This window comes from Halichoeres trimaculatus, unplaced genomic scaffold, assembly GCF_033239565.1.
Source record: "Halichoeres trimaculatus isolate MK-OKI-2021-1 unplaced genomic scaffold, fHalTri1.1 fHalTri1_scaffold_13, whole genome shotgun sequence".
Classification (NCBI taxonomy): Eukaryota; Metazoa; Chordata; class Actinopteri; order Labriformes; family Labridae; genus Halichoeres; species Halichoeres trimaculatus.
The window spans coordinates 3,619,797-3,691,885 of record NW_027437191.1 but is presented as its reverse complement, the minus strand read 5'-3'; the positions used below and the strand labels follow the sequence as shown (position 1 = coordinate 3,691,885).

The following is a 72,089-nucleotide window of genomic DNA, read 5'->3' as shown; positions in this document are numbered from 1 at the left end:
CGCATGCGCACTCGCAGTTTCAGGTGAAGGCTCCGCGCTCAGCCACATTTCCAGTTGAGCCAGTAGGTGGCGGTAATGCGCGTTATGGTTGGATTGCCGACCGTCTCACACAACAAAACGGCAGAAAAGAAAGAACAGAAGAGGAGACTTCTCCTCCTGGAGTCGTATGAACGCGGATCGTTTTCACGCCGTCCTCATGTAAACGCGGGTGGCTTTTGAAAACGCAAAGGAAGAATCGTTGCGGGAGTCTCCGTGTAAACTGGGCCTCAGTCCCCTCCTCTGCCTGCATAATGATGGTTTGGTTGATTCAGGACGTTTCTTGGCAGAGCATAGGCGTAATTGCAAGTGCACATGTGAAAGAGACTTTGCATGTAAATGATAGTGGGTAGAAGAAGCTAATCAGAGCAACTACAACAATGGACGTAGCATGGAGAAAAAAAAAAAAAATTAACCAAAGTGAAACGAAACACCAAATAGACAATTATTATCATTATTATTATTTTTTTTTTTTATGAGGTTGAAGCTTGGCTCAACTTTCACTCACATTCCAGAACTTGGAGAGCACCATGGAATGAAGAGCGATGCGAGTTAGCTTTCTGCTAACCAGGCATCAAATACCCATGCTAAGCTTATGTTAACATGCCAAGTCTGGTGCATGGCTCTCGAGTCTTTCCCATCTAGAAATGTGATGCTAGAGGTGGTTGCTAGGCTACTGACTGTGTTCACATAATCAGGGTCGGAGGCAGTGGGTGTGTGCTGCCACTGGCACTGATCCAAGGAGGAGGAGCCCAGTTTGAATGTAGTGTTCAGTAACAAGCATCGAAAATTCCTGCAGACTCTACCTTTGAGCAGCCCAATACATAAAGATTGACCTCATGCACTGCAACAAAACACACAAGAAGCCTTTACCCAACAGTGCAATTATTACTCAAAGCTCTTTTGCACTAAAAGAAAATAAATTTATGGCTCACGTTGAGTCCAATGTGGAGATTGATTTCTGACACAACAACAAGACATTTTTATGCTGCATTGTAAAAAATGTCACAATAAAATAACAGTAAAATATTGACAGCAGGGGATGACAGTAGTGACTACTGTGTTTTGAATCAGCATGTAAGGAAGTAGCGCAGTGGGTATGGGACCCTGCTGTACACTGATATACTGTGCAGTGGGCACAGGTCGCCACGCTCCACATGGCAGTCTGTCTGTGCTCCAATTAAAGTACTGTCCAAGTAGTGAAAAATGTAAAGTTAGAGAAAAAAAAACAAGAAAAAAAAAACAAGACCAAGTTAATATTTTTCCCACCTCATTTAAAAATTGGCCAACATAGCATAGCCCATTTACACACCTTCTTTGTTCTCTCTGGTTATAAAAAATTAAACACACTGTAAAAGTCTTTGGGTACATGGTCTTTGTCATGAAGAGCATGGAAAGCTACAGTGTACCATGTGGAAACAGTCTGTGCCAAACCATGACATACCTGAAAGTACAGCAGGGTCCACTGCATCCCCTCCTCACTCACTGTGACAAAATGCTCAGTTCAGCATTTCATTCAGATAACATCAAAAGTTTACAGCCCAGGTGGTCTCTCTGGGAAGAGCCCCCATATCTGGGTACATTGAACTTTGAAAAGAGTCATTGGCTACGTCAACACAGGTTGGGTTAATCAACTGCGAATGATTGGCCAGCTAGCATTGACATGATCGTCCCCACTCACAGCTATAGTCAGATTACAGGAATGTGAAGAAGAAGCTATCTAGATGGTCAGAACGAAGAGGATGAGTAAAAACACTATGAGGCCATACAAGAAAGAGTCACATTCACACTCCAAAGGTCTCATTGGACTGGACAGATGCTGATCAAAGATGGTAGGAATAATAGAACAATTAGTCATGGCTAGTGGGTCTGTACCATAGACTGTATAGACAAAGGGCGGCGTGGCCCCGTCATTTACCATTGAACAGAATTGAAGCCAAAATACCCCCGTCATCGGCATCACCATTATGCAGCCAAAGTCTAAGAGACTATGAGGTATTCTGAGAAGATCTGAGTGGAGCTGACAATTTATTTTAGGGTTGTCACTTTAACGCATTAGTTAAATTAATCAATTACACTGCAAATGAGTGTGTAATTAAAATCAATGGGTGCCAGCCATTTTCAGGGCATCTTGAACGATCTTTCAGGACCCACATAATATTGCTTTCCATAACTATGTAAACACCAAAACTACCTACAAAGTTTAATGTCTCTTATGTCTCAAAAAAAATACACAAGAACAGCAGCTGTCAAACATCATTAAAAGTGACATAAACTCTATTTTCTACGTCTTGTAACTAATAATAATCAAACTTTTTAGAAAAAGGAGGACTTGAACACAACGCAGCCCAATATTAGCTTCATATCACCACAGCATATGGATGTGAGGAACATTTATACGAGTTGTATTTCTTTTTTAAAGTTGGACCACAGCCCATCTGCAGTGTGTGGAGAGTCTTGTTTTTTTTATTTTTTTTTTTTTTCATTTTTTTCTTTTTCATTTTTTTTTACCTATTCTGCAGCCAGCCACCAGGGGGGGAGCAGTTTTTGTAGGGGCCTCACTTCAAGCCACGCAGGATGACGTCTGTTTTTTTTTTTTTTTTTTTTTTTTTTTTCGTTGGGTTTTTTTGCGGGGTTGAAGATGGTGCAATGAAGAGCTACACACCTGCATAAAAACTGCACATTGCTGATTGTGTTGGTCCTTTGCTTTCATAGAGGATACATGTTTTGACTCCCCCTACAGAAGACCCAAAAAGAGCCGGTACATTGTTGTGACTCCAAATCAAAAAGGAATTGTTTGGGATCTTTGGGATAGAAGTTAGATTAAAATGCTGACTAAGGTTTGAGCTCTTACCCGACAAAGTGACAAATAATGTTTCCAAATACCTGTGCTGAATTTTATGAAGGTTAGCCATGTCTGTTAGCACCAGTTTGATTTTCTCTCAGTGCTGCCAACAAAGGTCATCTCCGAAAAACACAAATGTTATCTGCTCAAATGAATCCCTGCAAATCTTCTCCTGCAGATGGCTCAGTGGTGGACACTCTGTCCTCTGCCAACTGAAAAAACTGCTCTATCTGAGCAAAAGCAGCAAAAACAAGCCCAGGTTGCTCATAGGTCATGTCATCTCCAAACGCAGTGACACACTTGTCACAATATTCGTCTCAGCCTATGAAACGCATGCCCACTCACGTTAGAGACACACAGGCTGACAGAGGCGCGAGGGTGGAACACGTGGAGTCTTTCTCATGGTCCAGAAACATGGAGGGAGTTTCACTTTTTTCCCTCCTCTTATCATGAACTCAGACAATTTTGTCTCCTTACTCAGTGGCTGTCGTGCTGTGAGATAGTGAGGCGAGGGAGAACAGCTTCTTTATGGCAGTATACTGAGATAATACACCCACACATCCACACACTCCTCTGCTTACAGGAAAGCAGCCGGCTAAATAACACATTTCACAGACGGCTCGCTGCTTTACAAGAGACAAGGAGCATTAAAATGCATCGAAGCACAACTTCAGCATGCACTCAGATAAATAGTGTTGAATAAAACAGAATAAAGCCCGTGCCCTTGGTTGGTATTTCTCACTCAGTGTAAGCTAATCGCTAACAGGCGAGCTGCTGAATCAAGCCGATGTGGATCTTGATGTTGAAGAAGAAAAAGCTCCAGGACTAGACTTTTATTCATGCTATATGAGCTCCAGGGCAACAGTGATCCGTGGCTAAGTTACAATCCAAGATTTTATTATAGATAAACACCTCAGACTGGCTCAGTTCATAAAAAAAGTATTAAGAATTTATGTAGCGGGATCGAGTGTTGAGTGGGCCTCATGTCAGGATTTTTAGCACCTCGTTAAAAGTCAAGCACAACATGAATTATGCATGGTTGAAATATTGTTCCCCTGCCCTCACTGTGTTTCAGGGGATATTGTTGGGTGCAGAGACAAATCTGAGAGCCGCTTGAGCCGTTCCATTTAGGAGCAGTTTACATATATAAAGAGGGCTACCAGAGAATTAGGATCACACACATGAATAACACAGGAGAGGCGTAAAGAATCCGTCATCAGCGGGGGAGAGTACTGACTGCTTAGAGACGTCTGCGGTTTGCTGATAGGAAGCGGAGAAAGCCCTGATGCACTCTTCAGCAGCCCGGAGTTTGATCTGAGATCTCCTCACACTCTGTAAATCACGTCGCTGGGAACTGCTGGGATCTGGCACTCAGTAAATCACACTCCCCCGCCCGGAAAGGTTCAAGTTTGGAGGTTAAGCAGCAGACAGGGTCCCATGATCCTCAGGGTCAGCGGGGGAACAAAACGCTCATCCTAAAATAAGTGGGAGGGAGAGGTGGCGTGGTTTCATTACCACTCCTGGTGATGTTAGAGGGATTATTTGAGAGGATTCAGGCAGGAGAAGACGCAAACAGACTAACAGCTGTTTGGAGTAACCTATGTGTAATCGAGTCTTATCTTTTCATACAAACACACCGCCTCGTCTTTTTCCACTCAACACTATAATCCCACATTTCAGCTCTTTTTAAAGGGCCTGTTCATGTATTTAAATGCAGGCCTGGTGTTGTAAAATTTGGAGCCAAACTCAGAATTTTCTTTTAGAACGGGAACTGTGCTAGTAATTCCTGTCCATGATTAAAGAAAATTGAAAACATCAATAAACCCAAACTGTACTGTTGGTTGAAGCGTATGTTTATGTGCAACGTAACACAAACTAAATTTCACAGTTAAATCCTGTTCCAGTTAAATCCAGGACAACCCTGTGTGATAACAGTATTTGACTGTATTAATGCTTCAAGGAAAAAAAAAAATGTTTTCACTAGTATTTCTTGCATTTTGGGAAAAAGAAGGTGAGGCCACATGCTTGAAAGGAGAATGGAGTAGATCAGCTGCCTCTGCTCCACGGCACGGATTTGTTCACCAAAGCTCTGCCTATAAATCAGAAACTTATAAGCCAAAACATGGCCGAACGTTTGGTTCTGCTTCTACAATTGTACTAAGAACAGCGGGTGGTGAATAATTAGCCAATGAGCTGAGAATTTAGTGGGATAAAGGTACAGTTTGGAAACTGAAATCTGTTTGAACAATCACTTCCCTGACCGTTCTGTTCATTATGTCTGACTGAGAGGAGGAGGGTTTCCGCTCAGTACCTTCAGCCAGTGAACAGCAGCACCTATTGTTTAATAAAATGTTTGCTACTTCTTTGATTTTTGAGACATGAGAGTGAGATGTAAGGCCAGGCTCAGTCCTTTTGATTCAGTCATTATGTATCACCGACATGAAGGGAAGAGGGGGGCAGGCTTGGGTAACCTTACGGTCTAGAGCAGGGGTCTCAAACTCGTGCCATGGAGGGCCACGAGGCTGCAGGTTTTCTTTCCAACCAGAAACTCCACTAGCTGATCTCACTAATTACCTCATCTTCAAGCAGAGAGCAGGGACTAATCAGTGGAATCAGCTGGTGGAGTTTCTGGTTGGAAAGAAAACCTGCAGCCTCTTGGCCCTCCATGGCATGAGTTTGAGACCCCAGCTCTAGAGGCAGAAACACAAGACCGGACAGAGGAGAGCTCAACTGAAGTCATTTTGAACATCCCGTCACTTAAGTGTGGGTACCAAGTCCTGACAGCAGGAGCCCTATGGGTTCATGGGTTCACACTCAGGGCTCTAATTTCGTGGTGAGGGGGCGCAAGCCTGGCACACCCTGTGCAGTGCTAATTTCGTGCAGCGCACCGCTGTGCGCTGCCAGTTTGACAATTTGGTAGACTGTCTGCGCAGAGATGGGTGTGACTGCGCACCAGGGGGAGGTGTCAGCAGATTCATTCTAAAAGTTTGATAATTATCAGTTATAAGACGTTAAGAATAGGGTTTTACGTCACTTTTAATGATTGACAGCTGCTGTTCATGTGCATTTTTTTGAGACATAAGAGACACTAAATTTCATAGGTTGGTTTCGTGTTTACATAGTCAATATTATTTGGGTCCTGAAAGATTGTTCAAGATGCCCTGAAAATGGCTGGCACCCACTAATTTTAATGACACATTCATTTGCAGTGTAATTGATTAATTCAACTAATGTGTTAAAGTTACAGCCTTACAATAAAATTGTCAACCAGCTCCACTCAGATCTTCTCAGAATACCTCATAGTCTCTTAAAGCTCTAATTTCGTGGCGCGGCGCAGCCACGTGTGTACAGGGCCTAAGCTGCAAAGACAAACAGCTGATCAGAGGTGGAGGAGGACGTCTGCGTGGTGTGTCTGCAAATAGTGCAAAAAGAATGGTCTTTTTGGCTGCAAAGCAGAGAGTATTCATAGTAGTGAACTCATACTGACATCAGAGCCAGGTTGTCATAGCTTAAAGGGGACATATCATGCTTCTTTCTCCTTTTCACTATGCCAGACTAGGATGCCTGTAAAGCATTTCTGCCCTCAGTACAAGTCATTTAGGTCCTTCATTGCCCCACAATAGCGTTCTCCATATCCTCATTTTAGGCCATTCTGAAGATCTTGTTGAAACGCCCGTTTCCAGAATGACCTCCAGTAACCTCACAACGTCACAGCCCTTTGTGCTCTGATTGGTCAGTTCTATCAGAGGGGCGGAGGGGGTAGAGCCAGGGGGCGGTTTTTCAGCATGGCAGTATTTACAAAATTGCCACATTGAACGGAGCAGACCGAGCGAGTTTGCTGTTTGCCAAAACTTCACCGTAAGGCATTGATAGCACTAATAAAATGGCAGAGTGTAGGATACGTCCTTTTGTATTGGACCCCGAGTCAGACCTGGACGGTTCTGCAGCTCAGGAGGAAGAAAATCCACCTGGACACAGATCATCTCAGGACGCTTCAGTGTGGTGAGTCAAACCGGTACTGTAACATGTATAGTTTAGACGTTTATACTCGGCTCTTGGTGGGTGTATCCCTCGGTGGCGGTTGTGTGACTAACTGACATCACAGAGGAGGAGCTGCTTTATCAGATTACTCCAATAAAAAGAAAGGATCCTCGTGTCGTCACGACAGTCGAAATCTCGCAGCCATCTGGCAATGACCTATTTTCATAGGCATCAAATCTCGTTCTAGGATATCAGAAAAAAAAATCTAAGTTTTTGAAAATTCAGGGGGTGTAAGGTCTTGTTTTCAAATTTATTATATTATATGTAAGTATTAAATCAGGGATCAGCATGATATGTCCTCTTTAATTACGTGGTAGCTGTTAAGTTGTGAGTTTCTTTATGTGACAGAAATGATGACATATATACAGTCAGTATGACTTCACACTTGAAACAAAAACAAATGCCTCTGAATCAGTGACAGCAGTTTCACCTTCAGCCTCAGATGTGTTTGGTGATGAGTCTGAGGAATGCATCAGACAGACAGACCGGTCTCTTCACTCACACCCACAACATGTGACATCCTATCTGTTTACTCAGAGACTTTCCCTCTGAGAGGTTGTGTGAAGTGTCTTTGAAGTGTGATGCTACTTATCTGCAGGATACACTATCTGGTGTGTGTGACATGGGATTACAAGCTTTTAATAACACAGTATGAGATATGAACAAAATCAGAGTGCACCAAAATACCCCAAAAAGTGACTGCAGTGTGTGTGAGGATGCTCTTTTAATACACATGCGTATTTTAAAACATCTGGTTACTCAAACACATTTTTATGGACTGCAGCTGCAGTAAAAAATGCATTGCTTGTTCAAAATAAAAGACCCAGTTTTAGCTCCTGAAGAAGCTCCAGAAGAGAAGTCATTTCAGGTGGAAAAAGGTTTTATAAATATTGAATGAGATGCAGTCAGGTAGGTGAATTGCATTGACCCTTTCCTCAGTCTCAAGTAAAACACGCTTTTATTCATTTTTGACTGGAGGATCCTCCCTGGCTTCCTGTGTGAATGGCACGTGTGAGAGAGTTACCCTGCTTAGCATTGCACAAAACAAAAACACACCACCTGTCATTTCAGATGTAGGATGGAGAAGTTGGAGGGGAGGAGCTGAGGTTGGACGGGTTGTCAGATCCGATTTGGACAAATCGTTTGTGTCAGCTGAGGGACAGGACGTGAGGCTCTGTTGTGGTTTTGAAGCTCAGATCAATGTCGACAGCAGCTCTGCTCTGCTAGTAAAGGACAGTGGTGGTGGTGGTGGTGGTAAGATGTGGGAAGCCTGGTGTATAAATTAGGTTTATGTCTTCTCCCTGTAGTCCTCTCGCTGCCTGAGACCATGGAGCTGAGGAGGAAGGACGGGAGGTGTCAGGTTTCAGCCACTCGGCCTGTTGTTTGGGAGCCTCAGAGCGCATGATTTCAGGGTCACAGGCTCATGTCTCAGGAGGACCTCAGCTGCTTTCCTGCTGGCTATGATCACCCTCTGGCACACACACACACACACACACACACACACTGCACTTTAACCAGGCAGCTCTCACACAAGTCCATAGATTTAAGCTGTATCACACACGCAAAAAACACTTAAGTCTTTCTAAAGGTGTGTGTGCTGGGGTGCCCGTGTGAAGACAATCAGTTGACATTTTCAGCCTGACTTTACCTTGAGATGCATGTGTAAACTGGGGTTGATTTAATGCAGGGGTCTGCAACCTTTACTTTCATGAGAGCCGTTTTGCCCAAGCTCACCTGGATTACAGTCTTTCAGTAGCCACAAAATCTACTTCAACTTCAAAACAAAGATGAAAAAGTAAAAAATTGTAAACATAGTAAATCCAGTCAAAAATTATCAAAACTAGAAGTTTTTGTGAGTATAAAATTGTGCATGTGATGTCTTGTTTTATTGTATTTAATAAATTTGCAGATATTAAAAAAAAAAATGTAATATTATGCATTGCTCAAATATGCAAAATTGATGAAATTTCAATTGGGTGCAAAATTTTTGTAACATTTAAAATGTCAAATTTTGCAGAATAAAAAAAAGACATTTAAAACATTTGGAAAAATATTCAAAAAGTTGCCAAAATTTTGAAATTTCAAAAATTTGCCAAATTTTTTGAATTTGCTAAAAAGAAACATTTTGCAAAAAAAAAGAAAAAAAATGAATTTAAATAATTAGAAAAATTTTAGAAAATAAAAAAAAGTTTAAAAAATCAAAAAAATTTTATTTAAAAAAAATCTCAAAAAATCTTAAAAATCTCAAATAAAGCTACAGAAGTGATGCATATTTAGTATAACAAAATGTTAACCCTTAATTTTATTTAGTGTCCATGTCTTTAATTACCAATACCCTCAATAAGAAAAACAAAAATTCTCTATTTTTATCATATTGTTTTAGCTCCACGGAGCCACTGCAAAGGAGTCAAAGAGCTGCATAAGGCTCCACAGCCACAGGTTGCAGACCTCTGATTTAATGAAACATAAACAGGGTCTCTTTATTTAGTCTGCATCTGTGTTGTCATGGAGATTCTCATCCCACATTACAAAAACAGCTCTGGCAAAACATTTGAAGAACTTTTCAAAGCTCGTTATGCTTTGGGTTTATCTTGTGTTTTAATATGTATCATGATTTAATCAGGGAATTGAAATCTTCCCTTTTTTAACTTCATCATTGCAGTAGTACATTAGTAGATTGCACTGTGTAAGTATAAGTTTCTCTTTTTATTTTTCTCTTATTTGGTGTATTTATATCCATTTTGTCATTGTTTCATTCATTTCTATACAAAGTTATTTATTTTACATTTAAGTTTAAGTTTCATTTTCAAATAATTTTGTCAAAACTTCATTTGTTTAACCAACTGATGTTTTGTTTTATGGGAAGAATGTTAAGTTTCCTTGTGAATGAAATGTATTTCATACATAAAGTAGCTTTGTCTTGCCTAGAACAGCTAGCCTAAGGCTTGAGTGAACTAAGCACCTGGTTTAGGCCCAAAGGCCACCAGGGGCCCCCATGAGCAACCAACCATTTATTTTTTCCTTTGTGGCGTGTATAAGTGATGATGTGTATTCCATCAAAGTTACAAAAAACAATTTCATGTCAGGGTGTCAGCAAGCTGCTGCTGCCAGGGATGGGAATCGAAAATCGGTTTCTGTTGTGAATGAGTAAAAACTGTTTCAATCCATGGAAATTGTTTGCCTTTGTGCTTAAAATTTACTCATTGGTTCTTTACACTACGCCAGAGCTGTGGGACCTTACGTTAGCCACAGCTGTCTTAGCTTGCCAGTTAGAAATCATCTCCCAAGAAAACTCTGATTCGCATCTTTTGCTTTAAGTTTTACTGAAGAACTGAACACGCAAAGTAATTTACATCAATCTCTCAAAAATTCCTATTCAATATATTCAACATGGTGTATATCTCCTTATTTACCAAAAAACAAATAAACTTGATGCTAGCTTGATGCTAATGTATATGGGAAATTGCATTGATATGCTAGCAGTTAGCATACAATGGTAAAACTTCAGCCTCAGAATAGAATTTCAACTTTTATCACAGAAACACATCTAAGTAAGTCTTTGTTTAAAAAAAAAAATAAAGAAAAGAAAAGAAAATGAAATTGCAAATGTAAAAATACTTTATGGCAAATGAAATAAAAGTCAGGAGCAGGCTTCATAACTACGGCAAGGTTCCAACAACTTGGAAAGCAGAATTGATAAAAGCATTGGTATCAAAAATTCTTATCAAAACCCAGCCATTGTTGCCTAGTACTACTTTATTTTCTGATACTTTTTAGAGTAGATAGCCCACCCCCTTGCTTTGTAGTTTAGATGTGAAGTAGAGCTGAGCTTTGAGTGGGTCTGAAGCAGGAAAAGATTGTTAAAAATCCCCTCAAGTGAGTATGAGGGGGTGATGAAGTTTTTCATGCAAACAAATGGGGGTACCTGTGAGGATGATGGTCAGTGTGAGATTAGTTGAGAGCCCAGCGTTCATGCTATGACGTAACAAAAAGACACAACAGACTACACGGCATCAGTCATCACCACTGATGTGCTGACGCTGAGAGAGGAGACAAGACAACACCTGGAAAGAAGACAAACAGCAGTGTCTCACTGGTCTGGGTCAGGGACTGCAGATGTAAATTAGCATTAAGCTAACTCTGGTACGATGCATCAAATGTTGACTTTAATGTTGAATGTTGCACATGGTCATGTTGTGGATAAATCAAACTGAAAATTGGAATTGATTTAAAGTGCATGTGCTGTTTCACACCAACATTTAGTCAGACAGAAAGACGCACATCCACATCCAGGACTAACTGAAACATTACAGTGACCCACTTCTGGGCTCTGACCCCACTTGAGAACCAGGGTTCTAGTTTGACCTGTGATATTTCTCAGAGTGCCACTGCAGTGGTATTAGCTGGCTGCTCCATGACAACATTTTCACTGCCAGCAGCTGTTCAATTCATGTTTCTCTCTCCACTGCGTCCACGTTTGTTGGTCCTGTGTCGTCTGGGTCTGATTTTCATACAACAGTCTCATCACTGTAGAACTGAGCAGCAGCCAACTCCCACATATCTCAGATTTCACAGACTCTCAGCTGCATGTGGAAGTACTGTGAGTCATAGAAAAGACATCTCAAATGAATAACTGTTATGACAAGATGGGACCTAATGAATAACACAAGATGAGCAGAAAGTAATAAAAAGCTGGTGAGCAGGCCTTGAGTTGACTGGACGCATCTTAAAAAATGAACTCCAGGTGACTCCAGCTAGCACCCATGCAGATAACACACAAAACGACAACCTTTAAATGCTAAAAATGACACGTTGTAAAGGTACTCGACTCCAATATGTTGTTAAGACTGAATCTCTCTCACAGTAACTATCTTCAGGATTACATTTAGATCCTAGTTGAAATTATTTCCTATTGGCTGCAGACTTAGTGGCTGAGATCTTAGAGTAATCTCAGCAGGTTTTATTCAACATGTCCTCTAAGTCTTGGGGCTGTTTGGCCTGGGGTCTCTCAGGGCTCTGTCCGAGGTCCACTGTTCTCATTGAACCTGACACCACTGGATGAGGTATTTGGTTCATTTGGGGTCAATTCTCACCGCTGATTTGATGGCTCAGTTTTTGTGCCAGTTGTTTCAGGCAATAGATATATCACAAACAACCATGAAGCCTGCCTGATAACTTCCTGCTTCTTAATTTAGCAAAACCAGACATTTTAAACCCTTTCTTTTTATTTACAAAAAGAAGAGGTGGGGGAATTTTCTGTTTTTCACCTTTAATGTATGAAATGTACCTTTCATGTACTTTTCATGTGAAATTAGCTGTTAGCAGCCTGTAGCATGTCAATGCTAACTAGTGAAGGGCTTGATGATTTCCCGCCAGGTGAGGAGGAGGAGGTGAGGAAGACGTGCTGGTTCTTGGGTGTGAGCTGGGAGTGACGACATGGACCTGTCCTTCCATCCTTTGTTGTTGGGAACGTGGGATCTGTCTCCGGTGGGATAGACGAGCTAGCCGTGCTAGCCCAGCAGCAGAGGGAATACCAGAGGGCAGAGTGGCATCGTGCTGTTCATGGACGTGGCTGACGGAGCTGACATCGGACGCCGGCGCCACATTGGAGGAGCTTCACCTGCTGTGAGCAGACAGGATCCAGGAGACAGAGACTGAACAGACTGCTGGGGAGGCTCAGTCCTGGACCCTGTGGAGGTGGAGACTGGCTGGGCTGGAGAGTGGTGGACGGGCTGTCGTCGTCTATTTTCTTATGGACCTTTTTGCACATTCTATACACTTTCTTACTTTTGTTTTCTTGATTGCTGCTGTGACTCCTGAATTTCTCCTAGGGGGTAAATAAAATATTTTCTATTCTATTATTTCTCTTGATAACTCTATTCCATCCAGATGGAATGACCCTAACATCCTTTTGTCAGAACGGCCTCTTGTTGCATTCACACCATACAAAGTCCTTTCCATAAGAAAATCACATCATGTGAAGTCAATGAAGAGCTGCAGGTTTTGTAAGTCAGTGTATGTTGTTAAATTTTGTTAATTTTCATTATTTCTTAACTTTAGTGTTAGTACACACAGACTAATGTCCAATTGATGAGGCTAAAGCACAGTTGTGCACTTGCATATTTTTATTTTTTTATATATATAAACATTCATATATTAGTTTAGTTCATCCCTGTAAAGCCTGACCCGTCCAAAAATATCCCCAAAAAGTTCTAATTTTTTGAACTGAGATTATTAACCCTTTAAAATCTAAGAAATAAAAATACATTTTTAACAGGTTTTAAGGGAATTATTCGTCACGCCAATGAGACAGAGGTCTTTGAAATTTGTGTATCAGATATATATGTTTGGCATTGTAGGGTTAAGTCCTGTACTTTGCAAAACCACAGCAAATTTGTGTCATTGTCATGATAAAAAAAAATAAAGCTTTCAGTATCTTTATTTATTGTCATGGTCCTTACTTCATCATGTTACATTTTACCCCAAGATATGTTACAACTGACCCAGACTACATCAGTTCATTTGTAACATTTCAGTCCTTGTATTTAGTCCCAGTTTGAAGACACTGGGTTGTAAGAGCTCAGTTAGAGACAGAAATAAAAAATAAAATAAAATAAAATAAAATACAGGTGAGGCTGTTATTGCATCGTATTCATAGTAACATACATTATCCTGCCTGCCCTCAATAAGTACAGGTGGGTGGTTGTAAACACAGTGAAGCACAAGTGACTCATCTGTACAACTTCAGTATGTGTCATCAAGGATTCTGTGTTTGCATCAGTTACAAACTCTTTGAAGATAAGGCAACTTAAAAAAGGAGCTGGTAGTTCATCAGTTCAATGTGGTTTAAAAGGTAGATCTGCTCTCTGGTAATCCATCCATCCATTCTGTATACCACCTCCTGTTCAGGATCACAGGTGGCTGGAGCCTATCCCAGCTGTCTTAGGGGGAAAGTCGGGGTACACTCTGAACTGGTTGCCCGTCAATTACAATTGACACATAGAGACAATGTAGAATCAACAATTAGCCTAATGGGCATGCTTTTGAACTGTGGGAGGAAGTCAGAGTGCCCACGCATGAGGAAAACAAGTCAACTCCATACAGAAAGGCCCACCAGGTGACCTGGGAGTGGAACTGGTAACAGTCTTGTTGCAAGGCTGCAGCTCAAAGTGATAATCCATTATGTTATGTCAAGCAGAGGATAGTTAATCTTTGTTCCAATTGATACAATCAACATAAAAATCTAAGATTTGTAGACCAGAATCTGGTATGACCAGTTTTCTGGTGTTTGTTTGCAGACCACTCAGGGTGTCCAAACTGACCCCTGTCCACCACTTAAAGACCCTATATTAGACACATGAGCATTAGAATTGGGATAACTGGCAGAGCTATTCAAGTTCAAGGATCTCCCAGGTCTCAGTCCAATCCAGCATCTGTGAGATGAGCTAAAGTCTGATTCATTGGAGCTCCACCTTACAACTTCTGGAACTAAAGAATCGGTAATGTCCTGATGCCAGATATCAGAACACACCTTAAGAGGTCTCCATTAGAGATTTAAGACAGGCTAACATGTTATCAGGACAAGAAACAAGAAAAAAATGTTTTTTCTCTGCAGTAAAAAAAGCAAAATGGTTTTGTGATTTTTTTAAATGACAAAGAAACACACACCCTAGATTCAGCTAGTCAGTATGTTGTGCTTGTTTTGTGACTTGTATGGAAATAGAAGACCAGAAGTTTAAATGTATTTTAACAGGAAACAGTTTCACGTTGTCTAAGATCAAGAGCAGATTTTCAGTAAACTTTCTCCTGGAAGATGTTATTTCATTCTCCTTGAAGCATGTTGACATACCACGCTGTTTATCTCCTTTGCTGAATTTTCCGCTACATAAGCCATGTGAACTCGCTGCGCCCCTCAGCCTCCACTCATAGTGTGTCGTTGAATTCTGTGTGACACGCTTTACGGATCCAAGCACGTTGAACCTTTGACCTTCAGCGTTGACACAGTTCTGCTGCAGCTCTGCCAAGAAAGACACCGAGGACTCTCGCTCTCATATGAGTCACTGTTTTGTCAAACCCTTCAATTTCCTGACGCTCTGCAGTCTGTCACTCTCATCGAGTTGAATTACAGCACCAAGCATTAATTAATCTGGCAGCTGAGCAGAAAACAGGATTTTATGTCTGTTTAGAGAGTAAACACTAAATATTTCAAAGATGAGCATCAGACGGCTTTTTTACGATGTTGGAAATGAATTAAATCAAATCAGTTGAAGTATTTGGCAATAAAATGTTGGAACCATTACAGAAGAGTGAGGTCTAAAGGACATCCACTAAATCAAAGATCTGCAACCTTCACAATCAAAAGAACTATTTTGACCCCTCTTCCACCAAAGGAAAGTAAACGGGCTTCAAAACATAACACAGCTTGTACATTTTTCTCACTAAATATCATATGCATGTTTTAATTGACAATTTTTTGAAACTTTTTTTTTTTTCTAATTTGACGATTAAATGGTATCACATTGAACTTCTAGATAACTGTGCAACAAAATAAATAAGAATTAGATCAAGAAGTTTATTTATCTTAAGGATTTTTTTTGTCAAGGCCAGAGGTTAAAGAGCCACTTGTGGCTCCAGAGTTGCAGGCTACAGACTCCTGCCCTAAGTACCGTATTGACCCCAATTTAAGACAAGAAATTTTCTTTGAAAATAATGTGAGAAGTTGGCCCACGACCTCAACAGCAGAGAGTGCCAACTTTTTGTGAGAGACCTCACTGTGGCTGTGGTGATCTGTCGATTACAGCAGAGACACAGTGAAAGGACAGGAGAATCAACGAGGACAAAGTTTGGTAAGTTAATAGAAAACTGAGGTGGATATGATGCTAGTTTAAGATGACGATGGTCAAAGCAGCAGAGACTGTCTGGCAGATAAAAGTATAGAGTTACAGAGTGTAATGTGCAATATTTGCGTGTCCAAAAAGACTGAAAGTCTGAAAAATGAAAATTGTCAAAGAGAGCTTATCATGGTCCTCAAAGCAGCAATTTCCAAAAGACTGACAGCAAGGTGTGTGAGTTTACTGAAAAACCAAACGAGGGCATGCCCAATATCAGAGCTGGCGCTGGAATTACATTTTAAACACAGATCTTAGTGACTGGATTGAGAGCCTAGCATGAAAGCAGTCTCTCATGATAATTTCAATGTTTTTCCTCAATGTTTTTTTTCCTCTTATTCAATAAAAAGTTGTTTCTTTGGTAACACTTCACAATAATGGTCCCATAATTAACGTTAATTAAGACACTATTGAGCATTAACTCTTAGTTTATTAAGCCTTATAATGTGCTATCTAACATTTGACAACATAATAGTTAGGAATTAATTAGCAGGTAATTGATCTCTACTGTTCAGAGATAATGTATACATTTTTAAGCATTAGGGCTCTAATTTTGTGCGGCGCCCCGCCGTGTACTGCCAATTTGACAATTTGTTAGACCGTCTGCGCAGAGATGGGTGTGACGGTGTACCACGGGGAGGTGTCGGCAGATTCATGTTGGCGCAGTGACAAATCATGCCAAAAACAGTGCAGAAAGTGTGCTGAAAGCTTGCCAGCTCCGACCTGGTCTATTCTCGGAGCAAAGCGGAGCGCACCCTCCGCAGCTGTAATTTGGTGACAGGTGCACATGTGCGCACATGTCAACAAAGCCTCAGAGGCAGGTTTCCAGAGTGTCAGGCACATTTTAATGCAATAAACAATCACAGCAATCACTATTTAATGTAACCGTCTGAACCAGCATATACATTTATATCTATATTAACTGTCCCGTCACATCTGATGTCAGATTAAAGCCGTTTGTCATAATGGAAAGTTAACCTGACAGCAGCTGGAAGTTTGATGCACATCTTACAATTAAACAATAAACAGCCTTAACATCTGATACTGAGTATATATCTGGCTTCTCTCATTTTATTTAATTCAAAGAAAAGAGGGAGAGAAAAGACGAAGAAAAAAGAGACAAAATAAATGTTTGTCACTCAGGATTTACCCGTGATTTCCCATATTTCTCTGTTTTAGTCTTTATTTTTAACGTGATCTAAAAAGATGGAGTACATTGTTGTAAGGAGGATGAGAAGGAGACACTGGGAGAGTATACAGTATATCACCAAAGGTTCTGCTATTTGGCGATGACAAACCAGGAGTGTAGGTGGATCAAAAGTATTCTGAATGGATAAGCCAGCTGTGTAACTGTCTCTTCATTTTGTACTCCTATTAATGACAAAGGAACAGATTACATCTGTCCCGGGAGCTGGCCCACACGGTGACGCGCTCCTCCAGAGCCGCTGTCCATTCTCCTGCTGCAGGGACAGCGGCTCTGACTGTCTCCGCTACAGAGTCTTTCCAGCACTCTCTCCTGGTGCTGTGGATCACTCAAACCAATCAGACGCTGCACCTCAGCTGCAGGGTATTTAAAGGCAAGGAGAGGCGCTCATTTGATTGGTGAAAAGAGAGCTCGGCTGTGTTGAACCCACTTACGGCTTTTCTCCTCCCTCTCTGCCATTTGCGCGGAGGGAGGAGTGGATGCGTACTTCTGCGCTCCTCTGCGCCTTGACTGTGCCTCTCTTGGCACTGCAGGAAACTTGCAAAGTGCGCCGGTCACGCCCTGTCCGCGCGGCAAAGGCCGACACAGGGCAGGTGTGCCTGCTCTTGTGCCTGGTCTAGGAAATTAGAGCCCATTGTATCTCTGCATCCACAAAGTCTGGTTCAAACTTTAACCAGTTAAGACTTCTCTGAGAGTAACATTCTGAACCCATCAGCAGTAAAAGAAAAAGATTTAAGACGACGTCTTTTCATGAAGACTAGTTGCCTGATGTTATTAATGGCTTTAAATCTTGTTTTGAAGTCATAGTGATTTATTTATGTTGTGACTCCACAGTTTTTCCTTGCTCAGGATTCAGAACCCAGAACATGCAAACACTAGAGACCAGATTCAAATGATGACCGAGTGAACCTTGAATCAGAGCGTTTCAACAGTCATAATCTGATTTACAAAGAGATTCTGAGATGAGCTAACCCCACCCTTTTAAGAAATCAGAGTATTTCCTCATTCCAAAACCTCAAATTCAAAGCAGCTCCATTTGGCTCCATGATTTTATGTCTCCCCCTCTAATTAGAGAGCTTACATGACTTAATGTGAAAGTGTGAAGTTGAACCGTAAATTGTAAACAGTGTTGGAAAGCTGTCAGAGTTCTTACAGCTCATTGGACGCTAATAAAAAAGTCATTAAATAATTAACATCCATTTAGGATGCACAATTTATAGATTCAAAGAGAAAAGGAATAAAAGGCAGCGCTAATGGCGACAATATGACTATAAAACATGTTGTATAGTTGCCTTGGCTCTCCAGCGGTGTCCAAATGTTCAATAATATCCTTAAATATGGCACCAAACAGCAACAGTTATGCAGTTCAGCAGCAAAGTGATGTCTTCATTAGACCCTGGAAAGTCATAACGCTGTAACTCATAACTCTGCCTCCTTTTCCCCCTGCAGCAACTGAGTACATAATTTCACCATCATAAATGATGTGGGGGTCCCCCCTGCTTGCCGATGGTTGTCTGGATGAAGACGCGCAGCCATGAATATGCTCCCACCATTACTCTGTCTCAGTGTGACCTTTACACAGGGGATGCAAGCGAAACATATGTTCTCTAACAAGAATGCTTTTTCTGCAGCTCATATTCATCTCCTGGGTCTCATAAAGTCGGAGCCTTTGTTGTTTATGGTGACCCTTAGCTTCTCAAGCCGGCTCCTATGACAGTGAATTCTGCAGCTTCATTATGGTGATAAAATAAAAAGTGAAGGCAGAACTTCCTGTCCTTGCTGAACTTCTGTTGCATTAGCATTCAGTCGCGGCCTCTGCTTCAGTTTATTGGAGGAAAACTCAAAGTTTAGGCCAGTAGTTACATAAATAATTCAGCGTGCTGATGGTTCTCATACTGTGAAGTCCAGGTTGAACATAAATAAGGAGATAAAAAGTGCAACCACAGACTGTTCTGCTGTCATGTGAAAACACAGTTTGAGTGTTGTTTTCCACTTCTTCCCTCACATGAAGGTCTGAATCATCTGCGAGCTCTATATCCCATGAATCTTTAACTTTGTGTGGAAACATAACTGAAACAAAGAGGAAGTAAACTCACCAACACTTTGCTCTTTCTAACTTTATATCACACCTCTTTAAACTGCGAAAAACATCTGTTTAACACGCAGAGCTGTGTAAGTTCACTCTTTAATGAGGTAACTGAAAGTTCAGCTCACACAGACTTTAAATAAACCAGTGCATGTTCGCAGTTCATTATCTGAAAGTTTGAACCAAGTTCACCGCCCGGTTCCCTCAGCCAATCATATATAGTCCATATCCTCAGAAAATGAGCACCTGGACCTATATGAGTCTCAAAGCTGCAGTGTGTAGAAGTTGTCAGCATTTGGCTCAACAGAAACGGTAAAAAATGAGATACAGTTTTTATATGTGAAGTGTCTTATAATAAGTGAACGATAATCCCCATTAAACTTTTGTGTTGTTTTAGTTAAGTTAAAAAAGCTTTTTATATTTACATCACTGCAGGTCCTGTTCACAGAGGCAGATGTAACATATGGCCATGATTGTCTACGGCAGATTTTGGGGGACAAAAAGAGCAAAATGCAGTTTTCAAATAAGCCTGAACTGTACTTGGAAGTCAGGCAGAGAGGAAAAGAGGGGGTGGCTTTTGTAGTAGTTGTTGTTGTTCTAATCGAGTTAATACATTGTACAGGAAGGGAAGAGCCATATCTCTCAAAGTACGTTCTTTTCCTGAAGGCAACATCACCTGGGAAGGCTCTGAGCTTTCTTTGCTTTGCTGTCACTCACGATTTCACACTCTTCTCAGTCAAGACCATGCCATCCCCCATATAAGAACTGGGCCAAAAGTTTAAATCCACAAAAAAAAAAAAGAAAAAAAAAAATCTGAAACCCAGGATTTGAATGCAATTTTAAAAAATAATAAATAAAAGAGCAGAATCAAATAATAATAATAATAATAATAATAATAGTAATAATAATAATAATAATAATAATAATAATAGCTAATGCTTTTCTTTTTTTAATTAATTAATTTATTTTTATTTGTTTCATTTTAGTTTTTCATTTATAAAAAAAATCAGGCTCAAACTTAAAATTTTCATTTTATTTATTTATTTATTTATTTTTCTTTCAAATCTAAAAAACTTTTGGCCTTGATAAAGGTTCATATAAAACGCTTCTTCTTCTTCTTCTTGTTCTTCTTCTTCTTTTTTTTTTTTAATTAATTTTTGGGCGAAATGTTATTGTGTAAACAGGGCTTTAGACCTCCTGCTGTCTAAAATGTCATGTGATAAGACACTTGTCTCAACTTCTGCTTCTTTAACTTTAACTTCATTTAGTTTGACTTTATTTTCTGTGTCTGCCCCTCTCTTCTGCCTGTATGTTGATGTTTTGGTTGTATCAAGATGGTTCTGGTCAGAGAGTAAGCATGGTTACATCAGCCAATCACAGCACCCAGTGCACAAGTGACTCTGCATGTTAATAATAGCAAGTTGAAGAAGCCAATCAGAGCAGCTACGGTAGTGGAAAAAGCACAGAAGAAGAAAAACACAACCAAAGAGAAACGAAACGCCGAACATATAAAGCTATTTTCTACATGACGGTGAAGCTTGGCTCAGCTTTCACTCGCTTTCAGGAACTTGGAGAGCAGCACGAGACAAAGAGCGACATGAGTTAGCTTTCTGATAACCAGGTTTGTGTCAAATACCCGCGATTAGCTTGTGCTAACATGCCAAGTCAGGTGCATGGCCCTCCAGCCTTTACATCTAGAAACACGATGCTACAGGTGGTTGCGAGGCTAGTTAGTGTGTTCACATAGTTAGTTCACGTAGTTACCGTGGGATGCTGTGGGTGTGGGCTGCTGCTGGCACTGAACCAAGGATGAGGAGCCCAGCTTGAATATTGTGTTTAGGAGTTAGCTTAAAGCTAATTTACATCAGTAGGAGGAATGAGAAGACACTGGCTGTTTCCCAAAGCCCAGGTACCTTGCCTTGCCTTGGAAGGCAGTGCCTTCAAAGCCACTTCCTTCCAATCCAAGGAAAGTGTCCTGCCTCTGCTCAAAAGGAGATGCTAATGGAACAGCCTACAAAGGCATATTTTTTACCATCAGATTCCTTTCACAAATCTTTTTCTGTAATTGGAGTTACATTGACCTACATAACATGTGTTGCACTGTGGACAGTGCTTGGAAAGTTAAATATAAATGTGGGAGTTGACCGTATGCTCAAGAGGCTACAAATATTGTCATGGCTTGCCACTTTTGTACGCTTTTTGCTTTTTTATTGTCTCATCATTGACACTCTGAAGGTGCAGCTTCTCAGTAATAATAGTTACGTGAGTGACACACAAAAGAGTCAAGTGTTGGACATGGTATAAGTTGTTATTTTCAGAGGTGTAATTTGTTGCTTACATTTGAATTTGAATTTACCACGCGCCTCCACTGGAGCGTCTCTCTCTGTGGTGCGTCTTTTCCTTCTTTTTTTTTCCTTTTTCGTAGATTCACGCGTTGCATGTTGGGTATTTATAGCCATGGCAAGGCTACGAAGGATACACCAGTGTATCCTTGGTCAATTAGCCACATGCTAACCAAACGGAGGACATATGCCTCCGGAGGACATGAACATTGGAACAGCACTTGGGCAGCAACTGATGATGTGGATGCCTGCCCACGCTCACTCCACGCCCACATCAGACCAAGGCAAGGTAAGGTACCAGGGCTTTGGGAAACAGCCCTTGTCTGCTGGTGAGCATGAAAAACCGTGACAAGAAGCTGCAAAGCAACCAAGGCAACAGATAAAAACACCATGGAGTCAACAAACACAGGCCTTCAATGCTGCTTGATAAGAGACATGATCTGTAAACAGGCTCTGGTTTACCTACATCAGTAACCCTGCGTCTCTCTTGAAACATCAACCATGACATCCAGAGTCAGAACCATGCTGTGTGTGATCTTCTTCTCTTTACACTGTCAGCTCCTCATCTTTGAATCTTTCCCCTCAGCTTAAATTATGACTGTACATTAAAGGACCTGTAACACCCTGGGCCCTCAAAGAATGAGACATTTGAGCTGTGTGCATGACAAACAACAAACAAGATCAAATATACAACGAGACAGAGAGGAAAGGCGAGCCTTAGTCCTTGCTGAGGCTCTCTGTGCTACAAACAGTCTTCTTTGATTCATCGACTATGCATAATTGCCAAATGAGGTCTTTATAAGCTTGAAAGAGTCGCGCTCTGACGCCTGATTAGACGCTCTGACACATCAGATATTCTTGTTACAGAGAAGTGAGACATCAAGTTCTGTTTTCTCTACAAATGAAACGAGCTAATTACATCTGATCAAAGGCCTAAGGAGCGAAGCGTCTATACGAGGAGAAAACAAAGCCCCCTGAGGAGGAAGCAGCAGGGAGGGAGCGCAATGAGAAAAGGCCCGATCCACAAAATGTCATCCAAAAAGGAAAATTCAACAATTAAAGAGACAAGACTATTAAAAGACGTGTCAGGCAGAGTGTGCTGAGGGGCTGCAGTTTGACTGAAGTCAGAAACTCACCTCCAGACACAGGTTGGAGGCATGAAATGATGCCCGTCTTAAGGGGTTAGACTAACTTTTTTTATTTTTTATTTTTTTTACTTTGTAAGATTGAGCACAAATTAGTTTCACCTCAAGATTAAAGAGGAACAAACACAATGAAAGCAGCAGAGGACATTTCAGTGCCTGAAGATGACTGAGTATTAAACTAACGCTGATGACCTGAGAAGGAAGGACACAGTAATGAAGGCGACATGATGATGATGATATCAGGCTCAAGGGACGAAGAGCAGACTTTGATCAGGGATCCAATCCCAAAGCAGAGTTTGTGATGCTCAGATTGTAGATATTAAAGCTTCCTCACTCACCCATCCTGTTGGTGAAGCGACAGTAGCTTTTTGGGACAAGAGGCCCCCTCCATGCCTGAAAGTTAGAATCCTTGATTTGTCTGGATCTGACCATCAGAGCTAGCCCATCACCACAACGGTCCCACAGTCCAAAAACATGCTTATCAGTTTAATTGAACACTCCTAATTGTCTGTAGGTGTGAGTGTGTACGTGAAAGGTTGTCTGACTGTCTATGTCTGTGGTGATCACACCTGAGTATGATCACAATCAGCTGGAGGCTGCATTTAAGCTCTGTGGAGGGAGGGCTTATTGCCGAATTATTCCCTGCATACACAGTGGTACATCAGGTAACAATTCACAACTATTCGTTGCTAGGCGCTGCCCGAGTAGCTGTCTGTTGCAGCAGCTCTCTCTTCTTTATCCGTTTCTTGTAATTTTTTCCATCTCTTTTTCATCATCTTTGTATTTGGAGTGGATCATTACTTTGTATGGTTCATTGTTGGTCATGGACACCAAACTTTTTGTGGCTTCAGTGATATTTTTACTACTTTTCTCCTGTGTTTGTCTGGAGATCCTACATGTAACCATGGCTGCATTGTATACATGTGAAATTAGCTGTTAGCAGCCTGTAGCATGTCAATGCTAACTAGTGTAAGGCTTGATGATTTCCCTCAAGGTGAGGAGGAGGAGGTGAGGACGACGTGCTGGTTCTCGGGTGTGAGCTGGGAGGTGACGACGTGGACCTGTCCTTCCATCCATCGTTGTTGGGAACGTGGGATCTATCTCCGGTGGGATGGACGAGCTAGCCGTGCTAGCCCAGCGGCATGCTGTTCACGGACGTGGCTGAAGGAGCTGACGCCACATTGGAGGAGCTTCGCCTGCTGTGAGCAGACAGGATCCAGGAGACAGAGACTGAGCAGACTGCTGGGGAGGCTCAGTCCTGGACCCTGTGGAGGTGGCGACTGGCTGGGCTGGAGAGTGGTGGACAGGCTGTCGTCATCTATTTTCGTAGGGACCTTTTTGGACCTTTTTGCACTTTCTTACTTTTGTTTTCTTGATTGCTGCGGTGACTCCTGAATTTCCCCTCGCAGATAAATAAAGTATTTTCTATTCTATTCTATTCTATTCTATTCTATTCTATTCTATTCTATTTCTATTCTGAGTATCTTGAGCATTACAGTTATCTTTATAGTGAGTTTGCTGTTAGTAATTGCTGTCTCCTTTGTGTTTCCTCCAGTGTTACCATGAGCCTCTTGTCTCTCCGCCTCACTCCGCCTCGCTCTCCCACGCTACCACCTGGACTCTTACCTGCCATCGTCTCAATTTGCAGGACGCGGTAAAAATGATTTGAATGCTGTGCAGGACACCTGGTCACCAGAACTCTGACACAAATCACTCACTGACTGTTCAGTGAAAAAACTGCAGCTCCAGCAGAATCACTCACTGACTGGTGTTCACTGACTGAACATACTGGACAACGCTCCACCTTCAAATCTCTCCCCTTCTCTCAGTCAGACAGTCAGTGAATGATTTGTGTACTGAACATAGCAAACAGAACAGTAGGATTAATGGTTGATTTAGTACATGGAGAAGCAGCATTCAGCATCTATGCTCCAAATACAAAGAAAATATCAGGTCTGCCGAAAATCTGGGCTCCTTTAAAAGCAGGTTGAAGATGTTTTCTCTGTAAAGCACTTGGCCTTGCCAAGCCTTGCTGAAATGTGCTATATAAATAAACTTGCCTTGCCTTCACAGCTTTCAGTTCGTAAACTGTAGCTTTATCCCACTAAATTCTCAGCTCATTGGTTTGGTATCCACCACTGGCCGTTCTCAGTATGATCATGTGCAGAACTAAACATTCCTATCACGATTGAGAAATCAGATTTCTCAAAGTTATCATAAAAAGAAGTTTATCATAACTGATACATCCATGTCTTTGCCAGACAGCCAGGCCATGGTGTAGCCTTTCTGTTATTTTCTAGAAGGATTTTGTTGAGTTAGGCAGAGTCAGCATTTCCCGCACGGTGACCTGTTTTCAGAAAACCACACTCAGGCTACGTGTGTCTCTATTTCGTGCAATTTATGTACCAATCTTGACTCATCCAGCTTTAGTTGATTCACATTCCTTCGCACGGGGAAACATTTCCTGACCAAAGCTCTGCAGCCAAACACAGAGAATAAGCAAATAATGTAATATGAGCAAAAGTGTTGACATGATGAATTCACCTGCACATAAGAAAGAAGGATGATGAAATTCTTGCTGCTCTCCCTGCTGCTCTTTGTAGTTCAACCTCACGGGCGATTCCTCATGTCTGCAGTAATAAACATGACTAATCACTTGAAACTTAGCCTCGTCCCTTGGTACATGCCCTTTGAGGCTACACCGCAGGCTCAGCTAGGTGTTGCTCATCCCGTTGATTTGATACACAAACATCGGATTATTTCACCCAACTATCCGCTTGCATTAATTATTCATCGACAACACCTCCTCCCTCCTGTGCACGCGCTGCATGCAGAGCCTTGCAGGACTGACCTATATTGCTCTTCAGAGGAGAGACGGAGGGTTTTTCATCCGCAGGGCAGAGCGGGATTTGAATGATTCCCCAGTGTGACCTCATCCTATGACTGCATCCTCACCCCATTATCATGAAGCGACCCAGATTCAACAAAGTCCTGCTCTGAAAGGAACAATCACTCTCAGCAAGTTCACTTTGGTTGTAAGGATCATGAAAGTAGCTCCCTCTGATTGACCGCAGACAAAGTTTCGTCGCTGCTTTCACACACCTACAAAGCTGCAACAAAGCTGGGGACACATTTTGCGGCGCACTGAGGGGTACTTTTGGGAGGTGAAGGTAACGAGGGGGATAGGGGAATAGTTAGTGGCAAAAGAAGTGTGTGAGATCAGTGGTAAATCCATTGTAATCTCCCTCTAAGCTACAGACGTGCTCCATGGAGGCCTCCTGAGCAGGAGATGGTCTGTTATGAAGGCCCTTTCATCTGGCTAAAGGAGATTACATCTGAGGAATGCTCTGCTCTCTGAAGTTTCACACCCAGCTCCAACAATGCTTTATTCCAGTCACATCCGCTGTGAGGAGATGCATCACACACCTCCACAAACCAGCTCATATAATCCGCTTCACACTGACTGTATGTTTGTGCAGAGCTGAGTGTCGGTGCAGGGTTTTCACCGTCAGAGAGCTGCAGCACTTCAGTCTGCCGGCTTTCCTGAGGGCTAACGTTTACATCTGAGGTCTCATCCAGGTGACTAAGAAATGTCTTTTCACAGAGTTGAAACTGAACGTTGAGTCTGCTTCACTTTAGTTCTGCAGAAACAGCAGCAGAGAGGCTTTTTTTTTTTTCTTGACAGACTGAGATTAGCTTTTCTGAAATAAGGTGTGCACAGACGGTGTGTGCAGCACTGCAGGGCAAAGTGAGGGTGTTTTTGTCTCCTGAAAGCGACTTTATAGAAACACTTTGATTTACACTTTGCTAGATATTCTTAAAATTTAAATTGGAAACTGGAGACAGGCACTGCACAGGGAACCAGTCATCTTTTTCATTTCCTCCTCTGACCTTTGGTTGTGCTCGTGGCAGGGATCGATTAAAGTAGTCCAGTGTTTCTCAAAGGAAGTAAATGTACTTCTACACTGTAAAAAAACTCAACTTACAGCTTTTGGCCTAAAAAGTATATTAAGCACATTGATGTATGTGCCTTTGTAAGGCAGTCGGCTCCATCTATTTGCTAGCGCCAGGGGTGTATTTAGTGGTTTGGGGGCCCAAGGCAAACCCAGTCAATGGGGCCCTCCATGTCCTTGTTACTCATCTTCCTCAGAGCTAGACTGGCCTTCCCTGGGTCCACTGTCTCTTTCCCAGAAACAAGGCATGAGACAGTGCTAATCTTGTACATGGTAACTTAACGCAACTAAATGCATTTCCTCAAGTTCTGTACTTTAGTTTGATTTTGAAAAAAGTGAAAACATAATTTAGTCCACTTTGTCCTGGATTTGAAATCTTTTATGGTCAATTGACAGCTTATATGTCCCACAGTGGGGAATTTACAGAGTAACAGTAACAAACAAGAAAGTATGAAGTGAAAAACATTACAATAAGTAAATATTGAAAAAAATAATTTAGTAAAGAAAAAAATGTAAGTATCATGCACAACATAAAACTGGAAAAAAATCTACTGAAAGAGCTGATATTTACAGTTAGCATACTTTTTGGTACTATTATTTTAAAGTTAATGTATTTTTATTTGACCCCCTGTCCAGTGAGTTATGTATCCAAAAAAGAGATTTTGTACAATAATGTTTATCACCAACTCAAAAAGTTTGATCTTGAGAAAATTATCCAGTTTCCTGGGCTAGATAAAGTCCTTAAAATCCTAAAAGTCTTATATGTTTATCTCAGATCTCAGAGCAACATTGTTTTTATTTCCGACTTGGTTGAAAATAAAATAAAAAAAAAATGGGAAAAAAACATGTTTTTTACCACTTACTTCCTCAATCAAATTTTCAGATGTGTTGTAACATGGAATAGACCATTGAATAAGAAGGGAGGGGGAGTACCCAAAACGATCATTAAAGATGAAGCCTTTTGATATATTTTGAAGCATGTGAAGTAAGATTTAGGAAAAAGAAATGCTTTCAATTGAAGAGAACTTCATAAATCAGTTTTTAAGAGATGCTTTGGGGGCCCCTGGGAATCTTGGGGCCCCAGGCAACTGCCTGTGTTTGCCTAATTGTAGCTACGCCCCTGGCTAGCACCAAGAGCATACCCACCTGTACAGGCGTAGTAGTGATTCAATTATTATTTGTTGATACACCCAATTGCTACAATTAATGCAATACAAGATGTACATGAGCAACAGGCAGACATTCAATAGAACAGTATTTCTAAATTTGTAAAATAAAAAATAAAGGGTTTCCATTTGTGGAAAAAATGATTGTACATCCTCTCAGTGTGTGTTTAAGTTTCTTGAGTATAAATATATATATATATATATATATATATATATATATATATATATATATATATATATATATATATATAAGATGTCTTTGAGCCACTGTGAGACAGCAGGATACCTTCCGTAGCTGTGACAAACGCACATGTGCGCTTGCCTCAGAGGCAGGTTTCCAGAGTGTCAGGCACATTTTAATGCAATAAACAATCACAGTAATCACTATTTAATGTAACTGTCTGAATCAGCATATACATTTGTATCTATATTAACTGTCCCGTCACATCTGATGTCAGATTAAAGCCGTTTGTCATAATGGAAAGTTAACCTGACGGCAGCTGGAAGTTTGATGCACATCTTACAATTAAACAAAAAACAGCCTTAACATCTGGTACTGAGTATATATCTGGTTCTCTCATTTCATTAAATTCAAAGAAAAAAAAAGGAGAAAAAAGCAGAGAAAAAAAAAAGAAATAAATGTATGTTACTCTGGATGTACCTGTTATTTCCGCATATTTCTCTGTTTTAGTCTTTATTTTTAACCTGATCTAAAAAGATGGAGTACATTATTGTAAGGAGGATGAGGTGGAGACACTGGGAGAGGATACAGTATATCACTAAAGGTATGCACGAATTAAGCACAAATTTGTGCATACCCACTGTTCGTGAATGAGGCCCATTGTGAGCATAGTGATTGATTTTAAGTTGATTTTTTTCAATTTTACATCTTAATTTTTTAATTGATTGAATTTGTGTATTGTATTGCAGTGTTAAAGCACATGATACATTTGTAATCCCAAAACTATCTCAATATGCTGAACTTCCATGTCAAATGATTCTGGCTATTGTTTTTAATTCTTTGTTTGAGTGTTTATTGCCATGTGGTCCCATGGTCCTACTGAAGGCCCAGAGGCTGGGGCCACAGTTCACCATTGTTAGTGATGGTGTATTCCAGTTTGCGTAAGTACACTCAGCACCAGACAGAGCACCACTTTTAACTTTAAAAAAAGTTTTTTTTCCTTTTGTATTTTTGTCTTTACATTGCCCTTTTTGATTTTGTTGTTTTTGGTGTCCTGTTGTTGTCACTTAATGGCCACCGTAGTTATCTACCTGTTGCATATAAAGTCGTCATGGAGGGAGTGGAAATTATAAACATCTGTACGGCGAATCTAAAACACGCTCCAGATCCTCTGTCGTGTTTTAGTCTGTCTTGTCACGTCTTCAGTAGAAAACCGTCTTGAGGCCCTGCATGTATCTCAGTGTCCCCTGTGTGTAAGGTCTGGCTCTGTGGCCATTAAAAGGTTAGATTAATGACGGCCTGTCGGTCTGTACAAAGACACAGCACACAGAGAGCAGCTCACGGGGGAATACTCAGGTCCTCAGTATTGATGGGAAGCTTTTATTAATATGAGCTATGATGGAGAGCTGTCTCAGATGATGGATGGGGCTGGAGGTAAACGGTCAGACCTCCTCGCTGTTCATCCGTCTGCAGAACAGCTGTTGTGCATTTCACCAAAGAGGAGCGCAGTACCCTGTGATGTGAACACAGCCTGATTCTTCAACATTAGAACAAGAGCCAGCTCAGCAGCGTGGAGAGGAAAACTCCTTGTATGAATGCTCATACCTCTGCGGTCGCGCAGCTTTAGCTCACTATTATCCTGTTCTGTCCAATTAGCCCTGTAATCATGCCGTAGTGATTCCTGCGGCCACGCTAACTTTCACTACAAAGACACCACGGTCAAACATATTGATTACATCTACGCTGCACTGCTCTTAATCTTACATCTCATTGTCCCAAACTTCTTTTTTCTCCTCCACTGAAAATAATTGCCATCAAAGCAGTGTGCTCATCATTAGATAATGGTCAGAGGGAGGCGCTGTGCAAAGAGCGACTAACCAGCCGCACATGGTAATAACTGAGAACACATTGTGATAAATGCTCATTGAGCAGCAGAAGAGGCAGGGTCAGATTCAGGCTGGAGACAGAGCTTGTTTGTTAATTTGTATGTTTTAATGGGGCACATGTTCACTGCTGCACTGTTAAAAATAATGTAATTTTACAGGAAATGGTCTGTACTTTTTAGCAGATTTTTCTTGTTTTCTTATTCACAACAAAATGCTAGTAGATATACAGATATTTTCAGGAATTTTACACAATCAAAAAAAAATATCCAAATTTTACAGTTAAAAACCCTTTATTTTTAAAGTGTTTTCTCTGTTTTTCAAAAACATTATACAGAACTGTAAAATTACAGAAAATATCTGTGAAATGGCATCCTGGAGTTTTTTTTTTTTTTCTGTTTTTTTTTTTTTTTTAGGTTTTATGCCAACTGAACCCTGTACCCTCCTCACTCATGGTTGGAAAAAAAAAGAAAAGAACTTAAAAAGCACTGGCAGCAAAGTTTCCAGACAGGTACTGAAAATTGCAGTCAAACACTGTAAAAAATGCAGAACAATGTTAAATAGTTTTTAAAGTCTAAAGGACTACACTGCAGAAAACGAAAAGAACTGTAAAAAAAATTGTAAAAGCACTGGGAGCAAATTTTCCAGACAAACACTGTAAAATTACAGTCAAATGCTGTAACATAGAACTACGTAAAAAAAAAAAAAAGTGAAAATACAGGAATGAATTGTTTTTTTGATCAGAGACAAATTTAAAAAAAATAAAAAAAACATAAAACCTCCAAACAGAACACACTTCCCTTCTCCTAAAAACACTTTCCTCACATGCATCACTGGCCATTTTCTCCTCCATTAGTTTGTGTCCTTATTTTTACTATTTTCTTTTATTTCACAGCAAAGTCTTTTTTGTTGTGACAGTGCTTGTAACCATAAGTCAAGAGGACACACTGTGGATATAAGGCCCTGCTATACAGGGCCTTATATCCCCAGTGTGAACTGCCTATCTGTGCTCCACGGTGCGGACGAGCTGTTTGTACTCTAAGGGCGTGGATTGGCTGTCTGTGTTCCAGGGGGGCAGGCTTATTGTCTGTGCCCCATGGGGCAGACTGGCTTGATGGTTGATGGTCTTTGCTATGATGATTAATTTTCAATAACAATGTCATTTGAATTATACAGCCGGTCTGTGCAGTGTTGCACAGACAGCATGTTCCCCCAAGGCAATACTTGAATGTCCAGCTGCAAGAACCCAACCAGAACCCCAAGGATCATAAACCAAAGACACAAACACAAGAAACACAAAGAACCAAGAAACTCCAAGACATACAAGAAACTCTAAAACCCCCAAAACACCACCACAACTGACCCCCCCCGACACCACCACCACCACCCTCAAATAAATAAACAAATACACTACAAAAACACTTGTCAGTAAGTATCACCATTACAATTTTTAGTATGTGTTGAGATTTGTCATCACAGTATGCTATAATCCATGAGAGTACTTTAGTATATAACACCAATCTTAAGATTTCATGTGTGATTTTCTCAGGTCGTTAAATCTGCAGATGTTACTCATTGTCCAGAGTCTACCAATGCGAAACGCTGACACACAGCCTCATGAACCCGCTCTGTGGGGTCCTGCTGGATAAACCCGCCTTGAACCAGGGCTTTGTTTGTAATATTAGCACAGATAGGATTATGACAGCAGTGATGGATGACAAAACAGGAGCAGAGCAGTGGTCTCCTAAGCAGGGTGCCCGGTAGCTGTGAGGGAGGTCAGGGCTGAGGGGACGCTCTGCACATGCTCGGCCAGTCGGGGACAACTCAGTCGGCCTCGATTCTTGTGTGAAGACGAGGACAACTCAGGCTGTGAGGCTTTGACAAAGAGAGGCCGGCACGATGTGCGGCAGAAAATTCATGAAATGTACGTTAGTGGGTCTTACTATTTATCATAATCTGGCAGCCTGGTGTGTGTGCGCCATGTCCTCACTCCCACTTTATAGAATACTGCAGTTTGGTCATCTGCACTGGGCTTTAAAACATAAATTGAATAAAATAGAATGGAATGTTATGTTCCTTGAATGTCTCATTGGGATAAAAAAAAAAGTCAGCATGAGCATAACACTGCTTTTACTGATTTAAGGAAATAAGATATATACAGTTTCCTACTACTTCTTAACCGTCCAGCTGCCTGATCTGCTTACAGTGCTGTTGGTGGTAGGTCAGGGCCAACTACTTTGGGCTGTGAACCATGACCCCTTTCATCATATTTAGGAGCTCTGCTTTCTTCATGTTCTACATGGCACAGACCAGCTATTTATGCTCTATGGCAATGTCCTGCTGTCTTGTCTGTCCTAACCCCTAACCCATCAACACATCTCATTTATTAGCATAAACACTAAACTCACTGTAAAAGTTATTGGGTACATGGGCCCATGCCCTGTGGAGCACAGATAGCCCTTCTGTGCCATTTGGAGCACAGCAAGCTGGTTGATGCAGCAGAGCACGGAAAGCCCATCCACACTATGTGAAGCACAGCATGCCGGAACATGTAGACAGTGTACAGCAGGGTCTTATATCCTCTGTGTTCCCTCCTCACTCATGGTCAGTGTTGCCAGATTTGGTTGAGCTAATTCCGCCCAATCACGTTCCAAAACCCGCCCACTTCCACAAAAAAAAAAAAAAACCAATAGTGTTTTACACTCAAAAACATATAATATTTTAATAAACGTGGATTTAACTGCACTTACAAAATTAAACATTTAAGTCCAAATGGCAAGTTGTATTATCACAGACAGTGCATGTCACAGAAAATGTGGAAAAAATGCACCTCCTGTATCCCAGTGCCAGGTCCAAGTTAACACAGCAGCAGTAACATCAACCACCTGCTATTTACAGGTACCAGAACACCGGTAAAACGATTACTGCAGACGTGGAGACCGTAGATTTACATGAACAGCCGACTTCCACACCAGTGGTGCTGATAGACGCACAGCTCTACAGCTGTGCAATATGACAGCTTAATGATCATAGATCAAGAGCACACAACGCCATGACAAAATATTTGTAGACAGTCAGTAAATGCATTAAAACAAAAAAAGTTTTTTTGTATTTTCCCCACTTCGGCATGATGATTATTTTGCTAACAGATTACCACCTTAGAGACGAGAGAGCGCCCGGGCTTCTGCCTCAGGCTTCTGCGTCGGCACACTACGCTAGTTTGTTGATGTGACGTCACATTGTTATGGCGACATTCATAGCGACTGAACAACTCACTGCAAATAAATGTGTTTTTAAATGAATTTAATACAAGTGAATGAAGTATACTGAATTTTGTGTTTGTACTGTTTTATAACCATAGAATAACAGTTTGTTGTGCTGTTTTCGCAATATAAAAAACGCCAGAAATTGGCAAAAGCAGCACAAATATTATATACCTGCCCAATGCATTTTTTCCCCGCCAGATGTAACCAAAAGTAGCCCAGTTGGGTTGAAAACCACCCAACCTGGCAACACTGCTCATGGTTACAAAATGCCATCACAACAACAAAAAATTATTTATGTGGACGTATGTTTTCAAATAGAAACATATTTTGTAGTCGAGATGATGTCAACTTATAATTATGTGTTATCACAACAACTTCAGTAATCTTTTTCTTAAAATAATGGTAACGCTTTTTATTAAGGTCCTGTAATAAGCATTAATAAGACCTTTGTAAGTACTTATAAGATGCTTATTAACATTATTATTTGTTTATAAGACTATATAACTACTTAACAAGTGTTTAATAAGGTCATTGTAATAGCTACAAGAAAACTTAATCTATAAGCTTTATGGAACCTAACCCTAACCCTCTTTGTTTTTTGTCTTCTGCTTTTGTCTCTCATGAGCCCAACCCCAGCCCTTCCCCTAAACCTAACCATTCAGGGCCCCATGCCTAAACCTAACCTGTGGGGCCTAACCCTGATGCCGCGGCCACACCAAACGCGAACACGCGAATTTAGTCGCGCGAATGGCCTGTCATGCGCCGCGTGAACGCCCGAGTCTTGCCGCTGGACTTTTTTCACAAGCTGAGGCGCAAACACGCGAACGCGTGGTACTGCGCATGCGGAGTAGAGAGCTCGTTCATTTAAAGACCGAAAGTCCAAAAGAGCATCTGAAAAACAATGAGCTGTGGTTTCCAAAGCATGACAGGAGAGTGTGTGAAAGCTTTGGAGATCACAATCAATGTCTGCTGCCTCTCCCTGCACTGAAAAAAATGTTTTGTTGAATTTACCCAATTTTATTAATTTGAGCAGTTGCACGAAATATCTTTATCTAGATCTAGATAATTTATTTAATCTTAACGTACATGTTATCTTTAAGTTATTTCAAATTAATAACATTTGTTGTTGTAACTCCAATACACATAGTAGATTTTACTCAAATTTTCTAAGAGTTCACAACTAAACCCATTTTCATCGAACTAAATTGTATTGTGTTGCCTTGACTGCAATAAACCTTTTGCAATAAACCGTGAGTGAGGAGGGAGTGCAGTGGATATAAGACCCCGCTGTACATTAAGATGTTAACCTGCCAAGGGCACAAGCTTTCTGTGCTTCACATTGCATGGACTTGCTGTCTGTGCCCTGTGGCATGGACCGTGTACTTTTTAGCATGTTTGATATTTTATATGTTAATAAATGAGATGTGTTGATAAGCTAAAATTATGATCAGAAATGACAAACTGGGTTTTGTCTTCAGTTATATTGAAATTACCATTACTGAGAGAGTATTTTAATTGGAGCCCTCACTGTCATGGAGCACAGACGGCCAGGCAGCCAGGACAAGCAGCCTATTCCGTGAAGCAGAGCCAAGTAGCCAATGCCATGGGGCACAGCCAAGGAGCCTATGCTGTGTAGCACAGACAGCCACTTAGACAGCCAGTCAGCTGGTCCATGCCATGGAGCACAGACACACTGTCCCCACGTGGTATCTTAATGTGCATCAGAGTCTCATATCCACAGTGTTCCCTCCTCACCCATGGTTTTTCCTTTTAGGTTTTGCAGATTATTGAGTTGAAAAACTTAAAACTTTGGGTTGGATCGATGCAAAATATTGATTTGAGAAGAATTAAAATATTTAATTTATTTGACCTATTAAGTTGGGTTGATAAAACTTGTTAATTTCATTTCAAAGAACTTAATTTATTTAGGTGTGACCAATTGAAGCAATTCATTTAAGTTGGTCCAACTACTTCTTTTTATTAGTTGTATCAACACAGAATTTCAAGTTGATATGATCCACAAAAATACATTGGAAACCTGAACTTAAATATTGAGATGGATTGATAAAAAAAAATAATAATATCACTTCAACTGATTGACAGATTTTTACAGTGCAGGTTATCCTCTGGCTCTGCTCTCTGATAAATAGGTCCTATTGCACATTACTGCCACCTCCTGCTCTGGAGAGGTGTTGCAGATGGGATTCCTACCTAAACCAATTAGGTTGAGTTAACACAAAGTGATCTTGTTGTTTTAACAATTTTGCACATCATGCTGAAACAACATGTTTTAATCATGTTTAACCACTGAACATGAAATAATCTAGTAGAAGCTACATGTTTTATTTATGCTGATTGAACAAACACCAATGTTCATTTTTTGAGTGTGGTAATCCACCAGCCCTGCTTGGCTGTTCCCTGCGATCTCATCCCCGATCCCCCGAACCTCCGAACCCCCGACCCATGTTCCTGGAGGTCTCCCTGGGGATAACGAAGGGGTGGAGGAAAGAGAGGAGCACCGAGAACTTCCATCTTCCTGGCTCTGCCCCTGCCCCACTCTTTCCTCCTCTCTATCAGGCTCAAAACTCCGCTGAGGAAAACACAGTCGGACTCAGTGATGACCCGTGCAGGCAGATCCAGCTGGGAACGAATGTTTTCAGAACTTACATTCAAAACCTGTCTCCTCAGAGACTTTCACCCAAGCCTGCTCCTGTTTTTCCGGTCTCTGTAGAGTACACACGTCGTATCGTATAACTCTGCATGATGACACAACACACAGATTGTTTTCTCCTCCATCCTCTGGTGGAGTTGGAGCCGGAGCAGGCGGCAGTTGCCCCCCAACGTCGTCAAAACAATGACGTCATGGGGGAATATTTTGAACTCGAGTGAATTCGCGTCTACCGCCCAAATGCGTGAATGCTCCAAACGCGCCGGGCCAAACGCGCGAATCGCGCCGCCCAAGGCGAATCGGCGGCTAAACGCATCTTTGCAAAGACTTTGTATGTAATCGCGCCGCAAATTCGCGTTTGGTGTGGCCGCACCATTACAATGACCTTATTAAACACTTATTAAGCAGTTATATAGTCTTATAAACAAATGATAATGTGAATAAACATCTTATACGTACTTACAAAGGTCTTATTAATGCTTATTACAGGACCTTAATATAAAGCGATACCAAAATAATATGTTAGAACAACAAATGTGCAAAAACACTTTTTACAGTGTGCCCTAAATGTATTGTTCTTCCACTTTTACAGTTGTGCAGTGAGGGAAAGCTGTTTCCTCCTCTGAAGCCCACAGTCACAGCGCTCACAGGTGTCATTTCATTTAACAGCTTGTAGGCTGTTTAACTGATGTGCCATTCTGTGTTAAACTCTCTCATTTTCCCTTCTTTCTCCTCTTTTTCACAGTTTTTTTTTCTTTTTTGTGCTTGTTGCAGGGTGTCATGCAGGGGCCAGATATTTAAAGTAAAGAGAGTGCTGTTCTGAAGTGGTGCTCAAGAGAGATGTCTGCATAATTCTTCCCGGCAGATGAATGGGATCTTTCAGTCTGCTGCGCTGTCAATCCAGCTGCTTTGAAGTGTGCCAGCTTCACACGAGTTCCCAAACAAAAAGGGGAAAAGAAGAAAACGGTGTGGGGATAGAGAAAAGTTGATGTCTGTATTTGACATAAGAACATGATGTGGTTCCCCTTCGAAACTTTTCAGCGCAGCTTTATTCACAGGGCCTAATGAGCAGCATGAGGAGCTGGCTGCAGGAGGAGGAATGCTAGAAATGTTCCCGTGGATCTGTCACAGCAGAATTACTGCGCCACAACAAGGCCGGTGGTTCAATTTGCATTTGTAGATCTGCAGACGGGTGTTTCGTCCAGCAAAGTGCAGCGTCGTCAGGCAAACAGGCTGGGGATGGAAAGTGAATCACTTAACCAGAGCTGCAGCGGAGGAGGATTACAGAGAGCACCCTACTTACCTCCCCTTATCATTTCCAATAACCTGCAATTTAAAGAAGAAATCCTGTTATCCTGTTTCACACCATCAAATTACATTTTTCTTCCATCAAAAAGGTGAAGCTCAGGTTTTAACGTGTGCTGGGGAGCTTGTATAAAATCCCCCGTTGACTGTTTCAGAGTGTTGACATTCAGTGTCTGAGCAGACTGAAAGGTTTCACTACGCCCACAGACGTGTTCAGAACAATGGAGGACGCAAATGAGACGACCTTTCACACCCCGCAGAGGCTGCGAGGGCAATGAAGGGGAAGGTAACGGTGAGGGGAGAGCATCCAGTTATTATTCAAATTAATGTTACAGGTGACATATGGAGGCAGGGCGAGGCAGGGAAACCTTTTCCAATGGCTGCAGCTCCACAATAATTCAACTCTTATTTTTATCAGAGTCCTTTAGGTGACATTCATTACGCTGGATTTAGAGGATCACATTACCGCCCTCTGCTCAGCTGATTTATTCTCAGCTCATGCATACCTCAGCTCTGTTTACAGCATTTGAGCATCAGTGTTGTTAGGTTTTTAATTTCAGCTGAGGAGATGATGTGAATGGGAAGCAAATGTGTCCTGGAAGTTCAGAGAGGTAAACTGTTGAATAACGAATTTAATAATAATACGTCCCCTCGAATAACCTCAGGGGTCTGTCTGAATGTGTACAAGTACAACTGTCAGGTCAGATGTGTGAAAATCCATCCATCTTCTGGAGACTCCCGACAGCTCAGCAGCCTATCACAGGGCCCACATGTAGAGACAGACAACATTTCACACACAGAGACAGCCAGTGAAGTAACACTGTCAGAGTGGTCATAAAAAGTACAAATTTGGCTTGTCACAACACTGGATTTCCAACTTCGATACGATATTTTAAAAAATATTGATTTTCGATACGATTTTCGATACCACGCAATCACAGGGATTTTCAGTGCAAAAACTTCTTTTTCTTTAACGAACAGTACAGAACAGTACAGAACACATTTACTTAGCTGCAACTGAAACAACAAAAAACAGTGCAATTGTACTGAGGTAAGGTACTTATTTCAAGGCTTCTGATATTTGTCAAATATTCAAAAGTAACTTAAATGCAATTGAAAATAAAGATATGTACAGTGCACTCATTCAAACTAAGGCCTCAGAGTCAGACCATTTAAAGGCATTTTAAAGTAATTGTAAATAACAGTGCAATTGTACTGAGGTAGGGCACTTATTTAGAGGCCTCTGATATTTGTCACACATTCAGAAGTCACTTAACTGTATTTGGAGGTAGGGAATATAAAACAATGCAATGCAATAATTCTTTTTTTGTTAAGCAACTTTTCTGCAATAGGGGTAGGGGCAAAGTGTGATGCAATCAAATGCATTTCAAAAGAGGAACAAGATTCCTCTCACTTCAGATTTTGTGAGAGGAACACCAACATGTCAATGTGCTCTTCTGTAAGTCGTGCTCTTTGTGGACTGCAAATAAGTCCTGATGCACTAAATACACGCTCTGAAGCGACACTTGAAGAAGAGATACACAAATACTTTTTAGCAAAGTAGGCAAGGTCAGGTAACATTTTGTCATGTTTTCCCCACCATGTGAGTGGGTCCTCTTTTGCACTGAGTTCAGGCATCTTTTCATATATTATGAACAGGGCTTGACATTAACATTTTTGCTCACCAGCCACTGTGGCTAGTGGTTATCCAAAGTTACTAGCCACTCAGCATTTTCACTAGCCACAATTTTGTTGTTGGATAATTATGTTTAATATGATGAAAGCAGACAAAAACATGCCAAAGTTTACTTAAACTAGATTTAGAACCTTTTTAAATGTGAATGACCTCTGTTTACACTTAAATCAAGACTACATAAATGTTTAACCCCATTATCAGGTATTCAGTTCTAAAATGGTTATGCTCCTTTAATATGAAAATATGCAGACAATTAAGACAAAGTAATTAAAGGAGAAGTTTATTGTGGCATTGAATGAAATTTGTTATGCTTGAAGGTTAGTTGAAAAGATAAAATCTAAACTGAAAAACTAGCAAGAAAAAATGTCTGCTTAGATATTTATTTACAACAATAATTTGTGACTTAAACCCCGGGATCTGTTTACAGTAGAGAGCCAAAAAGACATGAATGAAGTTTTAAATCACGTTATCAGGCGCTAAACACCGGGAGCTGTCAGGCTGTCCAAGATGGAGGCTCGAGACGAGCGCGTCCAATGAGCAAACACTGTGTGCAGGCAGTGCTCATGGGAGTTGTAGTACCGTAGTCTCATATTGCAATGGGTTTAGTATTTCAGAAAACTACAATGAAATAATTCAACCTGCCAAAGTGGCTAATAGGAGTGTCGGTGTTACCCGCTACAGCTGGAATTCAGTGTAATCTAGCGTCTCTCTCAACTACGAGGCAGGACTCAGGGAGGGAGGGGCTGCATGCACTCTGTGTGCGCTCTGTGTGTATGTTTTGACGCCAGCACATGTCTAACCAGGGAAAAATGTTGAGTGCTGATGTATTGATACTCGGGGAACTTTATATTGAATTGTTTGCTAAATTTCAGGATCGATATTTACCGATAAAATGTTACTTTTGACAACACTAGTACAAACAGAAATGTAAAACAAATCTCAGGAGTGAGCTGCCTGTCGTTTGTTTGCCACTGTCCGTTGATTCTGATAAGTCTGGAAGTGGTAGATGGAGACCATGTGGTCTGGAATACCCTGATGTAGCCCCATTTCTATAGGGGACACCAAACCACATTCCAAACCTGCAGTCCACCTCTCTGTGGAGGACTCGAGACTTTTTTTGCAAACAAATCACGACTCTAAAATCTCAGCTTACTCTGCAGGTGGCTCACAACTGTCTACTCTTTTTGTGGACGACTCTCAACTCTCTGCAGACTACTCTTTGCTGATGACTCTTGACTCTTTACTGAAGACTTTACTGTCTGTGAGCAACTCTTGACTCTCTGCAGACAACTTGCGACTCTTTGCCATTGACAGACGACTCTGCGCATGTAGCCAACTAACGACTCTCTCTATGTGCTGTGGGATTCCCCTACCCATAAGTCACTAGCATGTGACTCCCCAGTCTTTGATTTACAGTCTATGGTCTATGTACAAAGTATTACCATGTTAGATAACCTGGCTGTTATAAAAGCTTCAGAGGGACTAGTGAACACAGGCCTAAAAAAAGCCACGACAGCAGCAGCAGCAGCATTGCTAGCTATAGACTGTATCCAGAGAGAGAGGAAACCGTTTCAAGTGTGACAAAGTGATGTTTTGGTGTACTGATAGAAATTACCAACAACACCCCCTAGGGACTCAAGCCCCCGGGGATGAATAGACAAAGTCTAAACCACCCCAAAATCAAGGGCACAAAGGTGAATATTGAGGAGGCAGGAGATGTGGATTACAAAAACTGTAATACTTTTATTTTATGTAATCAAAGAGAAAAAATTGAAGCTGAAAAGGAGAAAAAGAATTGTTAAAGCAAATGAAACAACCCAACCGAGAAGTGAATTAAAATTATTCTTTATTACAATACTATCTATTTTTAAAAGGCCTAGTAAAAAGGAGTAAAAACAAACTAAAATTTGACTGCTAACTTAAAGACACCTGAACCTAAATGTGGAGTGGACACCCCTAGCTGAGAGGCAAACTACACTAAGGAAGGTGTGGGGGTGCTACCCATCTACTCACCCTTAAGTGAAACACACACACACAGCAGTCCTCAAACAAACAGGTGTAGGCTACTTGTGAACCTGTGTCAAAACTTGCATGCAGTAGGTGGAGGGCCCTCACCTAGGGTGCCTAGCCTCACAGCTAAGGATGTCAACCCTAAAAGAACAAAACAGAATTAATTGCAAAACAATTGAAACCCAGCCAAATAAAATAACTAAAGGAATATAACTAATGAGACCAAAGGAAACTAAAATGAACTAAAGGGAACTAAGGGAAGCAAAAACAACAGCCATATATTCTGTAAAGTAATGAAATGAGAGTCAATAAAACAATTCCACCATGCCAAACAAGCAGTTGTAAAAGCCACCCTACTTACTTCCTGTCTGAGTTGTGGGCTATACTATAGATCTTCTGAGAGGGACCAGTGGATCTTTGCTGGAACTCTGAATACAACAGCACAAATTAGATGGCAAACTATCGCTAAGACGCCATAAAAATGACTATATTTACCTTATACAACGGCCAAGTACAGCCAGGAGAAGCCAAACACCTCCACGCACACCAGACAGGAGCAAAAGGGCCCGGCCTCAGCTCCAGGTGGCTTTTATAAGCAGCTAATTGTGAAGCAATGGGGAAGGGGGAACAGAGCACCAGGCTGCATTCAACAGCAGCAGCCTGTCTCCTTAACGCTGCCTACTACACAAGGAAAAAATTCTGTCTTGTAAAAAAAGAGTGAAATGATGACAAAAAGAAGAAAGAAAAAACAAGAACTGAATAAGTTTAATCACTTCATCCACAAAGTCAGGTGTAAGCTGTAACATGCAAAAAAAAGAAACCTAATATACACATGATCCAGATGCAGCGGGGACTTCCTTGGACCTGAGCCCGTTTAAGATGGACTAAGGGGATGTGATAAACTGTCCATATTTTACAGAGACAGTTCTTGAGTACATTCAGTGCATTCTGCATGGATTACAATTGTATACCTCTGTAGTAGAAGGGCCTAGGTCTGCAGCCCTGACTTTTCACCCATTGAAAACATTACAATGTAACATCATGAAATCAAAACTAAGACAGAGTAGACCCTGAACTGTTGGGCAATTGAAATCCTCTGTCAGGAAAGGACAGAACAACATTTGACTCTCCAAACAAACTATTACAGATTGTCGTTTAAAGCAGAGCTGACGACACACGCAGGAAAGCATGATCCTGTTCCAACAGTCTGAAAAATACTGGGCTGATGTTTTTACTCTGTGATATAAAATGAAGTCTTAATGGTTTAGTGATCTTCAACAGTTACACATTACTGCTCCATTTGTAAATATCATACAGTGTTTATCATCTCTGTGATTATAACAGCACCTTCACTTATCATGATTCCATTCACAGAGTTTGGCTGGCTAATGTGCTTTATTTGAAAGAGAGTTTCAGTTAGAGGAGCACTCCCAGATCCTCAATTTATTAGAAAACAATGCTGTTTATACTTCTTAAAGGTCTCGGACATCTCACGACACACAAACACAACCATGTTAGAGTAAAATCTGAGCTTTATCCCTGTGAAGTACAGCTCTGAAACACTGTTTTGTGTGTTGATATCATTCTGATCCACAGACAGAACAGGGCTAGCGTGTCAGGAAATAAAGGATGAAACAAAAACTCCAGGAAGACCTTTTATTTGTCTCTTTCTCTGGGTTCATGTTGCAGCACAAACATAACAATCTCCTGGTATGTAATGTGCCACTTTGGATAAACAGGGGGTTGTTTAGCTGCTGCTCTGGCTTTGAAACATCAGCTTTGAAAGTGGAGACTCTTTTTTTTACCCGTTGAAGATGAATTAGCGATTAAAGCAGTGTGACTCAGAGCACAATATGAACCGAGAGGAGACAGGGAGTCAGTAAACTGATGACTTTAGAGGCTGACTCATTTTAATCTCTGAATGTTGAAATGTCTCTGTGACATTCAGAGAGTAAATGTTCAAAGCTGTTCTGTCAATATGAAGACAACACAGCTGATTGAGCAGTACCTGTCTCTATTAAATCAGGCAGATGCATTCAGTTCAGAAAACAAAGAGAGGAATAAACATGTTTACAGACTGTAAATAACCTAACCCTAACCCGCTTCTTGGTATCTGGTTTCTGGTGTCAAAAGTTTTAAAACAGCACTCTAAAAACTTGAAGTGTTTATTTTATTTAATAATTCATGTTAACTGGTTCCACAAAATGTGTTTAACTTGAAAATGCAAAACAGTCTTAAAGAGGACATATCATGCTTGTTTCTCCTTTTCACTATGTCAGACTAGGAAGCCTGTAAAGCATTTCTGCCCTCAGTACAAGTCATTTAGTTCCTTCATTTCCCCACAATAGCGTTCTCAATATCCTCATGTTAGGCCATTCTGAAGATCTCGTTGAAACGCTCCGTTTGGAGAATGACCTCCAGTAACCTCGCAACGTCACAGCCCTTTGTGCTCTGATTGGTCAGTTCTATAAGAGGGGTGGAAGGGGTAGAGCCAGGGGGCGGTTTTTGCAGCATGGCAGTATTTACAAAATCGCCATATTGGATGGGGCAGACCGAGCGAGTTTGCTGTTTGCCAAAACTTCACCATAAGGCATTGATAGCACTAATAAAATGACAGAGTGTAGGATACGTCCTTTTGTATTGCACCCCGAGTCAGACCCGGACGGTTCTGCAGCTCAGGAGGAAGAAAATCCACCTGGACACAGATCATCTCAGGATGCTTCAGTGTGGTGAGTCAAACCGGTACTGTAACATGTATAGTTTATACGTGGAAATATAGGCAGACTTCACCAATAAACTATTTCTATAACAGGACTCCATCCTGCTCCTTCACTTTTCTCTGTCTGTTTTATCCATCATGCTGAAAGTGTAGTCTAAAGATCGCCTCTACTGTCAGTTTGTCACTATGTTATTACCGCAGAATTATTGTGGTCCAGGTTCACAGTGCATGTCAGAACAAGCATGCAAATATCACAGTCTCACAAGTATTACGATGTCTGCTAAAACTATAGTGTTTTAACTGCTAATTCACCATGTAAAGCCGAGCTGCTCAGCAGAGCAGAGTCCCTGCATCCAGCACTCAGTCAAGTTAGCCAGAGCTAGTTGGGAGCTTTATTTATACTCGGCTCTTGGTGGGTGTATCCCTAGGTGGCGGTTGTGTGACTAACTGACATCACAGAGGAGGAGCTGCTTTATCAGATTACTGCCAACTGGCAATGACCTATTTTCAGAGGCATCAAATCTCGTTCTAGGATATCAGAAAAAAAAACAATATCTCATTTTTTGAAAATTCAGGGGGTGTAAGGTCTTGTTTTCAAATTTATTATATTATATGTAAGTATTAAATCAGGGATCAGCATGATATGTCCCCTTTAATACCCAACCAATAAGAAGCTCAACATGTTCTCATGGCTGAAAGAGCCGTACATTTAACTCTAAGCTCGTCTTACTGGCCCTTCTCTCTGTATGGAAACATGTCAGGTAGGTCATATATAAGAGCGTATTGGATCTCATGGAGCATCCTTCAGAGGTTAATCATTCTTATTCAGCCTCAAAATAAAGAACTCCAGAGATAAAGAGCACGAGCAATAGAGGGATAATAGAGGGATATCCCTCTGCTGCTGTCCTGTGACCTTGTGAGCCCTTAATCATTTTCAAGTTAAGATGAAACAAGATTAACTTTATTGATCTGAGCTGAGAGAAGCAACAAAGGAGAGGACAGAGGTCAGAGCACAATGAACAATAGAAATATTGAAGGTTACAGGGTGTTCAGAGAAACTCTTATGAGCAGGTCAAATCCCTCTTGTTTCCATCATTTTGTTTCAGAAGGTGCAGAAACACAACAGGCTCTCATTGAGGCATTCCTGGATGTCCCCCTCGTCCTGGATCGCGTGCTGAGCCTGTCAGCCGGCTTTCTGTACCCCGGTGCTGTGACAGCGTTGGACCGCAGGTGACTCATGGGATTGTCAGCGAGGTGCCGCTGACGCAGTGCTGGACAGATTGCAGGCCTGAAGGTTAGAGTGTGATTGACAGCGCTGAGATGTTGACAGCAAACACTTACTGCAGGGCAGGTTCATGAGCCAGTGGTCAGCAGGATACAGTGAGCCGAGATGTCACAGCGGATCAGAGACAAGACACGAACCAGGGCGGTTCATCAAGTACAAGAGGTCACAACAAAGGATGTAATAACTTTACCAACAGGGGGGGTGATAAGACGGTGGCAATATATAAACTGGAGAACTTTCATCCCCTGCTGCTGAGATATTAGATTCTTAGCTATACTACAAGTGTGTTTGTGCGTGCATGAGCATGTGTGTGTGTGTAAGGCATGGTGCGAGTCTAGTCTTTTTTGAAGTGATTTTTTTATTTATTTTACCTTTGAGTACACAGATCTCTGAATGATTTTTGATTCACTTACATTCCTGCCTAATGAGAGCTCATTTCATAATTTATTTTTTATTGGTACTGATAACTCCAGTGATACTCCTTACCAATACCACTATAGATATTTTTCTGTTACAAAACTAGATCTCAGTTTTTAAACAGAACTTGATTTGCTTTCTTAACTACAAATGGTTTCTGAATCTAAATAGAAAGGAACATGTCTAGCCTTGGTAAAGTTCTAATAATATATTTGTTCAACCCAAGTTCTTTATTTCGGTAACCCCTAAATGGAGACTGGAGAATTCATTGGTCTCAGTTTAACTGTTTATTGGTCACATGCAAAACTCAGTGCTGGTCTTTCTCTGACAGAAGCTCACCTCCTTCAACCCCTGGCAGAAAAAGTGCACATGTAAGGCTCTAATTTCGTAGACCAGGGCCCTGTTCTACGAAGCAGGATTGCTGCCTAGCGAGGTAGCTTTGAGGATAGGTTCCGGATTCCCTGTTCTACGACACGGGATCACTCCTCAGCGAGGCGAGTCTCCATGGCAACGGCTAACCTGCTCCAGGGCAGGTTAGGTTCCAGATTGAACTAGCGGACTATAAAAACCCCGCCCACTGACCAATGTGCCCTCACGAAAAAATGGCTTGTCCGTTCTTAGAGGATCCCGTGGACATCGGAGCCCGACCCACTTTTTTTTTTTCGGATGACCACCTTTATGAAAGGTACCGGTTTTCCAGGGAGGGGTTGGTAGTACATGACACTTTCTACAGGTAGTTAAAGGGAATGAAGAACTATCACTGCCTTAATAAGATCTTCAATGCCAACACTTCTGTTCCATGACAATATTTTATTGCCCATATTAAAATTGTGACAGGAATTCATGTAGAGCTCATGTGGGCTACATATCACACAAAAATGTAAACACGATAGGAATGAACAAATGAATAAATTCATCTCAGAAATAAATTAGGTATGTTGCATGTTACAGTAAAAGTGCATGGTGAACAGTGCTATTTCAGGATAATAATGGCACAAAAGATTTTTTTTTGCACTACACTTACACATTTAGACTGTCAGCAATATTCTGCCAGCACTCCTTCCATGCTTTAGCAGCGGTGACGGTGTTGTTTTTAACGTTAATTACATGTTTCACCTCATCATACTTCCTCATGATCACCTCCTGCTCCTCCTGTGTGAAGTATGTGGTCCTTCTCTCTCTGCCTGCTCTGATGCGCCAGACTGCTCCATGTTCGCGATTGGTCAGATGCAGTGGGCTCCGCCTTGCCAAGCTGGATCCACTTATGAGGTTGATAACCAGCGTCGTAAAACTGTGTAGTGAGACCGCCGGCTACCGCGCTCAGTTCAGCGAGGTAGCTCCAAGGCTATCTCGCTAGGCTGAACTTGCTTCGTAGAACAGGGCCCAGGTGCAAGCGCAGGCGTACCTGCCCTGCAGGTCCATTTTCCATTCAGTTATATTAACCCACTGTTTGCCAGGACAAGTTTATGAAAATAATATAAAACTCATTGCTATGATTTTAGTGAGTAAAATAAATAAATAAAAACAAAATAAAACAAAATAAAATAATTATTTAGGAGTACAAAAATTTTTTAAATATTTTTTATCAGGCCTTCACTGAATACCTTGAAGGCCCTGAGGGTTCCCCTCTGCAAAGGTGGATACACAGATGAGTCCAAAGGTTAAACACATTTCTGGATATTAACTGATTTGTTCGTTCTCCAAATAATAATAAACATGGAACTGACAGAGGACATCAACCAATCAATCAATCAATCTTTATTTATATAGCGCCAAATCATAACAAATGTTATTTCAAGACACTTTACAAAAACATTTACAGGTCTAGACCCGTAAATGTTAATAAAATTTTATTAGCAGAAACCCAACATCAAGACAAGATAAGGAGTCTTATCTTATCTTAATCCACCATGAGTACAGGACTTTGCAGCATTTAGCAAGTTACAATGGCAAGGAAAAACTTCCCTTTAACGGGCAGAAACCTCGGACAGAACCAGACTCATGTTAGACAGACATCTGTCTCGACTGTGTTGGGGTTAGAGAGAGACAGATAGAGGAGAGAGAGTGGGAGGGGGGGGGGGGGGGGGGGGGGGGGGGGAGAGAAAAAAGGAGGGGGGGGGTAGGGATACACACACACGCACACAGACACACACACAGACACACAAACACACACACACACAGAAAGGGAGAGAGAGAGAAACAGACGCAGTCTGAAGTTTGGCGCTGTGGCGACAGTTAAGGTGAAACCAGCAGGCCAAATCCAAAGCTGTAGTAGCTGGTGTCGGACAGGAGCACAGCAGCAGGCCGTCTTCTTCACCGATCCCCAGGAACCTACAAGACAAACTCAGATCCTCCCAGAGAGGTGTATGGTCAGTAACTATAACAGGACAGTAAGACTAGAAGTTAGACTGACAGAAAAAGAGGGAAACAGGAGCCCTGTGTGTCAGTTCCCCCCAGCAGTCTAAACCTATAGCAGCATAACCAAGAGCTGGTTCAGATCTGATCCAGCTCTAACTGTAAGCTTTATCAAAAAGGAAAGTTTTAAGTCTACTCTTAAAGGTTGAGACCGTGTCTGCTCCCCGGACCTCAACCGGTAAGTTATTCCAAAGAAGAGGAGCCTGATAACTAAAGGCTCGACCTCCCATACTACTTTTAGAGACCCTAGGTACAACGAGCAGACCAGCATGTTGAGAACGCAAAGACCTAGACGGATTATACGGAACAATTAAGTCTTTAAGATACGATGGCCCGATGCCATTAAGCGCTTTGTAAGTCAAAAGAAGAATTTTAAACTCTATCCTAGATTTTATAGGTAACCAGTGTAGAGACGCTAACACTGGAGAGATGTGCTCTCACCTCCCAGTCCAAGTCAGTACCCGAGCGGCAGCATTCTGAACCAGCTGAAGAGTCCTAATAGACTTATTAGGACAGCCGGATAAAAGAGAGTTACAGTAGTCCAGCCTAGAAGAAACGAAAGCATGGACCAGTTTCTCAGCGTCGCTCCGAGACAAGATGTGTCTAATTCTCTTGATATTGCGAAGATGAAAAAATGCCGTCCTTGAGACCTGTTGGATGTGAGAGTTAAAGGACAGGTCCTGATCCAAAAGAACTCCCAGGTTCCTGACAGTGGTGCTGGAAGCCAAGCTGATGTCGTCAGAGGCGGCGATGTTGTTCAAGAAAGCTTCTCTGAGATGTTTAGGTCCAAGAACAATGACTTCAGTCTTCTCTGAGTTCAGCAGTAAGAAGTTTCTGCTCATCCAGGACCTTACGTCTTTGAGGCATGCTTCAAGTTTAGATAAGCGGTTGGTTTCTTCAGGCTTCATTGACAAGTAAAGCTGAGTGTCATCTGCATAGCAGTGAAAGTTTATGGAGTGTTTCCTCAATATAGTGCCGAGAGGAAGCATATACAAGATGAAAAGAATCGGTCCGAGCACTGAACCTTGAGGAACTCCATATTGCACCCTGGTGTGAGAAGAAGAGACGTTGTTCACATGAACAAACTGATGTCGATCCGAAAGATACGATCGAAGCCAGGCTAAAGCGGTTCCTGAGATACCAAGAAGACTCTCTAATCTCCTCAGAAGAATGCAATGATCAATAGTGTCGAAAGCGGCACTAAGATCAAGCAAGACAAGCACAGAAAGAAGACCACTGTCCGAAGCCAAAAGTAGATCGTTGGTTACTTTCAGCAGCGCAGTCTCAGTGCTGTGGTGAGCTCTGAACCCAGACTGAAAGACCTCAAAAAGACTGTTGCTATAAAGAAAATCACAGAGCTGACTCGCAACAACTTTCTCCAAGATCTTAGAAACGAAAGAGAGGTTAGATATCGGTCTGTAGTTGACAAAAGAGCCTGAATCAAGTGTAGGCTTTTTAAGAAGAGGCTTAATAACAGCAACTTTAAAAAGTTGGGGCACGTAGCCCGACAGTAAAGACGCATTAATCATCCTTAGTAAAGAAGATCCGACCAAGGGAAAGACTTCCTTTAACAGCCAAGCTGGGATGGGATCCAGAAGACAAGTTGATGGTTTGGCTGAAGTGACAGTTGAATCCAGCTCTGACAGGTCCACAGGCGAGAAGCAGTCCAGGAGTATATTAGCTCTAAGCGACGTTTCCGCAAATTCGCCATCGATCGAAGGTTCTATCACGGTTGCATGTAACACGCTACTAATTTTATCTCTAATTTTTAATATCTTATTGTTAAAAAAGCTCATAAAGCCCTCACTGCTAAGCGATAGAGGAACGCATGGTTCAGTAGAGCTATGACTGTTTGTCAGCCTGGCTACAGTGCTGAAAAGGAATCTAGGATTGTTTTTATTCTCTTCTATAAGAGTCGAGTAGTAAGTTGCACGCGCAAGTCGCAAAGCCTTTCTATATTCATTTAGACTATTTTTCCAACGCGAGCAGGATTCGGTTGTTTTAGTCGAACGCCATATTCTTTCTGATTTCCTCGATTGTTGTTTGAGCTCACGAGTTTGAGCGTTGTACCACGGAGCGGAACGATGTCGTCTGAGAGTCCTCTGTCTGAGCGGAGCAATTGAATCGAGGACGGCTTGAAGAGAACCCGTGGTATCCGCAACAAGTTGATCAAGCTGAGAGGGAGCACAAGAGCTCTCTGCAAAAGTAGAGCAAGAATTCAAGGCAGCAGGAATAGCTTCCTTGAAAATGTCTACGGCTCTGTCAGACAAGTTCCTGGACAAGATGATTTTGTTCGCAGGTGAGAAATCCGACAGCAAGAATTCAAAAGTAATGAAGAAATGATCCGACAGAAGAGGATTCTGCGGCAAGACAGCCAAGTTGACAGGTTCCACGCCATAAGCAAGAACAAGATCCAAGGTGTGGTTAAAGCGATGAGTAGGATGGTTCACAGACTGTGTGAAACCAAAAGAATCCAGTAAAGACATGAAGGCAATACAAAGACTATTGTCAACGACGTCCACCTGAATATTAAAGTCACCGACAATGATAATTTTATCCGACAGAAGAACGATATTAGAAAGAAACTCTGAAAAGTCGGAGAGAAATTGAGAGTACGCGCCAGGAGGCCGGTAGACGATAACGAACAAAAACGGTTGCGCGGTTTTTACAGCTGGATGCAAGAAACTGAGAAAAAGGCTTTCAAAAGAGCTAAAGCCTAGTTTAGGTCTAGTGCTAATATTAAAGCTAGAGTTAAAGATAGCTGCCACTCCCCCCCCACGGCCTGTGTCTCGAGGGTTATGAGTATTAAGGTGACTGGGAGGAGTGGACTCGTTTAAACTAACATATTCACCCTCACACAGCCAGGTTTCAGTCAGAGCAAGTAAATCAATGTGATAATCTGATATAAGTTCATTAACTAGCACAGCTTTAGATGATAAAGATCTAATATTTAACAAACCACATTTGACTTTAACGTCATGTGGTTCATCCGCACCGGAAGTTTTAATTTTTATAAGATTATCATAATTCACTCCTTTATTATTATTATTATTATTATTATTATTATTAAAGTAGTAGTTGTTGTTGTTATAATAATTATTGTTGTTATTGTTATTTTTATTGTTATAGAAAAAGGGTCTCGGTCGGGGAAACGACACAGTCTCTATGTTACAACAGGAGTGGCTGGGAAACTGCACTAAGGGAAACGCAGAGGAGCGTGTAGGACTGCTGCTCTGCTGCCTGGTCTCCACTCTGAGTTGTCAGATGGGTAAACTAATAAAATCAGCCAGATTTCTAGTTAAACGAGCTGCGCCATCCAGAGTGGGATGAACGCCATCTCGGCTAATTAGACCAGGCTTGCCCCAGAAGGATCGCCAGTTGTCAATAAAACCCACGCCATTATCTGGACACCAGTTCGACAGCCAGCGGTTGAATGAGGAGATGCGGCTAAACATCTCATCATTTGCCCTATTTGGCAGGGGGCCAGAGAAAATTACCGAGTCCGACATAGTTTTAGCCAGAGCACACACCGACTCCACATTAATCTTTGTGACTTCCGACTGGCGACGTCGGGAGTCATTAACGCCGACATGTATAACTATCTTACGAAATCTACGTTTATCCTTTGCCAGCAGTTTTAAGTTGCCTTCAATGTCGCCCGCTCTGGCTCCCGGGAGGCACTGAACTATGGTGTCTGGCGTCGCTAATTTCACATTCCGTACTACCGAGTCACCAATCACCAGAGTGTTGAGTTTCTTTGCAGGTGTGTTGCTAAGAGGGGCATATTTATTGGAAATGTGAACGTTACGGCTGTCCGGCGTGCGATTTTTATGCTTGCGGCTATGTTTCCCTCTCACGGTCACCCAGCCACTACATCCCGGCTGCTCGGGATCTGCCGGGGGGGAGGCTAAGCTAAGACGGCCCGCACCGGCTACAGGGGGCTGGCTAGCATTAGCTAAATGTGGCCTAGCTTCGGTGCGGGGCCGCGTCTCCAGTTCAGAAACCCTCGCCTCCAGAGCTACAAATAAGCTACATTTAATACAAATATCATTATCCGTAAAGGAGGAAGAGGAATAACTAAACATCTGACACATCGGGCAGAAACGAGCCGCAGAAGGAGAGTCAGAGTGAGAGCTGGAGCTGGAGTGGAGAGACATCGGTAGTGCTGGGGAGCTAAAAGGCTAACAGGAAAACCAGTCGTCAGAAACACCGAAAAAGTATACACCCTTGTGGGAAAAAGGCAGAGTGCTTGATGTAAACTACTATAGATCGATAAGATGGCAAGATTGAAAAGAGTGAAAGTCCGTAACAGGTAAAACAACAGATAGATTGAGAGCGAACGACACGACCGTGCTGTACACAGAGTAAAGGAAAAACCGGAAATGATACCACAGACTCACGTGACCGTTGAGGACATGTTCACTGCGAGCCAACGTCTCTGAAAAGGAAAGCTTCTGGCTTCCTCCAGGTCAGTTTTCTGTGACAGCTCACAGGTTTTTGTCTTTACAGTGCCGTTGCTAAGCTGCCGCTCTGTTTGACTGGAATCTTCAGGCTAGGCTAATTAGCTGTTGTTTGAGATAGTGCCTGGCTGCCTCGCTCTGCCTTATTGAATGGGACGGCCAAACATTCAGAATAGAAAGGTTTCCGTAGGCCACACAATCAGGGCTGCTGCTCTTTCAAACTCCTTCTACCATCACTGAAGGCTGTGCTCACAATTAACTCCTGAAAGAACAATCACCATAGGAAATGAAGAAACATGAAGGTTTCTGCTGGGGAATAATTGACATTTTACTGAGAGGGTACCAAACGATCCTTCTGTTTGGCTGTTTTATTTCACAGCCATCATGTAAGAGTGCAGAGAAGTAACAGTCTCTTATCATTCAGCCCGGTGTAGCGATTAAATTAAACATCTGTTGCTCTTTAATTACAATTCCGTTGTACTTGTTGAAATGACAAATAAAGATCTATTCTATTCTATTCTTTGGTCTGTGTCTCTGATTTACGGCAGTGTTTGATTATACTGTTCTCTTCAAACCAAAATAGGGATTTCGGAAAAAGAATCATATGTTCCATGTAAACTGTTCTAGCAAAAATGAAACAAACAAACAAAAAAAGATCATTTAAAAAAATGTTACAAAAAAAACAAAAAACATAACAAAACAAAACATGTTTCTTCAGGGTGTAAAACCTGACTTCTGCAGTTTCACTCACAAAGAACTGAACCTGACTGAAAACATGCGCTTCCTCCCACTGTCCTAAAACATGCTCAGCAAGTTATCTGAATTCTGAGATTTAGACGTGTTTGATAAATATTAATATATATTTTTTAAAGTGTTTAACTTGTTTGTTTATTTTTTCATCTTTACGGTATAATCTTAAATTGGGCAGGAACATGTCTCTTCTGTTTCAGTAAGTTCAGTACGCTGCTCTTTGCTACTGCTAATGTTCATTCAAGTGTAAACATCACAAGTAAAATACATTGTGGGCAAAGTTTCAGCTTAAGGAGTTAAAACCATAGACTAGGGATGGGCAAACTTTTTGATTCGTGGGCCACAATGGGTTCTAACATTTGACAAAGGGGCCGGACCAGGAGCAGATGGATGGAGTGCTTTGGTAACTATCAGGGTCTCATTCGTTCATTCCATATTCATTTTAGAATCCAAAATCGGAAAACGGATAACGACTTGTTATTCAATTTTTCATTTTCAAATCAAAAATCAGAAAACAAATAACGGTGTATTTTTCGCTGTTTTCATTTTGTTTTGAAATTAAAATTACACTGTAAAAAATTACCAGGATTTCACAATATTTCACCGTATTTTCTCACAGTAAATTGCTGTATTACAACTTTACAGGACTTAACTGTAATAATTACAATATAAGACTGTAATTTTAAAATTTACAATAACAACAGTATTACTACAGTCAACTGCTGTGATATTTGCTGTTTCAATTATTACCAGGATTTTACAGCATTTTATTGCATTATTTCACCATGAAATGCTGTATAAAGACTATCCACTGCAAAAACACAGCAAATTCCATGAACTGAATTGTGGGAGATGCAGAAGATTTTCAACATTTTCAAGGATGATGCCACCAAAGTAAGTTTAACATATTCTGTCAAGTTATTGTACCCTTGTTTTCCACCTTTGCTTTATCTACATATTGTCATTTTGAACTAGTGTGAAGATCACCATATTAATTCCTCTTTTCTCTGACGCTTTTTTATTGCGGCCGAGGCGCAGCGACTGCTTGGTCTGAATGATCCATGCCAGCGCGGAAAAAGTGTGCTGGAAAGACCCGGTAGCGGAGACGGTCGGAGCCTCTGTTACCTCAGCAACCAGGAGAACAGACTGACCATCGGGGCGCGCATCAGAGGCCATGAAGCGCGTCACCGTGTGGGCCAGCTCCCAGCACAGATGTAAACTGTTCCTTTGTCAATAATAGGAGTACAACATCTTTTTTAGATCACGTTAGAAACAAAGACTGTATGTCAGCTTACACTGTAAAAAGGGAATCTCTAGTCAGTTGAGGTGATGTAATTTTTTTAATCAATCCAACTCAAAATTTTTAGATTTAGGTTTCCAATGTATTTTTGTGGATCATGTCAACTCGAAATTCTGCGTTAGTACAACTAATAGAAAGAAGTAGTTGGACCAACTTAAATGAATTGCTTCAATTGGTCACACCTAAATAAACTAAGTTCTTTGAAATGAAATAAACTAGTTCATTTAACACAACTTAATAGGTCAAATAAACCAAATATTTTAATTCTTCTCAAATCAACATTTTGCATCAGTCCAACTTAAACTTTTCAGTTGTTTCAACTCAATAATCTGCAAAACCCAAAAGGAAAACCATGGGTGAGGAGGCAACACTGTGGATATGAGACCCTGATGCACATTAAGATACCACACAGGGCCAGTGTGTCTGTGCTCCATGGCATGGACCAGCTAGCTGTCTATGGGCCACTGCGCTGGCTGGCTGTGTGTCCTCCACAGCATAGACTGCTTGTCTTGACTTCCCGGCTGCCTGGCTGTGCTCCACAGCATAGGCTGCTTGTCTTGGCTGCCTGTGCTCGACAGCAGTGAGGGTGTCAAATACTCTATCAGTAAAGGAATTCGTATATAACTGAAGACAAAACCCAGTTTGTCATTTCTGATCAAAATTTTAGCCCATCATCACATCTCATTAATTATTACTCTTAAAGGTACACAGTCCATGCTAACAGTGAATTAACAGTAAAGTGTTGTTGTTTTAATGTAAACTACTGTGAAACAATTACAGTAAACTACTGTGAATTACTTACAGTAAATTGCTGTGAAAATATTAACAGCAACTTGCTGTGAAAGTAATGCAATTATTAACCAGTAACTTACTGTAATTTTACGGTGAAATTTTTTACAGTGTAGAATATGGGAGAGTGGAATTAGAATGGGATTTTTAATCCGTGTATGGTTCGTTTTTTCGTCATTCTGTTTCAAAACAAAATTTAAAAAAATGAAAAAAAACTGACTTGTTTTTTTGTTTTTCTGTTTTAAAACCAAAACAGAAAAACGGAATTAGAGAAAAACAGAAAAAAATGTGTTTTTTCTGTCCTAGTTTTAAAAATGAAAAAACAAAAAATAATAAAAGATTGTCTCAAAATTTTTTGATATTTTGATATTAAATGTGAACATTTCTATATAACAATTAGACAAATAACTCAAATTGAAGGTTTATACAGACATGTTCCTGAGCCTTTTTTTTTTTTATATAAGTAACAGATCGCTGACGATCCACTCCATCTTATTTGCGCGCATATGCGCACTTCCATGTGTTTCAATGAGTTTTGTTTTGTCCACTTTCCTTTTCTTAGGTCCGTTCATCTTTACAGTGCAAACGTGGAGTAATAGGTCTACGCTTCACCTCAACAAAGCCAATGTATCTACAGTGCACCATCTAGTGGGAAAACATCAGAATTGCAGGGAAAAGAAAACATTGACAAGGTTTATTCATGTATTTTTTTCAAGTTGGGCGGGCTGGATTAAAACGTTTAACATGTGGGCCCCGGGCCGTAGTTTGCCCATGCCTGCCATAGACAGTATATAGAGTGGTCAGCGTGGCTCCACACTTTACCACTGTATGGTTTTGAAGCCAAAATACTGCATCACAGGCACAGCCAGAGTCTGCACACACTGAAAAAAATGTTTTGTTGAAATAACCCAATTTCATTAATTTTAGCAGTTGCACGCAATATCTTTATCTAGATCTAGATAATTTATTTAATCTTATGTATATGTTATCTTTAAGTTATTTCAAATTAATAACATTTGTTGTTGTAACTCAAATACACATAGTAGATTTTACTCAAATTTCTTAAGAGATCACAACTAAATCCATGTTCATCGAACTGAATTGTATTGAGTTATCGAATAGACTCATTTCAAACCATGAGTGAGGAGGGAGTGCAGTGGATATTAGACTCAGCTGTACAGTTAGACCCTAACTGGCCAAGGGCACTGGTTTTCTGTGCTCCACATGGCATGGACTTGCTATCTGTGGCATGTACCTTGAAGCATGTTTAATGTTTTATATGTGAATAAAAGAGATGTGATGATGGGATAAAATTATGATCAGAAAGGACAAACTGGGTTTTGTCTTCAGTTATATTCAAATTACCATTACTGAGAGAGTATTTTAATTGGATCCCTCACTGGTCCATGCAATGGAGCACAGACGCACTGTCCCCGTGTGGTACGGCAATGTGCATCAGGGTCTCATATCCACAGTGTTCCCTCCTCACCCACGGTTTTTCCTTTTGGGTTTTGCAGATTATTGAGATGAAACATCTTAAAATTTTATGTTGGATTAATGCAAAATATTAATTTGAGAAGAATTAAAATATTTAATTTATTTGACTCATTAAGTTGTGTAAATTGAACTTGTTAATTTCATTTCAAAGAACTTAATTTATTTTGGTGTGACTGATTGAAGCAATTACTTTAAGTTGGTCCAACTACACTCAAAAAACGGCACTTGGTGGGTCTTTGACTTGACTTAAATAAAATGAGTTAATGTAACACAATAAGATTATATTTCTCATGCTAACATGATTTAATCATGTAGATGTAACATTTAAGGTGTGTGCCTTTCAAATCAGATTGAAGCATCTGAGTTCACAACATGATTTATTTAAAGTGGTTTGTTAAATCACATCATTAATGCAGCAGATATAAATAACTCCTGCGGTCAGATGCTTTGTTTTAAACTGAAGAGTGTGTACGCTTCATAAAAACCAATGTAAGCTCTGAATCATCTGTACACTCAAAAAAGGAACATTGGTGTTTGTTCAATCAGCACAAATAAAACATGTAGCTTCTACTAGAGCAGGAGGTGGCAGTAATGTGCAATAGGCCCTATTCATCAGAGAGCAGAGCCAGAGGATAACCTGCACTGTAAAAAAGTCTGTCAATCAGTTGAAGTGATGTAATTTTTTTATCAATCCAACTCAATATTTAAGTTAAGGATTCCAATGTATTTTTGTGGACCATATCAACATGAAATTCTGTATTGCTACAAGTAATAGAAGTAGTTGGACCAACTTAAATTATTTAACATGGGTTTAGTTGTGATCTCTTTAGAAATTTGAGCAAAATCTACTGTGTATTTGAGTTACAACAACGAATGTTATTAATTTGAGATAACTTTAAGATAACATGTACATTAAGAGTAAATAAGTTATCTAGACCTAGATAAAGATGTTGCGTGCAACTGCTAAAATTAATAAAATTGGGTAAATTCAACAAAACATTTTTTTCAGTGAACTAATAAAAAGAAGTAGTTGGACCAACTTAAATTAATTGCTTCAATCGGTAACACCTAAATAAATTAAGTTCTTTGAAATGAAATAAACTAGTTCATTTAACACAGCTTAATAGGTCAAATAAACCAAATATTTTATTTATTTATTTATATTCAAATATATTATTCTTCTCAAATCAACATTTTGCATTAATCCAACATAAAATTTTAATTTGTTTCAAGTCAATAATCTGCGAAACCCAAAAGGAAAAACCATGGGTGAGGAGGGAACACTGTGGATATGAGACCCTGATGCACGTGAAGATACCACGCGGGGGTAGTGTGTCTATGCTCCATGGCATGGACCAGCTGGCCGTCTGTGGTCCACTGCGCTGGCTGATTGGCTGGCTGCCTGGCTGTGCTCCATTGAATGAACCAGCTGCCTGTCTGTGGTCCACTGCACTGGCTAGCTGTCTGTCTGGCTGGCTGTCTGTGCTCCACATCACAGGCTGCTTGGCTGTGCCCCATGGCATTGGCTGCTTGGCTGTGCTCCATGGCATAGGCTGCTTGGCCATCTGTGCTCCATGGCTGCTTGTCCTGGCTGCACAGCCGTCTGTGCTCCACTACAGTGAGGGCTCCAATTTAAATACTCTCAGTAATGGTAATTTGAATATAACTGAAGACAAAACCCAGTTTGTCCTTTCTGATCATAATTGTAGCCCATCAACACATCTCATTTATTAACATATAAAATATTACATATGCTTTAAGGTACACGGTCCATGTGGAGAACGGAAAACCAGTGCCCTTGGCAGGTTAACATCTTACTGTACAGCTGAGTCTAATGCCCACTGCACCCCCTCCTCACTCACGGTTTGCAATGAGTCAATTCAATAACTTTAATTAAGTTCGATGAAGATGGGTTTAGTTGTGATCTCTTACGAAATTTGAGTAAAATCTACTATGTGTATTTGAGTTACAACAACGAATGTTATTAATTTGAAATAACTTAAAGATAACATGTACATTAAGATTAAATAAATTATCTAGATCTAGATAAAGATATTGCGTGCAACTGCTAAAATTAATAAAATTGGGTTAATTCAACAAAACATTTTTTTCAGTGTAGCAATGGCAGCATTACCCATAGTCCACTGTTTTAATGTTAATTTTCAAACACTGGGGGATCTGCAATGTAATTTTATTGTTGCATGTTGCAATTCAATTAAAAAATTTTATTATTAGTTTTTTTTTAATTAGTTCTCTGAAAAAATGTTTTGTTGAATTAACCCAATTTTATTAATTTTAGCAGTTGCACACAATATCTTTATCTAGAGCTAGATAATTTATTTAATCTTATGTATATGTGATCTTTAAGTTATTTCAAATTAATAACATTTGTTGTTGTAACTCAAATACACATAGTAGATTTTACTCAAATTTCTTAAGAGATAACCACTACATCCATGTTCATCGAACTAAATTATATTAAGTTATTGAATTGACTCATTTCAAACCGTGAGTGAGGAGGGAGTGCAGTGGGTATTAGACTCAGCTGTACAGTAAGATGTTAACCTGCCAAGGGCACTGGTTTTCTGTGCTCCACATGGCATGGACCTACTGTCTGTGCCCTGTGGCATGGACCGTGTACCTTAAAGCATATGTAATATTTTATATGTTAATAAATGAGATGTGATGATGGGCTAAAATTATGATCAGAAAGGACAAACTGGGTTTGGTCTTCAGTTATATTCAAATTACCATTACTGAGAGGGTATTTTAATTGGAGCCCTCACTGTAGTGGAGCACAGACGGCTGTGCAGCCAGGACAAGCAGCCTATGTCATGGAGCACAGATGGCCAAGCAGCCTATGCCGTGGAGCACAGCCAGGTAGCCAATGCCATGGGGCACAGCCAAGCAGCCTGTGCTGTGGAGCACAGACAGCCAGCCAGACAGACAGCTAGCCAGCACAGTGGACCACAGACATGCAATGGAGCATAGACACACTGTCCCCGCATGGTATCTTCACGTGCATCAGGGTCTCATATCCACAGTGTTCCCTCCTCACCCATGGTTTTTCCTTTTGGGTTTCGCAGATTATTGACTTGAAACAACTTAAAATGTTATGTTGTAATTTAGGTGTTACCGATTGAAGCAATTAATTTAAGTTGGTCCAACTACTTCTTTTTATTAGTTCTCTGAAAAAAATGTTTTGTTGAATTTACCCATTTTTTTTTTTTATTTTAGCAGTTGCACACAATATCTTTATCTAGATCTAGATAATTTGTTTAATCTTATGTATATGTGATCTTTAAGTTATTTCAAATTAATAACATTCATTGTTGTAACTCAAATACACAAAGTAGGTTTTACTCAATTTTCTTAAGAGATCACTACTAAACCCATGTTAAATAATTTAAGTTGGTCCAACTACTTCTATTACTTGTAGCAATACAGAATTTCATATGGTCCACAAAAATACATTGGAATCCTTAACCTAAATATTGAGTTGGATTGATAAAAAAATTACATCACTTCAACTGATTGACAGATTTTTACAGTGCAGGTTATCCTCTGGCTCTGCTCTCTGATGAATAGGGCCTATTGCACATTACTGCCACCTCCTGCTCTGGAGAGGTGTTGCAGATGGGATTCCTACTTAAACCAATTAGGTTGAGTTAACATAAAGTGATCTTGTTGTTTTAACAATTTTGCACATCATGCTGAAACAACATGTTTTAATCATGTTTAACCACTGAACATGAAATAATCTAGTAGAAGCTACATGTTTTATTTGTACTGATTGAACAAACACCAATGTTCCTTTTTTGAGTGTACAGATGATTCAGAGCTTACATTGGTCTTTATGAAGCGTACACACTCTCCAGTTTAAAACAAAGCATCTGACCGCAGGAGTTATTTATATCTGCTGCATTAATGATGTGATTTAACAAACCACTTTAAATAAATCATGTTGTGAACTCAGATGCTTCAATCTGATTTGAAAGGCACACACCTTAAATGTTACATCTACTCAATTAAATCATGTTAGCATGAGAAATGTAATCTTATTGTGTTACATTAACTCATTTTATTTAAGTCAAGTCAAAGACCCACCAAGTGCCGTTTTTTGAGTGTGTACTTCTTTTTTTTAGTTCACTGAAAAAAATGTTTTGTTGAATTTACCCATTTTTTTTTATTTTAGCAGTTGCACGCAATATCTTTATCTAGATCTAGATAATTTATTCAATCTTAATTTATATGTTATCTTTAAGTTATTTCAAATTAATAACATTTGTTGTTGTAACTCAAATACACATAGTAGATTTCACTCAAATTTTCTAAGAGCTCACAACTAAATCCATGTTAAATGATTTAAGTTGGTCCAACTACTTCTTTTATTAGTTGTAGCAAAACAGAGTTTCAAGTTGATATGATCCACAAAAATACACTGGAAACCTTAACTTAAATATTGAGTTGGATTGATTTAAAAAATTACATCACTTCAACTGATCGAAGGTTCCATTTTTACAGTGCAGGTTATCCTCTGGCTCTGCTCTCTGATGAATAAGGCCTATTGCACATTACTGCCACCTCCTGCTCTGAAGAGGTGTTGCAGATGGGATTCCTACCTAAACCAATTAGGTTGAGTTAACATAAAGTGATCTTGTTGTTTTAACAATTTTACACACCATGCAGAAACATGTTTTAATCATGTTTAACCACTGAACATGAAATAATCTAGTAGAAGCTACATGTTTTATTTATGCTGATTGAACAAACACCAATGTTCCTTTTTTGAGTGCAGTAAAGGCTTTGACGGACTCAGAGAGAATCCGAGTGGAGTCGGGTGACAAAAATGATTATTATTTCTTTTTTTTTCGAGTGTTTATTCTCTTCTTGGCTCTCCCTTGTGACATAATTTAACAATCCTCCCAAAAAATACACAATGGCAGCTGTCAATTATCATGAAACATGATGTAAAACCTCCTTTCTAACCTCTTATAACTAGTGAAAACAAAACTTTTCAGACAAAAGGACTTGGATGCAATAATATCTTCAAATCACCACAACAATTGGACGTGAGAAACATTTCTACCAGGTGTGTTTATTTTTTAAAGTTTGACCACAGCCCATCTGGAATGGCTTTTTTGGAATGGAATGGATTTTTTTATTTATACTGCAACCAGCCACCAGGGGGAGCAGTTTTTGTGGCCACCTCACTTCGAGCGTCCTTTTTTGTTTTGTTTTGTTTTGTTTTTTACAGTCTATGGTTAAAAATCACTACAATCAGTGTGGCTCTTTAGGATAAAGTCTTCAGGGGCCACCAACCAGGTTAGTCCAGTTTTATAGGTCCTGGACAAACTGTTTCACTCTCGTCTTTGTCTGCTCCTCTCCTACTTCTCCCTCTGCTCTCAGCTTCAGGCTCTCAGCTGAGCTACATGGTGCACAGCAGCTCTTGAAGGGGACGTCATGACCCAGCTCAAGGCCATGTCAAAGAAACGAGGAGACATATGGTTGGACTACATTAAAGGGCAACTCACATAAAAACAACTAAACTAAGAAAGGAAGTAAGTGACAGAAAACATAGTGCAAGCAAAGTATAGAGTAGAGGGTGAAAGTTATTAGCAAGCTCTTACACTATTTTTTTCTCTCCAGTGTTTTAGAAAACTCTTATTTCAGCCTCTGAAACACTTTGTCTTGGCTGCTGTCTCTTCAAATCACTGCAGTCCAGTCTCCAGTCTCCACAAACCCCCTTCCTTGTGGTTGGCGAGACCTCTGGAGGTAAAGCTTTGGGTTGTGTCCTGTGTTCGTTAGGATCAATATGCTTGCTCACTGTTTTCACTTCATCATCTTGTCACTTCACATCTCTACAGTTTACTGTTTGTAACTCATCCCTTTCTGTCAGAATAAGCGGCACATCATTCATCTTAAAGACTCATTCTACAGATATTTTAAACCTGGCGAGCAGAGGAGGTATGAAGATGCCCTGGAGGAGCAGAAAGAACCTGGAGCTGCTCATGGGGAGGCCTTGGAGAGGGAAAATACAGATAAATCTTTGCAGAAAGAAGCCCTACAGCAGGAGAGATGAGCCAGAGATGCTCTTGTGAAGCGTCTACTGAAGAAAAGTGGTGAAACAGAGACTCTTAAGCAGAAACGGAGCAGATGAAAGCGGTAACGGCTGGTCCTCTGAAACTGTGAGCACCACAGCAAAGCTTCAGGGAACACTTTAAACCAGTCCAGGCTTTATGGAGCATGGTTTACCAGAGTCTAGTTAGCTCTAATGTGTTGTTATAGGCTCATTAAAGTTGGTTAATCACACTATTAAACACTCTTCACTGTTCAAACTCTTTATGTAGCTCTATAACTATACACTGGTTTTAGTCTCAGCCAGGGGGAGTGAGTGGAATATTATAAAAAGATGTTTGGAGTTCTGAAAAGTAAAGAGGCAAGGAGCTAAACACCTTTTAATTTTCTTAGAAAGTGGTTTACCTGTGGTATCGTAATCAATCAACCAGTCTACCAGAGGCAGATATGGCTGACGTGTCCCTCACAGCTGCTGCTTCTGTCCTCTATGTCCCCACACTTTCCAGATGGGTTTCTGGACTAGTTTGATGGCATTTGACCAAAATTTTTATAGAGAGATTACCTCACTAACTCTTTCTTCTTTGTTTGTGCAGACCCCACCTCTTCATTCTCAGTCGCCTGATCTGGCAGCTCTTTGTTTATTTCTGCTGAATTCTGCTCCTAGACAAATAAAACAATGGAAAAACACACCTGAGATTGATGGTTATTTTTGTAACGCATCCCAGATGTTCTATAATGTTTGTACTTCTGTTGATGATGGTACAGTTAGCCTATTATTTGATATACTTTTTAATGTGGCCACAGCCTTATAACCATCGTAAATAAATGTAAATATGTGTAGATTTGGTATATGAGTGTGTTGAGTCTAAAGATATATGAGGACATCTAGTGGTGATTCTGAGGACTGCCAGATTTTCTCCCTGCTCCTTGCATTTGTGTTTTAATTGGCATCAGTCAAACTAAGTATGTGGTTATATAAATGGACACTGTTTTGATAAAATGGCTTGTAAGTCCAAATTGTTTTAATGCTCATTTATCTCTTAACTAAAGTTGTTTACGACAAAAATGATAGTCAAGAAATTGCCCCTGCTAGCTAAACCACAAAGTATAGCCTACCGATATATTCATGGTGTTAGGTACAGCAACTGTACAATTACAGTGCTAGTGGTGTGAGATTGCACCTACGCTGCATTTCTGCTTTGTGAAAAAAGCTCTGATGTCTGTTGCTTTTCTTTTTGACATGTTGATTTGGGATTAGGTATTTTCCTAGATTTCATAAATGTAAGAAGAAAAAAGAATGAATGGCGGTAAACGCAACATAGTGAAATCGAACCGTTCCATGAAAACCACAGAAGAAGAAGAGGTAACGACCCGGGTGATCCACTCATGGCGGAATTTTTCTGGAATCATTTAATGAAGATAATTGTAATAATTAATGTTTCCAACCAAGAAACAAGAAAGGTAAGACATGAAGGCTTCATGTTTTGATAACTTGTTCTTCCGCTGCTGATTTACTGATTTTTGTTTCAATTTGAGTCATTAGACTGATCATTGTGGGTAGGGATGGGTACCGAATTAGGTACTTTTATAGTTACCGACCGAATTCTGTCAAAAGTACTGGGTATCGATTCATGTAAAACCAAAAGGTACCATGTTTAGGTACCGAAATGCATCCTTGAGACTGTGAGGGAGTGGAAGAGTAGATGATTTTCCATGCTGGACATGAACACAGCATTGCAAGGTTATATATTGAAGAATAAATTTGTTAAATTGAGTTTTTTTTATATTACATTATCAAACAAATTGATATTTTTTACCACATAAACACAAAAAAGTACCGAAACTTGGTACCGTTGAGTACCAGTACCAATTGCCAGGTACCGGGCATTGGTACTGTATCGTTTCAAATGTGAAGGTACCCATCCCTAATTGTGGGGTCATTTTTGGTGAGCTGGTTAGCTGTGTTGTAATTTTTCTGTTTCCCCCTTGAGTTGCTTTGTGTTATAACTTTGTTCGATTTGACTGGAAATAGCTGGTTAGGCTTGATCTGTCATGGATATACTCAGTTAAGATGAAGGTGATACATTTGACATGCAGTTTTCAACATGAAGTTAAACACTGTTGAGGTTCGTTATTCATTTAAAAATGTCAACCCAGCTCAAGAGGTTTTTATTTAGTACATCACAACAACTTAAGTCCAAGTTTTTTTATGGTAGCCATACCAAAAGTAAAATCAATTAAAATCATCACCCCAAGCACCTCTCAAAAGTCACTTCTGGCAGTAGCTATCCCCCCCACTTTTAAATACAAACTGACGCCCTTGATACCAGGTCACACTGGTGCACTTTTCTTTTGCAAGCACTGCATCTCTCTGTGTTCTCCTGTGACTGAACTCACACTCAGGATCATCTGGTGGTCTAAACCAATAAAACACAGAGCTCAGGCGGGTCTTTGCCTCTGATTGGCTGTGGTCCTGTTCACTCACTGCTCAAAGTGTTTGAAAAAATATGATCGACCTGAATGCCTGAGTAGCATTAAAAGAAAATTAACATGACAAAATGAGGGAAAATGAAGAGAGGTAAAACTGAAACATTGGTAGGTGGCGTGAAAGTCGGATGCTGATAGCTGTGTCAGCTAATAGTGTGACGACATGGCAACACAACACAGTGTACCCCGCTAATAAATCCAATAAACAGGAGACACGTGACACAGTAAACAAAGAGCAACGATGGAAGACATCCAGCAATTCAGCTTCTTTGTGGTTGCCATGTGGCTCCTTGTTACATAACACAATCAAGCTTTTTGGAGAAGACTGTGTGTTGCCAGGAGAAATACAGCAGCCGCTGTCACATAGGGCATTGTTATTGTTGCCATGTGAGTAGATTGTGTCATTTCCATTTTTTCTTACCCTGTCAATAGCACGGTCTTGTCGTATGATTACACGATTCATGTGTTTCTGCACATTTGTTGTTCTTACGTATTATTTCGAGCCAGTATGACAAAAGAAGTTGTCGTGACAACACATAGTTATGTTTGAATCATATAAAATACAAAATGTGTTTCAACTCAAAAATCCATGTCCACATAAATCAAATGTTTTTGTTGAACTTAAAGGGCAACTCCGTTTTTTTGACACCTGGACCTTATTTATAGGTGTGTGCATGCTCGTATACTCACTCAGACAAACATCGTGCAGCTCGGAGTCCTTCAGAAGTTATTTAGATCCAGCTGATTTTAGCCGACTTAGCGGGGGCCACAGTAAGGGAGCTTCAGCACGGGACATAATCTCTGCAAAATCGCTCATTTCAGCTATATTTTTTCATCCATCGCCAGTGTTATCACAAACACAGTCCTCTTCTGTTGCCATAGGCGAACACTGTCCACAGGCGCACCACCAGTTCACATTGAGTCGTGGACGTGCTCCTGTTTGTTGTTCTCGAGCCAGCTCTTTGTCTCTCTCCCTCTGCATCCTTCTTTCATGGAGCTCCTCGTCCGTGTACTCAGGCTCAAACCGGTAAGGACAACCGTCAAACTCGAAGTCGTAGTTTGACTCTTCGACATCAGAAAAATATTCTGCCATGTTGCTCAGCAATGTCGGCCAAAAGTAAATCAGCTGTACCTTTGTGTCGCGCGGCTATGACGTCATCTAAAGTTTGTTTACCAGGTCAGCTCTGGGTCAGCTGACCCACCTGAAGACGGTAGACGAGCTGACTTTATGATAACACTGTCGATGGATGAAAAAATATAACCAAATGAACGATTTTGTAGAGATTATATCCCACGCTGAAGCTCCATTGCCGTGGCTGTGCGGCTAAAATCGGTTGGATCTAAATAACTTCTGAAGGACTCCAAGCTGCACCATGTTTGTCTGAGTGAGTATATGAGCATACACACACCTATAAATAAGGTCCAGGTGTCAAAAAACGGAGTTGCCCTTTAATTCATCAAGTTCTTAGAGCAAAGTAAAGTTTTTGTTGTGATGGAATTTTGTAACCGTAAGTGCAGAGGAAACACAGTGGATATAAGAACCTGCTGTACGTTGAGACATTACACTGCAGGGGGCACAGAGAGGGTATGTGCTGCACTAGCAAAAAAAGGTTTGGGAGAAAGACTAAAGACATTGGTTGAACTCAATTTATTAAGTTATTACAGCACAGTAATTTTTGTTCGTTGCTTTTTTGTTACCATGAGTGAGGAGGGAGCACGGTGGATATAAGACCTTGGTGCACATAGAGCTATTGCAGAAAGAGTACAAGCTGTCTGTGTTCTAAATGGCACAGACCAGCTGTTAATGCTCCAAGGCAATGAACTGCTGAAGTTCTGTCCAACCCTTAACTATCATGGATTCTGCACATTTTTTGTTCTTACATATTACTTGGAGTCAATATGACAGAAGAAGTTGTTGTGACAACATATGGTTATAAGTTGGAATCATATAAAATACAGAATATGTTTCAACTTAAAAATCCATGTCCACACAAATCAAATGTTTTTGTTGAACTTAAATTATCAAGTTCTTAGAGCAAAGTAATTTTTGTTGTGATGGCATGTTGTAACCGTAAATGCAGAGGAAACATAGTGGATATAAGATCCTGCTGTACGTCGAGACATTACACTGCAGGGGGCACAGAGACTGTCTGTGCTCCACGGCATGGACTGCTCCATGTGCTCCAAACAGCACAGATGGGCTATCTGTGCTTCACAAGGCATGGGACCATGTACGAAGTGATTTTTACAGTGCATTTAGTGTTTGCTGATAAATGAGATGCGTTGATGGGTTAGGGTTTGGATAGAAAAGACAGCAGGTCATTACCATGTAGCATAAAAAGCTGGTCTGTGACAGTCTGTACCCTCAGTGCAACATGTCAGTGTACAGCAGGTTCTTATATTCAATGTGTTTCCTTCTCACAGTTACAATATGCCATCAAACAAAAATCACTTTGCTGTAAAACTTGATGAATTCAGTTCGACCAAAATCTTTTGTAGTTTTCCTGACCTTTTTTTTTCTAGTTCAAATCTGACCCTTCATGATGGATTTTTTTTTTAACTCATTTAAAGCGACAAGATGACTTGAGTGTGTTAAGTTGAGTCAACATTTTTTTTTTTTCATTACAGTGTAGATGGTGAGCTTCCCTCTGATTCTCTGGCCCTCCCTTCCTCTCTTGTTGTGTTAACAGCTGCAGCCCCTTACTCAGGCTCCAGGTGTATTCAGGTGTTCTCTGCTGGGACCAATCTGTGGACTGAGTGTGGCTAATGAAATATTCTCTGTGCAGTGTATTCTTCACTTTGTGTCGGCTCACTTCATTTTCCTGCAGGTGGCCTGTTCTCAACAAACACCCAGATCTGCCAATTCTATCTCACACCGCGGATGTATGCTGGTTTTACAGTTCCCGTGTATGCAAGTGGCTGCTTCTATTTTTATCAGGTGTTTGTTGAAGCCACATTCATTCATACCTGCAATTATCTGCCAGGTTTGAAATGCTCAGCCTCTAATTTCACAACTTCTCCTGGCAGGCAGAAACATGGGGGAGAGAAACTCAGGAGGTGTTCCATTTTAACATGAGCGCCGAGTCAGAAATAAGGGTCCCTCACATTAGCATCCTCACACAGTGTGCTGAGCAGGTTTAATATGGCAGAGTGCTCAGCAGGTCCTCTGGCAGACAGAAATGTGAAGTTAGTGGGCAGAGTATTGGTTTAGCTCTCTATGTGGGTGGTGTGTTCTCAGGAAGTATAAAAAGAGACTGTGATGAATCTTCAAACAAGAACAAGAAAAAGAAATCACAGTCTGAGTGGTTTATTAATTTATCCTTCATTAAAACTTTACATGTTTGACTCTCAGCCAAACCTCCTGAAGGTCTGTCACCTTTATGTTGGCTGTAACATGTATGAACCTGAAACTGTAAAAAGGTAGATGACAGGAATACTTCTTTAAATCAAAGCCATGCTGCAAAAATAGAATAGAATAGAATAGAATAGAAAATACTTTATTTATCACCGAGGGGAAATTCAGGAGTCACCGCAGCATTTAAGAAAACAAAAGTAAGAAAGAGTATAGAAAGTGCAAAAATGTCCATAAGAAATTAGATGACGACATCCCGTCCACCACTCATCCACCACTCTCCAGCCCAGCCAGTCTCCACCTCCACAGGGTCCAGGACTGAGCCTCCCCAGCAGTCTGTTCAGTCTCTGTCTCCTGGATCCTGTCTGCTCACAGCAGGTGAAGCTCCTCCAATGTGTCGCGGCGTCCGATGTCAGCTCCGTCAGCCACGTCCGTGAACAGCATGATGCCGCTGGATTAGCACAGCTAGCTCATCCATCCCCCGGAGCGAGATCCCACGTTCCCAACAACGATGGATGGAAGGACAGGTCCACGTCGTCACCTCCCAGCTCATATCCGAGAACCAGCACGTCGTCCTCACCTCCTCCTCCTCAGCTCGAGGGAAATCATCAAGCCTTACACTAGTTAGCATTGACATGCTACAGGCTGCTAACAGCTAATTTCGCATGTAAACAATGCAGCCATGGTTACATGTAGGATCTCCAGACAAACACAGGAGAAAAGTAGTAAAAAAGTTTGGTGTCCGTGACCGACAATGAACCATACAAAGTGATGATCCACTCCAAATACAAAGATGACGAAAAAGAGACGAAAAAAAAAAATACAAGAAACGGACAAAAGACGAGAGAGCTGCTGCAACAGGCAGCTACTTGGGTAGCGCCTAGCAACCCAATGATAATAATAAAAAATAATAATAATAATTAAAAAAATAAAATAATGAAAAATAATTTAGTGATTCAACTTAACTAATTTAAATTTTGTCGTTGCTTTGATTGAGTTAAGTTAATTCAACATGAAGTGTCAGAACTTAGTTCACTTAATGTAGATACAATATGACATTTGTTCACTAAACTTTCTCTGTTAGGTTTATCAAACCTATATAAAGTAGCTTACACAATATGCCGTTTGTTATCTCAGTTTCCTATGTCAAAAAATGTCAACTCTAAAAAAGGTCAGGAGAAAGACTTAAGATATTGGTTGAACTTAATTTAAGTTTCTATAGCAAAGTAATTTTTGTTTGATGTTTTTTCGTATCTGTGAGTAAGGAGGGAGCACAGTGGATAAAAAACCCTGGTGTACATCAAGATATTGCAGAAAGAGTACAGGCTGTCTGTGTTCTACATGGCACAGACCAGCTGATAATGCTCCATGGTAATGAACTGCTGCCTAGTCTGTCTCACCCTAACCTATCAATGCATCTCATCTTTTAGCATAAACACTTTTTTTCTGCATAAATAACCTTACAACTTAAACAAAATGCCCACAATGCACCTGGGTAACCCTCTCAAAAACAGGATGACGTAGACGTGTTTTATTCCCACTCCCACTCAAATACCTTCATTGTCAAGTTGACATGCATTTATGATTTATGTGGGCATAGATTTTTAGGTTGAAAAATATTTTGTAGTTGAGATGATGCCAACTTAATAATATGTGTTATCAGAACAACTTCAGTCATCTTTTGTCATACTGACTTAAAATGATGTGTTAGAACAACAAATGTGCAAAACCACATTTTTACAGTGCATGGTTTCTGTCATTAAGGTGAGTTGTTATGCTGACTTAACTCACAGTGTTTATTTTCCTGATAGTGCAGCAGATAATTGCATATTTCAAGAGAACTGTTTAAACTATGAAACAAGTACATTTTAAAATGTGATAAGTTGAACTTACTTAAAATAATCAAGGAATCTGATTGCACTAAAAAAAAGGTTAGTAAATATAACTAATTGTCTTAAGTTCAGTTCACTTGATATCTATCTGTTAACCAAGGCACAGAGAGTCTGTGCTCCATATAGCACGGACCTGCTGTCTATGCCATGTATCCTGTGATTTTTACAGTGTGTTTGATATTTTATGTATCATTAATGAGATGTTTTCATGGGCTACCCCCCAACCCCCACCCCACATTTATATTTAAATGACCATTACTGAGAAAGCATTTTAATTGGACTCACCACCGGTCTGTGCTGTGGGGCACAGACAGCTAGCCATCTTGTCGATCAGTCCATCCGTACCAAGGAGCACTGTCAACGGCCCCACAGTTAAATTGATGCAAAATGTTGATTTGAGAACAATCAAATTATTAAGCACATTTGACCTGACAAAATGTGTTAATTGTACTTATTAACCTGATTTCAAATAACCTAATTTATTAAAGTGTTACCAATTGAAACAACTCAATTAAGTGGGTCCAACATTTACTCTTGAGCTTTAGGAACACTGATTTTCAAGTTGATATACAGACAAATACATTGGAAACCTTAAATTAAAATGTGGAATTTGATTTATAAATAAATAAATAAATCACTTAAACTGATTGAAAATTCTCTTTTAACAGTGTGAAATCAGGTAAGGTAAACTTCAGGGCTATCAAATATCAGGACTTTGCTGACTCCTGTCAGGAAGAGAGAATCTCATCGAAAATCAGCTCCATGGTCTGTATTCAAAGTAAAAATTAGACACAAGCTTCTCAGAATGATGTTCAAAGTTGTAGCATCTCTACACTGACTAGCTATAAAATTTAGAAAAGAATTTAAACTTCTTAAAAAGCTCATAGTGCTGCTTTATTACCCCTCTAGATCACTGAGCTCCAGCATGCAGCCTGCTTGAGTCCTGTCGTGTTTTTTTTTTTTTTTTTTTTCACATCTTCAGTCTTATCTGACTCCTAAACTTTGAAATTTCTCTAGGTTAACGTCATGTATTCAAACGTTGAAGCAAAAATCAGCAAAGTAGGTCCGTGAGCTTGAGCATTTACTTCTGCAGAAATAAAAACTGGAGATTTACAGCAAGTGCATCTGGTTCTATAAGGATCAAAATAGGCATTACTAATCATGTAAATGACCTTAAAGACAACCCTCCTTTCTGTAACAGTTTCTAATGGCTATTTGTAAAGATTTATTTTTGTTTTTGTAACTAAAGGTCCCTACATATGTCCGTGGACAGTACACGTGAGATGCACACACAAAGGACAGTCCTGGACATCCCCTACCAAGATCACTCTAAGTGTGGGTCTCACTGCTATAGAGGCACGTGGTACTGCTGTAAGAGTAAGCGGTAGCACTTTAGATTACAGCCCGCGTCTTACAGTGTAGTTTCCTCAACTGTACACTGCACTGTAAAAAATTACCAGGATTTCACAATATTTCACTGTATTTTCTCACAGTAAATTGCTGTATTACAACTTTACAGGACTTAACTGTAATAATTACAATATAAGACTGTAATTTTAAAATTTACAATAACAACAGTATTACTACAGTCAACTGCTGTGATATTTGCTGTTTCAATTATTACCAGGATTTTACAGCATTTTATTGCATTATTTCACCATGAAATGCTGTATTAAGACTATCCACTGCAAAAACACAGAAAATTCCATGAACTGAATTGTGGGACGTGCAGCAGATTTTCAACATTTTGAAGGTTGATGCCACCAAAGTAAGTTTAACATATTCTGTCAAGTTATTGTACCCTTGTTTTCCACCTTTGCTTTATCTACATATTGTCATTTTGAACTAGTGTGAAGTTCACCATATTAATTCCTCTTTTCTCTGATGCTTTTTTATTTGCTTTTCTGACGCTTTTTTATTGCGGCCGAGGCGC

At 40.5% G+C, this 72,089-nt stretch overlaps 1 protein-coding gene across 1 annotated transcript; it reads right to left on the bottom strand.

Moving 5' to 3' along the window:
* Nucleotides 1-50,264: 50,264 nt before the first annotated feature.
* On the bottom strand, nt 50,265-51,708 carry LOC141802279 (uncharacterized). The gene has a single exon (XM_074685817.1). The coding sequence runs from the start codon at nt 51,706-51,708 to the stop codon at nt 50,812-50,814; it is 897 nt and encodes a 298-aa protein (XP_074541918.1). The 3' UTR covers nt 50,265-50,811.
* Between the last annotated feature and the right edge of the window lie 20,381 nt (nt 51,709-72,089).

Excerpts from the sequence above, each read along its gene's own strand:
- LOC141802279 (XM_074685817.1), bottom strand. The coding sequence starts at position 51,708 with ATGTCTCTCCACTCCAGCTCCAGCTCTCACTCTGACTCTCCTTCTGCG.